The 70,754-nt window shown below is 42.7% G+C and overlaps 5 protein-coding genes across 14 annotated transcripts; 2 read left to right on the top strand and 3 right to left on the bottom strand.

Annotated features, from left to right (window-relative positions):
- Positions 1-14,159: 14,159 nt before the first annotated feature.
- On the top strand, positions 14,160-18,607 carry LOC117546303. 3 transcript variants are annotated; one of them, XM_034216523.1, is made up of 4 exons: positions 14,160-14,443; positions 16,893-16,930; positions 17,063-17,329; positions 17,567-18,607. In XM_034216523.1, exons 1-4 carry the CDS (start codon positions 14,265-14,267, stop codon positions 18,556-18,558), a joined length of 1,476 nt encoding a protein of 491 aa, XP_034072414.1. In that variant the 5' UTR covers positions 14,160-14,264; the 3' UTR covers positions 18,559-18,607. The 3 variants fall into 3 exon arrangements, with proteins under 3 accessions (XP_034072414.1, XP_034072475.1, XP_034072550.1); XM_034216584.1 differs by lacking the exon at positions 17,063-17,329; XM_034216659.1 differs by lacking the exon at positions 14,160-14,443 and having other exon boundaries at positions 16,899-17,329.
- Positions 18,608-18,835: 228 nt separating this feature from the next.
- Positions 18,836-22,352, bottom strand: LOC117543736. 8 transcript variants are annotated; one of them, XM_034212442.1, is made up of 7 exons: positions 21,931-22,301; positions 21,388-21,488; positions 21,095-21,238; positions 20,910-20,997; positions 19,954-20,103; positions 19,491-19,799; positions 18,836-19,379 (listed from the first exon to the last, which is right to left on the bottom strand). In XM_034212442.1, the coding sequence occupies exons 4-7, from the start codon at positions 20,931-20,933 to the stop codon at positions 19,341-19,343; spliced, it is 522 nt and encodes a 173-aa protein (XP_034068333.1). In that variant the 5' UTR covers positions 20,934-20,997; positions 21,095-21,238; positions 21,388-21,488; positions 21,931-22,301; the 3' UTR covers positions 18,836-19,340. The 8 variants fall into 8 exon arrangements, with proteins under 8 accessions (XP_034068333.1, XP_034068501.1, XP_034068262.1 ...); XM_034212610.1 differs by having other exon boundaries at positions 19,954-20,100; XM_034212371.1 differs by having other exon boundaries at positions 21,112-21,238.
- LOC117543677 lies at positions 22,342-24,874 on the top strand. Its single transcript, XM_034212161.1, has 3 exons — positions 22,342-23,061; positions 23,672-23,807; positions 24,005-24,874. Exons 1-3 carry the CDS (start codon positions 22,469-22,471, stop codon positions 24,755-24,757), a joined length of 1,482 nt encoding a protein of 493 aa, XP_034068052.1. The 5' UTR covers positions 22,342-22,468; the 3' UTR covers positions 24,758-24,874.
- A 398-nt stretch (positions 24,875-25,272) lies between these two features.
- LOC117546684 lies at positions 25,273-27,609 on the bottom strand. The gene is made up of 5 exons (XM_034217044.1): positions 27,420-27,609; positions 26,366-26,560; positions 26,199-26,275; positions 25,529-26,081; positions 25,273-25,410 (listed from the first exon to the last, which is right to left on the bottom strand). Exons 1-5 carry the CDS (start codon positions 27,513-27,515, stop codon positions 25,273-25,275), a joined length of 1,059 nt encoding a protein of 352 aa, XP_034072935.1. The 5' UTR covers positions 27,516-27,609.
- Positions 27,610-39,105: 11,496 nt separating this feature from the next.
- Positions 39,106-47,587, bottom strand: zpld1a (zona pellucida-like domain containing 1a). Its single transcript, XM_034217518.1, has 11 exons — positions 47,152-47,587; positions 46,542-46,655; positions 46,085-46,305; positions 45,347-45,528; positions 44,622-44,694; positions 44,101-44,198; positions 42,593-42,673; positions 42,326-42,497; positions 40,750-40,852; positions 40,505-40,534; positions 39,106-39,905 (listed from the first exon to the last, which is right to left on the bottom strand). Exons 1-11 carry the CDS (start codon positions 47,282-47,284, stop codon positions 39,730-39,732), a joined length of 1,383 nt encoding a protein of 460 aa, XP_034073409.1. The 5' UTR covers positions 47,285-47,587; the 3' UTR covers positions 39,106-39,729.
- Between the last annotated feature and the right edge of the window lie 23,167 nt (positions 47,588-70,754).

The following is a 70,754-nucleotide window of genomic DNA, read 5'->3' as shown; positions in this document are numbered from 1 at the left end:
ATAATACAACTGAGGGGGCAATGCCCCCTTTTGCCCCCTCGTGGCGCTGGGCCCGGTTCCTGTTAAGCCCCGAGCCTGTTTTTCAGGTCTCAGGCTCGAAAATGACATGCCCAGAACAAATGACCATATCTTCCCTTCTAAAAGGGTTACATTAATAATATTTTTCTCAAAGCAAGGTTACATCTGTGAGTTGGATGTAGAAGTGTCAGAATCAATATAGATGTTTTTATTTTAAAGTAAATTCAGATTGAACACAGTAAAAAAAAAAAAATGATAGTGTTCGTCCAAAAAAGAAAAATTACTTATAGTGAAAACCACCCTTAAATGATGGGATGGTAGACTAAAAGCTTTAGGAATCCAAACTGCAACATATAATAAGTACCCTGTATCAAGATAGATGCAAAACAAGTTCAATCTGACCTTTTTAGAGAGATTTAGCACAAACAAAACACTTCTGGGGTCATTTGGGTGGATTTTCCATATCTCTGGCCCCTCTTGGTCAATTTTGATGATTGACATCTCTTTTTAACCGCTAGAGCCAATAGAATAGAGGGGAACTCCCACATACACACACACCTTACCAAATAAGGAGTGAGAGTGACGCATAGCCAAAACCGGAAGCTGCGATAACTCTCGTGGCTACCATTACCAGCTAACTTTTACTCTCCGATTTTTACATAAAAATGGAATTATGGATTATAAATAATTTTTTCAAAGTGACAGACACATTCAATTAACCTATGGATTAACCCTCATTCACGTTTTTTCTCGTTTTAATGCAATTGAACACGACTTTTGATCAGAATAACAGCTAAGGTGAGACGATGTCCCGTTTTTGCTTCGTAATGCTACGTGTTTTGATGTCTGTGTTTGCTTCCCCTGTCGCGAGTTCGGATCGCTCAGTGATGATACTATACCTATATAATCTGTGGAGTCTCAGTTTTATCGGATATCTTGTATGTGCAGTTACGATAAGTAATAAGGGTATCTTTATCTTGAGTTCTGTGCCAAAGTGCGTTAGCATTTTTTCGCTCGGGGGTCATTTAGATGCTTCTTATGAGACTTGTGTTTTGTTTTGGTAAAAATGGTTTGTATCGTCAGTTAGCTGAGATTCTTCCCGTTAATCTGGTATAACACAATAATAGGTTTTTAAATATTAAGATAACCTGAGACACAGTGTCGTGAAAAAAAAGACCCGCCACAGGGGTCTTTGGGGCACATATCTTGTGAATAACTGCCAGTTAAGTAACCAGGGCCGGTTCTAGCCAATTTGCTGCCCTAGGCGAGATTTTAGCTGGCGCCCCCCCCCAGCCAGAAAATCCAAGCCCCCAGGAAGTGCGCCGGACTCTGAGGGAAATATTTGTTGTGGCCAAACGGCAGTACTACACTTCCGTATCAGTCGCTAGGCCCGGAAAGACTTTTTCCCATTGACTTACATTGGGAAAGAGACGTCTGTAAATCGTTAGATAATTTTTTTTAAACTAAATAAACTACCCAGTATGAACATTTGTATAGCCCTTATTAAAAAACATTCGGTCCTCAAGTTGTAAAATGTGCTAATAACGTTATTCTATTATTTTCCTCGGCATTATGAACGCGCATCTAACCCACGGGGCCGCACCGCCCGGCACGTTCATGTGACGTGTTCAGTACTACATGTGTTCTATTTCGTCCCTACTGACCGCCAGAGGTCAGGGGGGGGCCCCGCTCACCCCAGAGGAGGCTTCCCACTCCTCTGCTCAGAGCTTTCTGCAGGGCACGGAGGACGCCTCCATGGCGGCCATTATTCGTGCGGCCCTGGTACGCTTGCAGCTTCAGGTTGTGTCTAGACATCAGGACATCAAAGAAATGAAAGTAAGCGGGGACCTGTCAGAGGACAGTAGAACCTGTAAACTGGAGCTCAGGGGGTTAGTGCGCACATCTGCAAAGCAGGGGGCAGTTTAATCCCCCCCTTTAGAAAGGTAACTCCAAATCGCTCCCGTAGGCATGTCTTCAGTATTTAGTGTATGTGTGTTTCTTTGAATAAAAGTGTCAGCTAAATACTATGTAATAATATATGTATTGTGTTATAAGGGGCAGCAGATACAAATATTGGCACTGTGTATAACACTTAGGTGCCACTAAAGTTTAACCTAAACAAAATGTGTATTACATAAAGACATTATACTGCAAGGTATAATTGTACTGATCACCAAATGAGGTTATTTAATCTATGTGGACATAATATGATCATTATCAGTCTTTTCCCATTGGAAGAAACTTAAACAAGACTTAACTGTTGATAAAACTGATGGTGTGAAATCAAGAAGACTTTCCTCATTCTGATTTTCAAGATGGCGCCTGTGTCGACATGCCGCTCCCTCAGCTCTCTGCCTTTAGCTATCCTGTTTTTGTTTTATGTTTGTCAGAATGTCCCTGCTCTGCTTGTCTATGATCGCCAAGCTCCCCTCCACCTAAGACCCTCACTGGAGTTTATACTGCTGCCCAAACCTATATCTGGCAACCGTAAATCGACCCCCCCCTCTACTGTCAGATATTCCCACCTACCTGCGCCGGTTGCCCTGCATCCTGCCTCACCGAAAGCGCTTTAGGCGACGGGGAAAGCGTGGTGGCGCGCTCGTCCATCAAAAAGCACACCTGACGGCTTCTTCCGTGACTTATCCACGCATCAGATGTCATGGCCCTCCCGCTGCACGCCATCCGAGGGTTTGGTAGATTCGCCCTGTCTTTCCGGAGCTGCGGCCTCTGCTGGGCCGAGTAGCATGAAGCTGCAGCGTCGGAGACGACACTTGTAGAACCACACACACAGGTCCCGCGTCACGAGCACACACACAGGTCCCGCGTCATGGCGGCACGTGACGGAGCACGTTCACATGAATGTGAACGTCAACGCAGAGAATGTGAGTAATGTGAAGTGCTTTTACAGTTTTATTTGTTTAACATTAATAACAATTCCGGTGTCTTGAAATGAAGTGTGATTAGCCAACATTAACTATGATAGTGTTAAGGCAATACAAACAAACATCTGTTTGCTTATGATAGCTTCTAACCGTATTAAAGTCTCTAAAAACAACTATTCATTAGCTATAGCTTTCGGCAAAAGCATTAGCAAAAGCATTAGCTTCGTTAGCATATTTGATCATTTGTTTAATGAAACTAGCGTGATTTTGGCAAGCCCAACTAGGTGTCATAGTTGATTAATTGAATCACTAATTACAGTAATAGTGTGAGTAATGTGAATCATGTTTTTTTTTTTTAAGTTAACAACTATTCTGTTGTATTGAACATTTAACAAGTGCTAAATGTCATATTTTAGGGAACCCTTCAGCCAATATTCAGAGTGCCACGACCAGAGAGGGAACAGCAGACACCGCCTCACCCCCAGTGAAGAATCAGCAGACCCCGCCTCACCCCCAGTGAAGAATCAGCAGACCCCGCAATAAAAATAAATAAAAATGTATTCTGAACTGAAATGCCTCTCGGTCAAACTGCTTGTTTATCTTTTGCAGGCTGGTGCATGAACACACTAACAGTTGTTTTTCAGTAATCTAGCACCTCTTCGAAGACACCTTTGATTTATTAATAATAATAATGAAACGAGAATTATGATAATGAAACGATAATTATGATGCTGTAGAAGGAACAGTGTTTAACAGTGTTGTTTTCTTTTGAATAATAATGAAACGAGAATTATAAACATACCCAAAACTAAATTAACAGTGTTGTTTAATATACATATAAAAGACTATATTTTTGAAATTCATTTTTATTCATTTTTGAAATTCTCAACTAAATTAACAGAATATACATATAAACATTCATGTGAACGTGCAACAGAATATGGTTCCCGTCACGTGACGCGGGTCACGTGGGACCCCGTCACGTGACGCGGGACCTGTGTGTGTGCTCGTGACGCGGGACCTGTGTGTGTGGTTCTACAAGTGTCGTCTCCGACGCTGCAGCTTCATACTATTGGCTGGGCCCGCTGGCAGCTCCTCCTGCCCGACTGACTGCTCCCGGTCCACTTGGCGTTCAACACGCACATCTTCGTCAGCTGAGACGCACTACACCTTCGGCCAGCCTGGAGAGAAAACTCTGCATGGCTTTGCTAAATGCTAGGTCAATAGCAAACAAGACGTTCCTGTTAAACGACTTCTTCACCTCTCATGATCTGGATTTAATGTTCCTGACGGAGACATGGGTCCACACCGGCGAGTATGTACCGTTTTCTGAACTTCTTCCTCCCGACTGTACTTTATTCAGCTCCCCCCGTACCACCGGCCGTGGTGGGGGTATAGCTTCAGTGTTTAGAGCTAATCTCCAATGCCGTTTGCTTCACCCAGTAACTAGCTATGCTAGCTTCGAGTTGCAGCTTTTTGAATTGAACCCAGCCTCGCCTATACTCTGCGCAGTTGTGTTTCGTCCGCCAAAGTACAATAATGATTTTATAACTGACTTTTCTGACTTTCTGTCCGGGATCATGGTGAAATATGATCGTGTTTTGATCTGCGGAGACTTTAATGTCCATGTGTGCTGCGAGTCGAAACCTCTGGTTTTAAACCTCCTTGACTCTTTCGGTCTTATTCAGTCTGTGGTTGGCCCAACACATGATAAAGGACACACCTTAGACTTAGTATTATCGTTTGGATTGTCTATCACTGTGGATGAAATCTGTGCAGCAACGCGTATTTCAGACCATTTACCGGTTCTGTTTACAACCTCGATCCCTTCTGTAGGAGTCGAATCAAGTGCTCCTGCGCGTTGTCTGCGTTCAATTAACCCCTTCACTGCCTCACAGTTTTCAGATGCTTTTAATACTTATCCGATTTGTAAATTAGAGGTGAACTGTGCTTTTAGTGCGGATGTGCTTATCTCTTTATTTGATTCGACATGCACACAAATACTCGATTCTGTTGCTCCTTTTACGCTTAGACGCAACAAAGTTCTCTTAGAACCGTGGCTCAATGATTGTACTTGCGCTTTTAGACGCGCGTGCAGAGAGAAAATGGAAAAAGGATCAACTTCATGTCTCCTTAGAAATTCTTCGTGCTTGCCTTTCCGATTATCAGACGTCAAGTCAAAGCAGCCAAAACAGAGTATATTTCTCTGTTAATCTCCAAAAATAGCCATAAACCTCAAGTTCTTTTTAATGTCCTCAATTTGATCATTAATCCTTGTGATGCTTCTCCAATTGTGCCATCAACTACTCTCTGCGATACATTTCTTAAATTGTTTATCGAAAAAGTATCTGTTCTTAGGCTAGCCTATACTAGTGCTACCCCAGATCCTGCTCCCTTTCTGTGCCCTGCTGCCCTCGACCACTTTGAGCCTGTATCCCTCTCTTCTCTCTCGGATGTAGTCAAGCACCTGCGGCCGACAAACTGCACCTTAGACAGCATTCCCTCTCGCTTCCTTAGAGATGTTTTTGAATCAGTTGGAGCAAGTGTTTTATTGCTTGTAAACACTTCTCTTAGCTCAGGATGTGTCCCAGCTGCCTTCAAACATGCCATGGTTAAGCCACTACTTAAAAAGAAAAATCTCGATCCCTCCATTCTCGCAAATTTCAGGCGCATCTCCCAGCTACCCTTTTTATCTAAAGCCCTGGAGCGAGTAGTCTACGCCCAGTTGCAGTCATTTTTAACCACGCATGGTATCCATGAAACATTTGAGTCTGGCTTTAAACCTATGCATAGTACTGAAACAGCCCTTTTAAGAGTTTTTAATGATCTGCTCTTAGCCGCCGATTCAGGCAGCCAAGCTGTTTTGGTGCTGTTAGATTTAACTGCTGCCTTTGACACTGTAGATCATAGTATCCTGTTGTCACGGCTTGAACAGTCCTCAGGCATTACAGGCTCTGCTGTTGCATGGTTCAGGTCTTATTTGACGGACCGTAGCTTCTCAGTGCAGTTAGGTGTCTTCTCCTCTGCCAAAGCCCCTCTTACCTGTGGGGTTCCCCAAGGCTCAATTCTGGGCCCCATCCTTTTTCTATTGTACATACTGCCCCTAGGTTCAATTCTCACAAAACATAATATCCCCTTCCATTGTTACGCTGATGATGTACAGATCTATCTGCCTCTCAATTAAAATGCCAACTCACTACAGCAGTTGAAGGACTGCTTAACAGAGATTAAATCCTGGCTGAGCCAAAATGTCCTCACCCTAAATGAGAGCAAGACCGAGGTCATCTTCTTTGGACCCCAACCAACAGTCTCCCCGGTTGATATTTTGGGCTCCCTCAATAAAAATATCCTCCCCTCTGTCATGAACCTTGGAGTGACCTTCAACAGCGCCTTTACATTTGATAAGCAGGTTAGCATTGTAGTCAAGACCTGCTTTTTCAAAATACGACTATTGGCTAAGACCAAGTCGTTTTTATCTTTTAAAGACCTAGAAAGGGTTATTAACGCCTTTGTTACCTCGAGACTGGATTACTGCAATGCTCTGTATGTGGGTATGGATCAGGCCTCAATTAGACGCCTGCAGTTAGTGCAGAACGCAGCAGCACGACTTCTCACTGGCCATAAAAAGCGTGACCATATCACCCCAATTCTGGCCTCACTGCACTGGCTTCCAGTTCGGTTCAGAATAGATTTTAAACTCCTTTTATTTGTTTTTAATGCCCTAAATGGGCTGGCTCCTGCCTATATAGCCGAACTCCTCCATCGCTACACCCCAGGCAGAGCCTTAAGGTCGGCTGATCAGCTGTTGTTGATAGTGCCTAAGACCAGGCTAAAAACCCAAGGGCATCGAGCTTTTGCAGCGGCTGGCCCTAGGCTCTGGAATACTTTGCCCCTCCATGTGAGGTCCAGACCCTGGGTTTTTTTAAATCAACACTTAAAACTCACTTTTTCTCTCTGGCTTTTGTTTAATTATCTATTTATCCATTTATTTAGTTATTTATTTATTCATTTAGTTCTTTATTTTAATATTTATAACATAACATAGGATTTAATAAAGTATTTTTAAAATAGTTGATACATTATTCGAATATAGGAATAGTAGAATTAGGATTACTTAAAATATAGTACCTTATATTTCATATTTTTTCCCTTTAGACCCTTGCGGTTTATTCTTAAAAACCCTTACCCTTACCCACCCCCCATTTTCCCTCTGCTGGTCTATGGCCTTGTAGAGGGTAACGGGGTACAGAGTCGCTTAGATAAGCGGGGGAGTGCATCTGACGAAGAGATAGGTTGTTGTGCTCCCTATCTCTGTTTCTTATCTATATCTAATAGAACTGCTCGGGTCTTGATAGATTGAGTGGGGAAGTTCATGAGATCTTTCTAGAGGGTTATCAAGAATAACTTGTATCCAATGACCTTTTCCCTCTCTGTCTGTGTCTGTGTATTCTCTTGTTCCGATGAACCCAGCCAAATCTTTCTTCTTGTTTTGTATCTATATCTACGCCGGGATCCGGAGTCGAGGCTGATCCTCTTGCTGTAGTCCTGTGTCTTGGATCCTCTATCCTGAGTTCTGGATTAAGTCGTGGACTTCGGGTCGTGGCTGAACCTGTCTCTGCGGTCCTGCTTTGGGTCTCGCCATGCTGCTTCCCTGATGGCTTCCTCAGTATTGTAGCTGACATCCTCGTGGATTCATCTTCTTATCACAGACACATGCATTTCCTAACATTTGGTCTATATGCTGTAAAATGTATTATCTCTTCGATTTACACACGGCATCTATTGCACGTCTGTCCGTCCTGGGAGAGGGATCCCTCCTCTGTTGCTCTCCCTGAGGTTTCTCCCATTTTTTTCCCCTTAAACTGTGGGTTTTCTCTGGAAGTTTTTCCTTGTACGATGTAAGGGTCTAAGGACAGAGGGTGTTATTTTTCTCATACTGATATTCTGAACAATCTGTGCTGTTGTATTTGCTGTAAAGTGTCTCTACTGTAGGCTAATTTTATTATATGTACAGCACTTTGGCTCGACCAAAAATCGTTTATAAATGTGCTATATAAATAAAACTTGATTTGATTTGAAGAACATTGAATACTTTAAGGATTAGAAAAAAAAAAGACAAGAAAAAAACAAAAGTGATAAACCATTACGGCATCTCCTTATGGACTTGCAGAAGAATTATGCAAACATTGACCAAAAAAACTTTCTATAACTATCATGAGTCCAAAATGTTGTACTTTATTAACTGCTGTATTTTGAACCAATATTTCCACAGAGAGGCTGGGGCTCAGCTTCAGAAGCTGGTATGCATCCAGTGCTTGCTCTAGTGCGCTTCAGCAGTGGGGGTTTCACACACAGAATCCAAACCTTCAGTCAAAGAATGGCTATAAAATGAAAAGGTCTGAAGGCACACATAGCCCAGGCCGACCAAAAGGGGTCCACTGACTCAGACCCGTGTATTTTTAATGTTACGCGCTGTGCTGAGGCTTCGGTTCCAGTGATCCAGGATGTTTTTTGTGAAACTCGTATCAAGGCTTGTGTCATTTTAGGCCAGTGACGTCATCAATGACATCCTTAGCCTCACTGCCATGTCACAACCGAGGAGTCCCTTCACAGTTTCACAACACTCATATCACCCCTCCTGTCATCAGACGGGAGAGGGCTCAGACTGCTCACTTATTTTGTTTCCCCCTCTGATTAAGATGTTTTTTTTGTATCTTTATGCCTCGCTGAAGTTATCATGCATAGACTACTGTGTCCAGACTGTGGGTGTGTGTGCTTTTGCGGCCTAGCAAAGCATGGCCAAGATTGATAGACACAATGCATGAATTAGTTTGGTTTCTTAAACTGCTTCCTTTTTGCGTTTTTAAATGTAACTTTTGCTCCAATAGTTTACCAAGCCTGAAGTAGTTCTGTGTGTTCTAGTACACCACGCCGGCTGTGGCTTAGCTGGTAGGTGGGGGTCCGTGGTACTACCAGCACCAAACATGCCTTTTCAACTTTTTTTATTTTCTAAAAGCATCATTGAATAATGTGAGAATGTTATAATATAGTTAATACCAGGGTTCATACACTTTTTCACCAATGATTTTCAATGACTTCTCCATGACCTTTATCTAATTTTCCATGACCCAAAAAAATGACTCTTTCTCAGCGGTACCACTGAAAATGCAGTGGAAAAAAAAGTTCTTTGGATTTACTCGATTTGAATGTGTACATTGGTCCCACACCATGAGAATGTGTAAAACTGACACATTTTTGCTTGTCAAACCATCATATACTATTCACATCAGACCGCTAGAAATAATCATGTTGATTCAACATGATATTTTTCAGCTACTGCAATCCCATTTTATTGAGAAATGTTAAAGCAATTTCATCACGTTCTGTTTATTTAATTTTGACCTGTAATTCTAACATGATTTTTTCATGCTATTATTCAAATATATTGTGTATGTTTTAAGCTATTTCATCATGTTCTGGTTGCTAGATTTTGACCAGTACATTTAACTTGAATTTTTCATTAAAAGGTATTATGCGTGTTTAAAGCAATTTCAAATATGATTAGCTAAGTCTCTCATTCAAATACATTGCACACACAGCTTCCAATGGAGGCAAATACAAAATCAAGCAGTTCTGTATCAAAACACTTTATTGAGCTTTAAATAAGCAACAAGAATACCACTATACACACACTTCAGTACATTCAAACTAGTTCTCAATTATGTGGTTTAATTCGGGGTTTTACCCTTTTCACAGTAACAATAGAATTGATCAAATATATATATTTTTAAACAATTAAAAGAGGTGCTACAGCACAGGCAATATAGAAACACACTGCAGCATGGAACATTGAATAATTAAAGCATGGAACTATGCTTTAACCTGAACATTTGTGACATAAAATGACCTGTGGTGGCATCAGTCTAGAAGAAATATATGAAGGAACAATAAGAGTGAACAGGCTGAACAGTTTCACAGTTCCTTCAATTCTCAGCAGGGGGGGGTGCTAGATAAAAGATTTCAGACACATGCAGGATTGACAGGTTTCTTATAATAGAGTCTCAAACACTAAAGACAGCAATGGTCTTTAAAATGGTCTCAGGTTAAAAACACAAGTTGTAACGAAGTAACAACAAATCCTAAAACATAACAGAGAAAAAAGAACAGATTCAATTGTTTGGGGTTTCTTGCATGCAGCAGTCTCTGAACCGTTTCACTGAAGGAGCCTGTTTTTCAGAGCAGTTGCATTGTTTGAGAGCTTACCGCAGTCCAGTTCCATTATAATGCTTTGGACTACTTCAAAGGTGTAGCGGAGGTCAGCAGGGTAGCTGATATTCAGCGCGTACATTAGTCCGAACAGCATTACAAAAGCTAATGCTACATTATCCAGATTTGTCAAGACTTTGACGCCTTCTAGAACGATCCCGATGTCCTCCGGTTCATCAGTGGAAGCATCTTTAAGAACATAAATCCCCACAGTTGTGTCCTTGATGGCGCCTTCATCTGTGTCCTGTAAAAAAGAAAAAACGGCAAAATGTAAGCAAATAAGACCTAAAACCAAGCCCCATCAAGAACAAATGAAATAAAATAAGGGAAGGCATAGTATAGATCTAGCCATGGCAAGTTGAACATTGTAAATGAAAGATGTCAAATTAAATGCAGATAAAATAATCAAGTAATTACAGCAGAACATGAATCAATCTGGTGATCTTTAAGCTGGCTATGCCTTACTGAGTATAACAAGTGGGACACGTCCTTGTGTGGCACTAGTTGCCGTGTTCACTTATTAGTTTGTTAAAATGCTCCAAAGTAAATATGTATGCAACTACTCCACAAGTATAATAGTAAAAATTGCAATTCCAAATGTATTAAGTTCATTCAAGCAGCAACGATGAAATATTGAATGTAATATTTCATAATATGAAACAAAAACCACCCACTATATTTTCAATGAACAATTTCAGCCCAAGAGATCATGTATGGAAACAAAAGTGAAGAGAAGTATCAAAGAAGCAGGCAGATTCATGTACATACCACATATTCTCGCACAAGGTCTTTTGGATCTTCCCCCATGGAGATGCATAGTCCCTTGATGATAGACTCGCGTCCAGCATCCACATCGTCACACTGAAAGTAAATGTACTTGATTAGTGTCTTATTACAGGTCTTGTGCTTTAATTCAAGTCAACTACTGGTGTGAACTGTCATTTGGATACATATTACTTTGAGAATACAACATCACAGTTCCTAAGAAAGTGCAAGCCCTGCTGTGAGCTCCACATCCCCTGGACATCTTTCTCAAATTGTGGTCAGTGGATATACGAGTTGAATTATTATATATCACATTTAAAATTGAGATGGATAGATTGCTCAAGACAGGGTCAGTTAAAGCTACAATGTGTAGAATTAGGGTGTTTTAGCTAAACGTGTGGTTAGAGAGGGAATGGCAACGCTCTACTCAATCAGAGAATCTACGGTAGCACTGAAGGACCAAAAAGTAGCACTGTGTGTTAGAGCTGCTGTCAGCCGGCACTCTGGTCACTTTCACCGCGGAGCTAAAGGAGAAAGATACAAAAAAAAATGGTAATGTCTCCTTGGCGATGAGCACTTTTTGTGTGCCATTCTTGCAAATAAATTATGTAATAACTAAAATGTAAAATATTGTAGCATCACTTTTCACAATTCTAAAATTCGTGATTCTCAAAAATGGTTTTCAAAATAATTTATGTTTATAGGTTATTCATAATTGTGAGAATCCTGTATCACTTACATTAGCCATTTGCACAATGATTGTTTCCAGCCTTCCCCCAAGCTGTCCTCCTCGCTTTTGGAACAGCTTCATCAGGGTGCCAGAGTGGAGGTCCAGCTGAGACAGGAATTTTGATTGTAGTGGCTTGGTCGTGATTCTCTTGAATTCAGAGTTGATCTGAAAACGCATAAAAGCAAAAAGGAATTTGATCATTGTTTAACATCAGGGAGAAAACAACCACCACACATACTGGAGAACAAAATAGGTTAAAAAGCACAGATGAACAACTTTGACTCTTGTCAAAATTCTTCCCTTTTATCAGGTATGTAGATAGTACAAAAACATAGCAAATTGGGCCAAACTATAACATAACATGTGTAAGGAGTGTTTTAAAGCGGTTGTGTGAAATAGTGAGTGTGTTATGATTACGTTTTATCAGCTTGGGCTGATGTGTGTGATAGCTGAGAATGTGTGTAGTAACGTCTACATGGTTACATGAACAAACACTGCGTAGCGCGCATTTGCCGCCATCTTGTGTATTGTGTATGCACACAGTTATATGTAATATGTTGTAAATTATATAATCTTATCAATGATATTGTTGTAATTAAGAAGTTTCATGATTGAAATACAGTGTTAATAGCCAAGTTGTATGTGCTATTGAAACGTGTTGCATTTGTTGACTCACTCGAGTAAAGTACCGGAGAATGAAACCTAACTTTGACTCTTGTCAAAATTCTTCCCTTTTATCAGGGGCGTAACATTTGAAACACAGTTTCTTTGCACCCCTTACAACTCCACATTCCCTGCACGGAACCCTGTAACATAGATAAAGACAATGGTTAGTCTTTATTAAAAGTCAATTTGCTATATAGAGGATATCAAAAAAGTAATCTGTCTAGCCAAGTTCAACACAAATGATGGCAATCTTCTAACACTTCCAAATTGATGTACAGGTCAAACTGAACACTAAACAACCACTGAATGTGTTTTCCACATGTTTATATTTGTGTTAGATTAGATATACTTTATTGATCCCAATTGGGGGAAATTACCTTCCACAGCAGCATGTACACAAGTAGAAAATAAACAATTATTAACAGCAAATATAAACATCTACATATTACACAATAATTCAAGACTTAAAAGTAAAATACAAATAAGAAATAATATGTATATACAAATGTTGACAGTGATGACTCAATAGTAAAATAAACCTATTGGCAGTGATATTCAAATAAGAAGAAGACTATTATTGTGCAGGGGTTTCTGTGCTAGCCAGAGATGAGTTGTGACTGACTTTGTCAGTAACTGAACTCTTTTTTACTTTCTTTGAAAATGTACCTCAACAAGTAACAAAATGCAGATTCAGTTTCAACAGTTGACAATTAATATAATAGCTCTTACCAATATAAAATATTTCTGTGTGGGCCTTTCAGTGATGAAGAGGATGATGAACCTATGAAGGAAAACATTTAGAATCAGTGGATTTAAGATAAATAATGAGATAAAAGACTACGAACAATTATAACAAAAGCACATGGAATATATACATACTTAAATATAACAAGTCCTCCTCTCTGCTCTTGTCTGTGTGTGTGTTAAACAATGCCAGTGCTAGCTAGATAGCTAACATGAGCTAAACATAGCGTCATGATGACGTGAATGTCACAGACCAAAGCTGTGTGGCTAGGCTAACTTGAACGTGCAGTTGGCGGTAGTCACTGACTTTATGTTAAATCGGCAAAACAAAACTTCAGCCGTTGGCAGCACAGAGCCCCACATTATCTCATATTTGTTTAGAAAATGAATAATAATCCTTGTCACAGACGGTCCTTGGCATGCGGAAAACAGTCGCTGTTTTTTAAAAGTTTATATGACGTTATTTTAAGTGTGGAAAGGGCACCAACAACGATAGCTTAGCCCGATCCGATCTCCATTCATAAAATGGCTGCTTTAAAGTGTTTTGCCTGCAGTTTTGCAACTACACTTCCCACAGTAGTCAATCATGGTTTAAATTAATCGGTGTCAGTATGTTGTTGATTTGGCCTCATTGTTATACGTTTATATAAATAAATAAGCGAACTAAATGTTCTTACTTGGACCGAGACCGACTCACATATACGCGCGAGCACACTAACACAGCCACACGTGCGCTGACCTAATGTCAGCGCTAGCTTGATAGCTAACATTAGCAATACATCGTGTCATGTACATACACACGTCCCCGTAATTGTAAGATACCGAACGAACACAGCACTATATTGGAAAGGGGTACAAACATTTATTGAGCAGAAACATTTCATTTAAATAACTTACTTTTGGAGACTCTCACAGAGGTTGGCTTTGTGTAACCAACTGTTACTTTTCGCGGTTGTCGACACCTCTTCTTCTGTACTTTTTTTCGGCAGTTCCTGAGGACCAATCACAGCTCCGGACGCCACTTGAATATACTTCAATTCCGGTTCTAACCCCATTCGATTACATTGATTACAATGTTTCAATAGCTTGGTTTCACGTGACGTCACACCGTTGCGTTCCTTTGGCGCGAAATTCCATTGGAGGTCAGGAAGTAATTTTCTACAGAGGATCTAGCTGCTGTTACCATTGTGAAAATGCCGGTGTGTTGTGTAGTTTACGGTTGTTCCAATCGATCCGGCCGAGAGAAAAACAAGAGGTTTTACCGAGTGCCGAAGGTTGTCGTCCATAAAGCTGAGCAATTTAAGAAGCTAACCGAAGAACGCCGGAAAAAATGGCTTTCAAACCTACATCTGCGGTCGGGAGGAGCAGAGTCGTCTAATGCAGGGGTCCCCAAACCCCGGGCCGCGGACCGGTACCGGTCCGTGGGTCATTTGGTACCGGGCCGCAGAGAAAAAATAAATAACTTACATTATTTCCGTTTTATTTATTATCTGAGTTTGAACAATGTTTTATTTTGAAAACTGACCGGATTCCCTCTGTTACATCCGTCTATGCCGCTAATCCGTTGCCGCTAAAAGGAAACCCACAAACTAGCAAAATGAGTAAAAAACAAACATCTTTGGAAAGTTTCTTTGCGAAGGGAAAAAGGCCCAGTGAGGAGACAGAAGAAGAGCCTACGACTTCCAAGAAAAAAAAAGCTGCATTTAACAGACAATACCAGGAGTCCTACTTAAAATATGGATTTATCGCGACAGGTGATGCCCGCGCACCAAGCCCGCTCTGCATAATATGCGGCAACCGGCTCTCTAATGAGGCAATGAAGCCTTCAAAACTGCTTCGCCACTTGGAGACCAAGCACCCTGCATTAAAAGACAAGCCTTCGGAGTATTTTGAAAGAAAAAAGCATGAACAAGAAGGACAGAAGCAATTCCTGAGGGCCGCCACATCAACAAATGCGAGTGTACTGAGAGCATCATACTTGGTGGCTAACCGTATTGCTAAGGCTAAGAAGCCATTCACCATTGGTGAAGAATTGATCCTGCCCGCCACTAAAGACATTTGCCGTGAACTTCTAGGAGAGGCTGCGGTTAAAAAGATAGCACAGGTGCCTCTTTCGGCTAGCACCGTCACTCGGCGCATTGAGAAAATAGCAGAGGACATTGAGACACAATTGTTGGAGAGGATTAATACATCACCGTGGTACGCACTCCAGGTTGACGAGTCTACAGATATTGACAACAAGGCAATACTACTTGTTTATGTGCGATATCTTTATCAGGAGGATGTGCATGAGGATATGTTATGTGCTCTATCGTTGCCAACCAAAACCACAGCCGCAGAACTATTCAAGTCGCTGGATGATTATATATCAGGAAAACTGAAATGGTCCTTTTGTGTCGGCATATGCACAGACGGAGCTGCTGCCATGACCGGACGGCTGTCTGGTTTAACTACTAGGATTAAGGAGGTCGCACCTGAATGTGAGTCTACGCATTGTGTCATTCACAGGGAAATGCTGGCTAGCCGAAAAATGCCACCGGAACTTAACAGCGTATTGAATGATGTCGTTAAAGTTATTAACCACATCAAAGCACACGCCCTTAACTCGCGCCTGTTCGAGCAGCTTTGTGAGGAGATGGACGCGGAGCACAGACGCCTTCTCTTATACACAGAAATAAGATGGTTATCCCGAGGGAGATCGCTGGCCAGTGTTTGAATTACGAGAGCCGCTGCAGAGATTTCTCTCAGAAAAGAAGTCACCGCTGGCAGCACATTTCAGTGACAAGGAATGGGTCGCAAAACTCGCTTACTTGTGCGACATATTCAACCTGCTCAATGAACTCAATCTGTCACTTCAGGGGAAAATGACAACTGTCTTCAAGTTGGCAGATAAAGTAGCTGCATTTAAAGCCAAACTGGATTTGTGGGGACGGCGCGTGAACAGAGGTATATTTGACATGTTTCAAACATTCGCGGGGATTTTGGAAGAGACTGAGCCCGAGCTTTCATTCTCCCAGATGGTGCATGATCACCTGTCTTTGCTTTTAAAAGAGTTCGAGCGCTACTTCCCAACCACAAAAGACCCACGAACTGCCAAGGAATGGATCCGCGACCCATTTGTCAACAAACCAGGTGAATCAAGCATGTCTATGCAAGAAGAAGATCAACTGCTGGAGATCGCAAATGACGGCGGCCTTAAAAGTATGTTCGAGACAACAACTCTGCCGGTGTTCTGGATTAAAGTCACGGCAGAATACCCTGAGATCGCCACAACAGCACTGAAAACCCTGTTGCCATTTCCGACATCCTATTTGTGTGAAGCGGGATTTTCTGCAGTGACAGCAACCAAAACAAAATTACGGAGTAGACTGGACATAAGCAACACACTTCGGGTGTCATTGTCTCCCATTACCGCCAGATGGGACCGTCTCGTTGCAGAGAAACAAGCTCAGGGCTCCCACTGATTTAGCGTTATGGTGAGTTGTATTTTTCATGCACTTTATATTTGTTTTTGTGTTGTATCTTATTTTGAAGGCATGTTTAAACGTTACCATAGCGACCAGAGAGTGTTAGGGGGCAGAGAGGATGTTACTCATGTTATGTTGTTGGTGCGATGTTCCGAGGTCGCTGATAATAAAGTTGAATACGAGTACACAGTGGATTCACGTTAATATTATATTTATGAAAATACCAGTTTTTATGCCGGTTGTATCATTTTATTTTGTGTAGGCTATGTATCCGCCACACCTTAAAGGCCGGTCCGTGAAAATATTGTCTGACATTAAAACGGTCCGTGGCGCAAAAAAGGTTGGGGACCGCTGGTCTAATGCACGGGTCTGCAGCGACCACTTCATCAGAGGTATTAGCTAACTTGGTTTTTGTGGCTTTGTTTAGGTATTATTGGGTTGTGGTTAAATGCGTATTTACTTAGTAATACTGATCATGTTTAAGTTACCTGTAGTCTAATATGGACTTTGTTGGGACTTTTTAGGGTGCCCTAGCGCTTTGGGTGACGTTGAGTCGGTAGACTGGGCTCCCACTGTTAGCCTCGGTTACCACACAACAAGTAAGCCCAGATCAGAGGCATCTCTTCGACGAGAGCAGAGGATGGAGCTCAAGGAAGACCGACAAAGAGAATCAGAATGTGCAGAGGCTTTGTTGGATCTCCTGCAGACAACCGAGAGCCCAGAACCGACGCAGCCCGCGTCTGACAGCCCACAACCAGAGGACACCAGTGGGATATTAAATGACCAACAAGGTCAATTAACCACCAGCATTATTATTAAATATTACAAATGTGATTGTCAGAAAATCAATGCAAACTTTGAATTAGGTTTAGAAAATAGAGCACTAATTTGAGAATCTGCAATAATTGGAACAGAGAACTTGCATGTCTGTAAAAAGGTTGTCAAAAAGATAACTTCACAAAAATTCACATTCATATTTGACTATTTTAAATAACTAATTATGCTTGCTACTGCTATATTGAATGCAGATGCAGGATGCCAGACTGATTTAACGATGGAGGACATCGAGAGGATGGAGGATGTTCTGAGACAGAACACAACAGAGCTGGGAGATCTTCGGACAAAGGCACTGGACACAAAGTTCAACCAGGAGTCCTTTGAGAACAACGAAGAGAAAACAAAGTTTTACACCGGGCTCCCCAACTTCTTAGTTTTACTTCAGGTTTTTCAACTGTGCGAGCCCTACATCACCTTTGAACAGTTCATTTTAGTTTTGCTGAGGCTGAGACTAAATCTCCCTCTGAAAGATTTGGCTTTCAGGTTCAACATCTCTCTCTCCACTGCTTCTAGAATTTGGCATAAGTTAATTGACATACTTCACGAGAGTACAGAATTTATAATTGAGTGGCCAGAGCGACATGTACTTCAAGCTACAATGCCAATGGGATTCAGACAGGCATTTGGATGTAGAGTTGCTGTGATTGTTGACTGTTTTGAAGTTTTTATTGAGAGGCCCTCTAATTTACTAGCTAGAGCACAAACATGGTCCAACTACAAGCATCACCATACTGTTACATTTCTGATTGGTGTTGCTCCCCAAGGCTATGTTACCTACATATCTTGTGCCTGGGGAGGAAGAGTTAGTGATAAACAGATCACAATACAGAGTGGGCTCCTAAACCTGTTACCTGGAGATATTGTCCTAGCAGACCGTGGGTTCGATATTGCCGATAGTGTGGGATTTTACTGTGCTTCACTAAAGATGCCTGCATTCACCAGGGGGAAAAGTCAGCTGTCAGCATACGAGGTAGAAGAGACAAGAAAAATAGCTAATGTGCGTATTCATGTTGAAAGAGTCATAGGATTAGTCAGAAGAAAATATCAGATTCTGCAAAGCAGAGCTGTGCCCATAGAGCCCATGCTAACAAAACCAGGTGAGGCACTAGCATTAATTGACAAGATTGGGGTTATTTGCTGTGCCTTGTCTAATCTGTCAGTGTCTGTCGTCCCATTGGAGTAAAGTCATGGAGCTGTAGTCTTGTAAATAAGAAACCATGTATTATTCAGTATCATTTCATCTTTTCAGTAAACATATGTTTGTGTTCAAACATCTTGTGTTCAAGTCTTTTCAGTAAACATCTTTTTGTGTTAAATTGTGTAGCCCTACTCAATATACAACTTTCATCTACATTCAGGCTTAATTCATTCAACAATATTCTAGAGATGACAATTGGTCTGGTGACGCTCCCATGTATGGCCATTGAGGGTTATTGTAAATGTAAATAAGAAACCATGTATTATTCAGTCTTAGTATCATTTAATCTTTTCAGTAAACATCTTTTTTACAATAGCAATATATCACACAGCCCTACTTCCTCTAGTGAGTGTGGTCAGTGAATATGAAGGTGCTGTAATGCAGGTTAAAGAGCTGCCACTGTGCAAATGTTACGTTCCCTTGTAAATATAGGGGTACAAAGGGAAGTAGCGACACACAACATAACCGGCGGAGAGGAAACTGATCTCTGACGCCATAAAGTGGTCTTTTAATTAACACAACGAAAAAGGGCTCACCAGCCAACTTGTCAAACAAAGCTTAAGATAAGGGGAGAGCGACTGCAACCTTCCTCATGTCCTATATGGAGGCGCTGATTGGAGATTGGGAGCACCTGGGGAGATCAGAGGGAGAGAGAAAAAGACACCCACACACACCCAAACACCAGCACCCACTACGGCACGTAATAATAATGCAACAAGGAGAGAACCACAACTTCCGGGACCAGGACAGACCACAGGTGCTGGTAATCACGCCTTCTCTCCCTCCTGATCATCTTGCAACTGAAACTGAAAAATGGAACAGCAGACAGGGAGAGGAGGCTTTTAGTCACCTGATAGTTATGCACTAACATGTTCTTGTGGAAAAAAATGAGCACACCAACTCTTTATGACTTTTACCTTTCCCCTTGTAAGTTGCTGTCCCAACACTTCAGGGAGAACACATAGTCTGAAGAAACGCTCAACTCTGGGAATGATGTTGTCCCACAGGTCCACATCACGCACAATTCTCTCTACAAATAGGTCATTTTTAGTCCAGACAACAAAGTCGCAGTAGTCAACATCAACGAGGTGGAGCTGAGCCTGTATTTGATGGTAGTAGGCATGTCTCCTGTCCAGCTTCACAGTGCCTCCATCGTTGACGAGACAGAAGCCCTGTTCTCCAGCACACAGGCGAAGATTGGCCTCCTCATGTTTGCTGTGTGGGCACTAAAAGTTCAATGAAAAGAAAAGTAATATATTGTACTGTAAATAAGTGTCTGCAGCTCAAAATGTATTGGGAGAGGATCCCCAGACTCAGGATCACGTCACAATCCTATACTTACCCGCTTTACTGTAGCACAATACTGAACAAATAACTTACCTTTATCTCACAGATACCAGTTCCATGGCAGGTGCACGTGACACATCCGTCTGGCGACGCTCCCATGTATGGCCATTGAGGGTTCAGCCAAAGCCCGCTGTCTTTACAGCTGAAACCCTGGTGGTGCAGACTTTGTACTCCTTCATACTGCTTTCGGGCACACACACACACACACACACACACACACACACACACACACACACACACACACACCACACACACACACACACACACACACACACACACACACACACACACACACACACACACACAGTATTTTTATGCATTGAATATTTTGTTTTGTAATGATAATGAATTTAGTTATAAGTTACTTGTACTGTAACTTACTGATATACGTGATCTAATCAGCGTATACCACGGGTAGAATTGTAAGTTACTTTTCACAACAAGTCGGTATCCCTCCGCGTCTGAGAAAAACTGTATACAGTTTGCTTTTCTGATTGGCTCCCTAATCCCTAATAAATACCTTGTTGCAGCTGTAGAGAACTTGTATGCCTCTGGGTAGCATATGGACTTGATCAAGGACTTTGATGGCTGTGCAAGACTAGTCTGTAGAACCTGCTTCAGTCTTGAGGCTGTGATCCTTCCTGCTCTTTGGCTAAACCATATTGCTGATAAGCTCTGGTTTCTGGTCTCCTCCTCTACTGCCTGGACCTGTGGCTGTGTCAGCTCTTCCTGTCTGAAGTCCTGGCATGCATTCTGCAACTCTGTTGGGGATAGCTGTAGCATCTCTGGTGTCCTATACTGAGGTAGTGGTTTAGGTAGCTTGCTCACAGATTTAGGGACAAATTCTCTGTAATATGGTTCCCTGGACATCAGTGCAGCACTTCTTGGGGAATTTCTGCTCAAAGTCTTGAAAAACTGCATATACCTCTCTGATCCTCGCTCCAATTTTGAACCCTGGACTGTGGGACGCTGAAATGTGTGCTTCTCACCTGTCCTTCCAGCAATGGCATCATCCAGTTTTTGCTTTTTGGATTTTGCGGATGAAAAGTCTATCATCGCAACTGGAGCAGCAGGAATCTGCACATGTGAGAGACAGACCAACATGTATGTGAACATACATGTAGGTGCAGTGTAACAATGAGACAGGCAAGGACGGCATGAACAGCTGACTCACCACTGGGGTCTGAATACCTTTTTGACATGTGATGGCATTAGCCACTTGCACTTCTCAGTGGTGCAGGATGCAGTCTCTCTCATCTTCACACCTGCTTCGATTGCAAACAGAACTGCTCCAACATGTGAGCAGGATTCTGACAAACTGTATAGACAGAGACATACTAGAATAACTAGATTGATCGTAAAAGCTAGTAATGGTATAACATGAATATTATAGCAGGCATTATTTTGTCTGAGCTTAAGTGTTGTGTCAAATATGCTTTGGGTTGGGATATGTATTTTATGACTTACCCAGCCATACAGTTACAGTGTGCTGTAACAACCTCTCCATCTTCTTTAGCTACAATCCACGTTTTTAATGGTGTTTCTCCAGACCTCTGGGAATGGTTGACCTACACAATTGAAGCTCCAGTTCACAACTTGCGAGTTGGTAACATACATTTAACAACATCACAAGCAACACATAACCAGATGGTCTTGGTAAAGAGGTTGTTTTTAATATTAACCTCAACATAGAGTGATATAAACAACGTGCAGGCTGTTCAAAGGCTCTGAGCTGTCTATACACACAAAACACAATATATCCTAAGCTAAACACATAACAAACATACACATATATACACACAAAACACAATATATCCTAAGCTAAACACATACACATAACAAACATACACATATATACACACACAACACACTCACAGGCCAGTTAATGCTGAAGGCAAGGCGACAGCCGTAACACTGCCTTACATGAGTCCATGTAGCTAAAGTTAGCTAGCTAGATGTCTCCTAATAATGCTACTTAGAGGTAAGAAGGTATAGGTAGTTAACACTCACCCGGGCAAAAACAAGGCGACATTTGTTTAATGCCTCTTTGGTGCCGAGGTCATTCACCCATCCACACACGAAGTAATTGAAAGCTTCCAGGCTTTTATACGCTTTCATCTGGCTAGCCGTGTAGTAGGAGGTATGAAGGACGAGGTAGCTGGTGATATCCATCGCCTCAACAGCGGGCAAATCGGATAAATCACGAGAAAAGTCGTTTTTTTTTCAGCTGATATGGATCGTATCCGATGTGTGCTGTGATTTTTTCCCGATATCTGCGGCGTGCAGGTTCATTTAATTGTTTGACATAGTCGGTGTCCTCCATGATTCCTGCGTTGATGAATGATTGCGTTTTCACTTCCTGACCTCCACTTGAATTTCGCGCGTCATAGAAGTCACGTGACTGAAACCAAGCTATAGGCTACATGCACTAGGGTCTGAGACGTACTTCCGCCTTAGCCGTTATACTGCTCGGACGCTTCCGGGTTGCTTCTGGTCTGCGTAGCTGAGCGTCCACAAATGTTTTACTGTTTAAATCTGTGGTTTAAATATGAGTCGACGGAAGATTTTCAAAACGGAGCATTTGCAAAGACAAGTAAAGAACTACTCCGAGCACTGCTGTGTCCCACTTTGTACGGCGTCAGCTAAATTCAACGGCGTCCTAAGTTTCCATGGCTTTCCGACCGAACTCGAGCTGCGAAGACAGTGGCTGGTTAAAATACGACGCGATAACTTTACAATCTCCTCTCACTCCAAGGTCTGCAGTCGTCACTTCGCTACGGATCAACTAATAGAGCCAAAAACCCTTGATGGCCGTAGGAGGCTTGTGAAAGGTGCTGTCCCAACTCTGTTTGAGTGGAATCACTTCACTGCTCAAACACCGCGGGCTAGTGTTTGGGAGAGAAGGGAGCGGCCCACTGAACCAGTCTCTCGGGAGGAGCAGGAAGAGCACATCGATGTCCGTGACCATGATTACTGCTCAACCCCTGAACCAGCTTCACTGGACATGTCCTCTCAAGCTACAGAAGACAACTCCAAAACATTGGAGGATCTGCAGAAGCAACTGCAGGAGTTAAGAGTCCAGCGAGAGTTTTGCTTACAGCGGTTTGCTGGCTCCGACGACAACATCCGATTCTATACCAGGTAATGTTTTGGCTAAATTCTATCCAAGTTTTTGAGATGGGTTAGCTTATAAAGAATCCTGTTTACCTGCCGTTTGACTGCTGACTATTTGAATGCAGTGTTGGAATAAGTAGGCTACTCAACTTAACTGAAGTATAAGTACAAATACTATGGTTTGAAAATACTCCTGAACTGAACATGTAGAATCATAAATCATGTGTTTTCATAAGTAACTAGAAACTATGAAGGTTAACTAAATGTGGTGGAGTAAAACATACTAATACTAACAACATACTGATAATACTTTACTACAAGTGGAAATCTTCAAAACCTTACCAAAGTAAAAGTACATGTCAATATCCACTGCGTTTCCCCCAGTTGCACACTTAAGAATGAAGAGTAAAAGTAGTCATTCTGTGTAAAATGTTCCCTGTATGTTTTAGATTATTATTACTGCTGCTTTAATGTAGTTGTTACATGTTACTGCTGTATATTACTATACCTGCACCAAGTGCCTTCTTAATCAGTCTATTTGAATTGTAATGTATTATAGCAAACAAGAGGAAAGCATTAGCCCATGTGTTACAGTTAACGAGTCAATGAATGACTGACATGTGTCTTTTGTGTACAGATTCCCGAGCGATAACCACCTGATGGCCTTCTGGTTTTTGATTGAGCCTTCCATTTATAAAATGGTTCGTGTTACAAGAGCGATATCAGCTGCCAAGAGGAATGAAGAAGTGGTTACACACGCACGTCCATCAACGGTAGGCTACGTTTCTTTTAACACACAATCTAAACAGAAAATGTTTCTCCAACATTTCATTGCTTTCGTGTAGGCTAAAAGGCTATAGTACTCAATCCTTTTTGAATACATCAGAGAACTAAAACAACTTCATGTTTTTCCCATGGTGTGCTACACTCATGACATTAATATAGTACCCTTTTTTTGTTTATCTTCCAGAGACAGCTGCTTCAGCCAATTGACGAGTTCTTCCTTTTTCTCTGCTTCCTGTCGGTGGGTTTGAAAGAGAGGGACCTTGCAAACCGCTTCAACGTACACCAGTCCACTGTGAGCCGCATCATTGCAACATGGATGAGTTTTCTTACAACTTTATTGGGGTCACAGTGCATCTGGCTTACACCTGCAGAAGTTCAAGCCCACCTCCCAGAGGCATTCAAAGATTTCCCAGACACACAGGTGATCCTGGATTGCACAGAGCTGAGGTGTCAAACACCATCCTCACTCCTCCTCCAAAGTGAAATGTATTCTACATACAAATCTCACTGCACCATGAAAGCCCTGGTTGGCATAGCCCCACATGGCGCAGTGACATTTGTTTCCAGTCTGTATGGTGGTTCTGTCAGCGACAAGGAGATTTTCAAACAATCTGGAATAGCTGCGTTGTTGACTGAAAACATGGCAGTGATGGTAGATAAGGGCTTCCTGATCAGCGATTGCTGCAAATGCAAGGTGTACTGCCCACCTTTTCTGTCAAAGCAGAAGCAAATGCCAGCCTATCAGGTGAGGGAGACACAGGCCATTGCCAGACTGAGGGTTCATGTGGAGCGTGTCATTAGGAGGATAAAAGAGAACAAACTTTTTGATGGTGTCATCCTCCTGTCCCATGCCTACAACATCAACCAACTGTTTGCAGTAGCATGTATGCTGTCAAACTATCAGAACAAAGCACTGGTCAAGAAATGGGTGAAATAAGACAAGCTGATGACACCTGTGCAGGTAGCTGTGATTAAGCTGGGTGAGCACACCGTAATCCCGTGTTGCCTGACACACGCTAGTGTTTTGTTTGAATAAATGGTAAATAGCAAATTACAATGCGTTGATGATTTCTTACAAATGCAATGATTTACTATTCATTACACAAATCACTTCACTTTATTGTCTTTTTAAATACAATTGTATATTTATTTACATATATGAAATGTGACAAACAATATATATCAAAAACAAAAGATTGAAATCACATTTTGTTGTCATTCAGAACACATGATTGAGGGATTGCCTCCTAAAAACAATGACGGCTGAGCCAGGGTCTAGCAGCTAACTGCTTACAGAGTTAACAATGGCTACAGTGCCCACTACGTTTTTAATGACAGGTACTTCGGCATGTATGTGTAAAAAAAAAAAAAAGTCTACTTTTTCTCTGATTGCTCTTTGCACTTCTGGATCTGTGTATATTCTTTGCACCAGGTAGTCCTCTTGTGCCCACACTACAAAATCACACCACTGCATCCCAGATACAAGAAGTTGACCCTGTACTTGTAGGCATGGCTTTTCTTGAGCTTAGGGGAGCCACATTCCATCTGCACATATTTGCAGTCGACATAATTTGGGATTATGGGGATATTCTGTTGGGTCAAAAACAACTCCATCAGGGGAGGCACCAAGCCAGGGCGTAGAGGGGTGAATGACAAGGCCACAAGGGGAGTAGTTCACGTTTGCCAGTCTACTGTATTCAGCTGCTACTGTGGGCTCCATCTCGGCACCTCTCCTCATTTCTGCAGTCTGCCTTGTACCTTTGAGTATTCGCTCTGCAAGAGAGTTAGCAGAGCTCTCACCTCTGACGTGACAAATCTCTCTAAACCTAGAGGCAGTAACCCTGGGTTTGCGGAGCAGATGCCACTCTGAGCTAGAGCTTTGCTCACGGGTAGCCTCCTCAATTTTGTGAGACATTTCCAAATCAACAGACAAGCTGTTCATATGTAGTTGCTCCTCTTCTGAGCACACCAGCGGTAAATCACATGGCAAGATCACATACCCCTCTATGGGCAAGTGGGGTGTTGGTGGTGTGTCAGTGTGAAGTGTGGTGTACCGAGACGTCAAAGCAGGCATCTGATAGGACAGAACACTGCCCTCCTGCACAATCCCGAAGGCACTTTCCACAAGGGGCTTGTCAGGTCTCATGTTCATTGTGGTCACAAGCGGCCTGTCTTCAATGCTGAATGCTGAGTATGCCTCCGTAACTCTGAACAGGCAGGGATCTGGTAATGGCCCCACCATGCCTCTGTAGAATCCACTCCTACAAAGATTGGCAAAGACAATATAGCACATTAATGTGACAATAAAGGTTAGGAATACAGCACCAGAATTATGAATTTTAAAAACACAGGAAACACAATTTTCCAGCTAAAATGACCTTACTCCAGTCTGCACCATCCTATTTGGTACAGGCTTGGTGAAGACCATGGAGTTGATGGGCCCTGGCTTCACACCCTTAAGGAAAAGACAATTACTGTTCGTTGAGTCACTTTAAAACAAAAACTCTGTGAAAGATTACAAGTATTTGAACCTCATTGAAATTACCATTGTTCGCGGCTTGTGCCATTGCTGTTCCGATTCAGTACAGCTATGCACAGGTGGCACAACTGGCATGTTCAGTTCAGTGTAGTGTGCTGTTTGGAACAGCAATGCTACTGTGTGATTGCACAAAACAGTTCCTGCAACACAGGAGCACTGGTTGTGCGTGAGCACCACTGGTGATGAATCACGAAGCGTTATCTAAAAAAGAGAGAAGAAATACTAGTGATTAGTAACCTCACTTGTTACTATGAGCCAGGAGGTTATTATGAGTAGAATTATTGGTTATTTTTACTGACCCATTATCCTAGAAGAAGCATGTATTCCTGAATGCTTAGTGTTACCCTCTTACCCTACAATACCACAATGAACTTTCTTTGGAAACTAAGATGCCTTGAAAATTGTATTAAAGCAGTTTTTACTATATATTTGAACCCCCAAACTTACACATCCATAATCAATGTAATAATATCTGACCAATCAGCTGTGATAAAGCAGGGAGAAGTAGGACACTGTTGAGATTCCCTTAAGGTAAACTAATGTTTAACTGAACTGAAACTCAATAAACAGGGGGGAACAGTGTCAATGCTGCCTGCCTACACTCAAACTGTGTGCTGTCTCGCTCTTCCGCATTGACCTGTAGCACAAGGCTCTCACGCTGACCTGCCCTGTCAGCCTGTCTTTATTGGACACTGAATGAAGAAAAACAGAGCAACAGCGTTAGATCTATACTCACGTCAACACATCTATGGCAACATTGCTTTACAAAAGCTGATACCATTATGCAGTGTGGCTAACAACAAGATAACCTTGGCTAGGCTATAAGGCTATTAAACGATAGTATTTGTTAGCAAAATGGCTAATGTTTTAAAGAATTAACACCAGAAACAGTACATAGCGTTACCCAGAGCCCTATAGTAGTCTACTATAGTAGTAGTATAATAATAATAATAATAATAGTAGTTATACTATAGGGCTCTGGCGTTACCTAGCTTTTGACAGCTAATGTTAGCGTAACCCGGAGCATAAGCTAGCTGGTTAGTACCGGTTACCTTCTTACCTTCATAGTTGTGTATATATGACGCAGCATATAATTTGAAGCCTTTATCGAGTTTGCTGGCTGGGGCTTTAGTCGTCCGGCAAATCCGATGAACATCTGACATTTTTAATTTCGGAAGCTCTTGTAGGCAGCGGGTGTAGAAGGTCGTCATTTTCAAACAGGAAATGAATCGGCCGCTATGAGTAGAATGCGGAAGTGATTGTGCATGTAGCCTATTAAATCACGTTCAGTCAAAGCGATTTAAATACAGAGATTTAACAAATAAATGTAATAAATGAAGTCTGCTTAATTAAATCACATTCAGAGACAGAACATGAACTAATTCCGTTGCATTTACTGTTTTTATTTGTGTAAATTCAAAGAACCTCTATGTCCTTTTTTTTCAGTGTGGTTTATTATAACATGGAACAGGAAAATAAGGTCTGCATATGAAACATGTTTTAAAACAAATAACTTACAGTATTTATTATCATTATAGTATTACTATTTCGGCGATTAGATAAAATATAAATGATTTTGATGCAACTTTAGTTACATTTTCATAACTTTTCCAAAACTTTGGGAAAAATATTGTTTTCCATAACTTTTCCAGGGCCTGGAATTTGCATTTAGAATTTCCATGACTTTTCCAGGTTTTGAATGACCGTATGAACCCTGTAATACATTTTTCACGATTCAGAGCACATCTTTTAACTATCCAGGTCCTGTTTAAGGTTTCCTTATGCATCCAATGCCTGAAGCAACATGCAGCCCCCACCTCCTGAAAACTCATGTTCATGTGCTGGGGAGCCCATTGAGGAGTAGCTGAGCTGGAAGGCAGCTGATGAAGAAGAGGAAATCAGGGGGCAACAGCAGACACAAACTCACTGGGAGTCTCTAGTGGACAGGTGTAGCATTTAAGTTCATATTTGTGTCTTTCCTACCTCTAAGGGACTCTGCTTAGACTGGATCTCTAACTGTTTTCACATTATTTTGCTATTCTATTTTAGAGATTACACGTGTCTTGTGTGATATATTGTATTTTGTTTTATCATTTTTTTCGCTGGAAACCCCTTAAAGTCTTTGGAAGGCCCTCTGGTGTACACAGTTTAGACTTTACAAACGCAATAAAGCTAGTAAGCAATGTTTTTCATTAACCTTCAAGCGGAGTGCTTTAATTACATGCCTGCATTTCATATTAAATACACACAGCTGATTTATTTATAGTGTCTTACATGTGTATTACATGTAATAATAATAATAATACATTTGATTTATATAGCACACTTTAAAGACAACGTCATCTCAAGGTGCTTCACAAAGCTATAAGGAAAAATAAGTAAACATATATCTAAAGGAGCATATTGGATAAAATATGGCAATATAAAAAATGTAAATAAAAGGTTAAGAGCATAAAAGGTTTAAAATAAAATAAATAAATAAAGTAAAGGACAGTCAGTAAAATGCGGTGTGGAACAGGTGGGTCTTGAGGCATTTCCTAAAAACTGAGAGTGATGCCGAGGTCCGTATGTTCTCTGGAAGCTGATTCCACAGATGTGGACCCAGGGAGGAGAAAGCACGGTTTCCCATGGTGACCAGTTTTGTCCGCGGAACAGCCAGGAGATTGGAGCTGTCTGACCTGAGTGTGCGTGAGGTATGGGAATGTTAAGTACTGTATTAAAGATGTGATTATTCAGCAGGTAAGAAATTGTGAAATTGACTGGGCACAAACGAATGAGTAAAGTGCCTCCTACTGGTTTAACGAAGAAATTACTGGACCATGAAATATCTGAACATGAAGTAGAGAGACAATGTAAACACACCAACTGATTGAATTGATTACATCAGAAAATGATAGCTAAAACGTGTAGTGACTGTGGCTGCGAGGGAATGCGGTCGTCTTTCGTTCCCAGCCAATGCAGACAACGGGTGTTTCTCAATGTCGAGGAAGGCTGCCCCAGATCCACTATTTCAAGCATACTACGTCATCGAGTGCCACCGAAGGACTGTTCCAATGTCCAGCATACTTGGAATTCTACCGAGCCCGGCGTACTTCGTAGCGAGACATTTCGAGGCTGCACATGTGTAGACTCTTTGAGGTCTTAAAATCCCCACAATGCTTTGCGCACGGACTAATTTCCCAAAATCTGTGGCGGAAAATGTAAGGCTGGGCCTCTCATATGATGCACACCTGCACACTTGCTAGCCTGTTCCACTCTTCGTTTTCCGAATGCCAGGAAGGATTCTTGCCTAGCTTCTGAAGGAAGTGACTCGGAAGACATGAGAAGACACGAGCAAGCGTCCTCGACATTGAGAAACACCCAACATGTCGATGTGTCCTTGGGCAAGTGGATGAATGAGGGGTCATAAAGACTGGATAAAGCGCTATCTAACACTTGATTTTACTGTGGGAAATGACGCAGAGCCCTGTCACATCCCTTTTCTATTTATTGATCAACTGTATCCTGCAACAACCACCAAGCCGCCTGGATGAACATTTATTGACACGTGCACAATATGATACAAATGTTAATACTAGTCTTTGGCGATTAGAATCTACTGGGTTGCATTCAGCAACCATTAGAACATCTGTGTTTCCAGACTTTATTATAGGATCCAAATTCTGTTTCACATATACCGTACATACAGGATTACAATCTGATCACCTCTGGCTCTGGAATAAAAGTCTCAAAAATGCTACAACTACTGTCACAAACGGAAAGAATGTGAAGTATTTTGTTAAAGGAGGATGAAAGCGTAATTAAGGAGCACTATCGGAGTGACTTTGATAGTTATTGGACTCAGGATTCATTCATTTGGATTCCCGCTGTATGAAGAAATTAAAGGACGGCGCAAGTGGAAACAATTCACAAAGGGATTAAACTGTTTAAAACACATGCTCAAAGTAAGCCGGATTTTGCCGATGTGTTTATGTGGATTCAAAAGTCGTAAATAATCTACAAAATGGAGGAGACCGATCTGATCGGAGCAACTGTGATGAATAATCCAACTGAAACCGGCATGGACAATGACTATGTTTTAAAAATGCGCTTATCCAGACAAGCCTGGTTTGGACACTTTACGGGCAGAAGAAACATTTATATTAAAGAAAGAATTATACATTTCTGTCTTTTTATGCCTTTAATACTAACTTGAATTTTTATTAAAATTAATTAATCAATTATTTTTTATATTTTATTGTAATGTAGAGACAAGGCTTTTAGTGACAATCATGTATTGCTTATTTTTTTTGAAAATCATCTGAGGCCTGGCGCCCCCCCTGCGATCTTTGGCGCCCCTCCAAGAGGGGCGCGCCCCCCAGGTTGGGAACTGCTCTAGACACATTGAAAATACCTTTCTATGTGATTGTATCCCGTGCTGTTTCAAATATACTTTTTTTGTTTCATAAAAGGGGATCTATCATGCATGATAGATCCCCTTTTATACATGAATATGTGTCCCCGGTGTGTCAGGGAACTCACCAAGTGTCAGAAAACACAACCCTCTCTCTTTTCCTCCATACCCAAATCTCTAAAAACGGGGCTGCAACGGATCTGATACAGACTGATACAGATTTGAACATTCTCTGACGTCAGAAACAAGGAGCTCCGCCTATATGGGCAACTCTCCACCTATCAGGGGAATGAGAGGATGCGTGGCATGGTAACAGCATGGTAACAGCATGGTAACATTACGCTCGTGCCTCGCCCCCCTCCTTTGCAGGGGGGCGTGGTCAGCTGCAGCTCATTTGCCACAGGATCAGCCCTTGCAAAAACAGGGCTGGAATACAGCAAATAGAACGAAATGAGGCATGGCTAAAATGGATGATCTGTTTGGTATTTTGAAAAAAAAACTTCACAGACATGTTTTATATAGGTATGGCCCTACAATATATTATTCAAATATAGCATGATAGGTCCACTTTAAACAAGACAGGTGCAACTCAGTGAGCCAAAGAACATTTCTGGTCTCGCAGAGTGAATCTGGAACCAGGACCCCGCATACACGACACCACAGAGAAATGACAAAAATACTATGGATAACAAATAAGGGTAACACTTTATATTAAGGTACACAAATTCACCATCAACTAGTTGTTAATTAACATGCATATTAGCAGTATATTGGCTCTTTATTAGTCATTATAAAACACTTATTAATGCCTTATTCTACATGACCATATTCTACAAGTAATAGGCCATTAGTTGACAGTTTTTCCTCAATACCCCTCAAATTTGTTCTTATCTATTGCAAGTAAGGAAGTTGTTATACATGAGTTTTGGTCTTAATATGCGCTGCTCAATATGGGCCTAATAAAGCAGTGGTACCACAAGAATATGTCAAGGGGTGAACTCAGAGGCATGAATTCAAACTCAGACTCAGGAGGTTTCAAGACTTTACTGGACTTAACACAGTAACAAAAACAGGAAACACAAAATCACACTTTCGAGGAAAAACTAATTGCTATCATCAGGAGCTTGAACACGGAATTCGAACATGGCGCAGGCTTGAATGTAGTCATGAAGGAAACGAACTGGCACTGGACAGGTGGGGACTAAAACAATATATACACAAGGTGAGGGGCACAGGTGGAAACAATCAGGGCAGGGTAAACAATCACAAACGCAGGAGACACATAGGGGCGGGGAGCATGGAGTCCTGAAACGAGAGGGAGAATTACTTTTCAAAATAAAACAGAAGGTACAGGACAAAGGGACATGACAAAACTAATTTAAAGAATAAACGTACACAATAATCTTCCGAGACATGACAGAATAGTAATCCTCCCATAACAACACTTAACAAATATGATCTCTTCTTATGTAAGAAATTAGAATACATGAAACTACAAGTGTTAATTGTGTCTAAATACTTCAAAATTAGGTATTTCTATCTAAGAACGTGAAGTCTTGTTCATAACCAATAAGCTAGTAGTTTGACTCTAATTAGGTATTTCTATCTAAGAATATGTTCCCTATTTTAAAGTGAAGTCTTGTTCATAACCAATAAGCTAGTAGTTTGACTCTAATTAGGTATTTCTATCTAAGAATATGTTCGCTATTTTAAAGTGAAGTCTTGTTCATAACCAATAAGCTAGTAGTTTGACTCTAATTGACCTGAACAGGTTCCCTATTCTAAAGTTGCCTCCTGTTCACACTTTGTAAATACATTATAGCACACAACTACTGAAATTAACCTCAACAGCACATGAACAAAGTAGGCACACGTTGAAATATCTGTTTAATGAATGAACCACTAAAGAGAGGTTCAGACACATACCAAAACATGTCAAGTTTCTCCAAGGCTGAGAACACAAATGCAGCCTGTACTTTTTAATAAAAACAGATTTGTGACATCTATTTGTGATCATACTGTGTGACCTGCTTGCATGTACTTACACACTAGGTGTACTGTTCTCTCTATGTGTTGTACTGTCTCAGTGTGAACATAGATTAAACAGCCAGCCAAACTCTTTTGAGAGACGGAATGAGCAGCCATGCTCCTTTATTTAATTATTTGCAGTCCACTGACATTCAAACGGAGTGAAACTATAAAAAAGAGGTTACAAGGGCAAGGCACTTAATGATCTCATACATGCAAGTGTAACATACACAGATTAACACATAGGACCGCTAAGTGTAAACAATGTAAATACAGCTAATGCTAGCTGTGCAATAAGCATGTATGGGCGGCTGTGGCTCAGAGTGCTGGACTTAGAATCAGGGGGTAGCAAGTTCGAGTCCCACTGCAGTCAGCATGTCGTTGTGTCCATGGGCAAGACACTTCACCCCAAATTGTTCCTGTGGAGATTGTGTGCGTGCGTGTGAGAGAGTCAGTCAGCTGATTGATGGGAAAATGCGGGGAAAATGGTTGGTTGAAGGATAACATTAAGTCTAATAATGATGTACCGTGCATGTTCACATGTATACTTTGCATTACTTAATACCATTTTTCAAATATTAATTTTTTAACATTTTGGACAAAATAGCCAATTGTACATCGAGGTGCCCAGATGTCCCTAGTGCCCACCTATCCGATTTGAACATGCTGATGTACAATGTGATGTAGTAGCCTAATGCAAGTGTAAGATCATTGTGTTTGTATTGTGTTATAGGTATGCATAGTTTGCTATGCATTTTGAGGGTTTTGGGGGGTTTGACCCCTCGAACCCTAGGGGGCTGGCTCCCCCAAAATAATTAAATAACATAATCCTAACCCTAAAACCGAAATAAAGTAACAAAAAAAAGCAACTAAATCCGCCAGAAACCCGAAAATCTTCGCGCACGCGCGGGGGACACATGCATGTGTCCCGTTTCTCCATTTCTGGAAGTTGGCAACCCTATCCACAGTACTGAATGTATGTAAGTCGCTTTGGATAAAAGCCTCTAACAAATGACATGTATACAGGCTAGTATGGCTAACGCTAGCGTGTATGCTAACGCTAGCGCGAATGCTAATGCATTTTCTCATTGAGTTTAAACATCTCCAAATGTCATCACATAAACACAATACATGTTATTAATCCTTACAGTGTAAGTGTAAAGCTTACACTTACAGTCATTGCTTTCTGACGGACTTGACCCTTTTACTATTCAGGTTGCATAGGGAAAATTAGTAGCAGTCAACTGCCATGCTATTCAGTTCACTTTCTCCTACTTCCTGTACCCGGTTTCCTGTCTAACCTTCAGTACAAATTTTACAAAAATATAAATTTGCAAATATGAAACATACCGGTCAATATCACCTTGCTGAACTGTCAATAGGCCTACCCCAAAACCAACCCAGTCTCATGGCATTTCGTGTTCACCAAAACGATTGTTAATCTATTGATTCGTGTTCACCAACACGATTTCCCCCTTTTTTTCGTGTTGCACAGCACGATTTTGAAAGCAATGTATTTCTAGTGGTAATGTCACGATTCTCATGTTATGTCACGTTTGTAGTTTTGTATGTTTGGGTGTTTGCTGTCATGTTTTCCTCCTGGGTTATTGTCTGGTCCTTTTCCCTGTGTTTTTCCTCCCGTCGTTAGTTTCCCTGGTGTGTCTAGTTGTCTGATTGTGTTCACCTGTTGTCCTTGTGTTTCTCCTCCCCTGCCCGGCTGTTTCTCGTCTCGTGATTACCCCTCCCTGTATTTAGTCTTGTCTCTTCCTGTGTTCAGTGTTGGTTCGTCTTTTGTTGGTGACTGAGTTCATCTGTTTTGTCTATGTTAGTTTCATTATCCTTGAAATATAGGTTTATCAGAGTTATCTGCATTTGGGTCCTGCTCAACCGTGACAGGTAATGTGTTTCGTGCCTGCAGCACGTCTTTTTCTCCGGTCGGGTCGTGGAAGATCGGAAGCTGTGTGGTTCATAAAAACATGTTCTTACTCAATATCAAGCCACAGTTATTGCTTTTATGTTAAATCGTATAATTTCAGACTTTTGTTGCCGTCTGTGAGGAAAATAAATGGGGCTTAGAGCCTCAGAATACTGAAATCTGTATTTGTTATAGTGCTGGGGGGGAAACGATTATTTTGAAAATGATTAATCGGGCGATTATTTGATCGATTAGTCGACTAATCGAACGATTATTTTTTAATGTAAAAAAAACGTAATGTACATTTTTTTTTTCCGCTATACTGTGTCTCAGGGGATCTTAATATTTAAGAACCTATTAATGTGTTATACCAGATTAACGGAAATAATCTCAGCTAACTGACGATACAAACCATGTTTACCAAAACAAAACACAAGTCTCATAAGAAGCATCTAAATGACCCCTGAGCGAAAAATGCTAACGGACATTGGCACAGATCTCAAGATAAAAGTACCCTTATTACTTATCATAGCTGCACATACAAGATATCTGATTAAAACTGAGACTCCACAGATTATGTAGGTACATAGTATCATCACTGAGTGATCCGGACTCGCGACAGGGGAAGCAAATACAGTCATCACAACACGTACCTTCACAGAGCTTCTAGGGAGATCGTCTCACCGCCGTAGCTGTCAATCTGATCAAAATACGTGTTCAATGGCATTAAAATGAGAAAAAACGCGGCTGAATCGGTTAATCCATAGGTTTTTAACGTCTATGTATAAACAAATTATTGAATTTATAATCCATAATTCCATTTTAATGTAAAAATCGGAGAGCAAATGCTAGCTGCTAATGGTTGCCACCACAGCTAGCTGCTGCTTCTGGTCAAGCAGCAGTCTCAGTGAGATATAAATATCTTTGCGTTTTGGACTAACTTTAAAATATTCCCATGCTTTTGAAGACCTAGGGCGAGATGTTTTCGTTTGAGGGCTTCGTGCGCAATCCTGTGAGGAGGAGTTGGTAGCCGTTTCAGTCTCCATTGTGTTAGAAGTGCGATTGCGAACTGCTTGTTGCTTTGGGTGACCCACGTGTGTGTGGCGACCATATATACAGTCTATGGTGGCGACGCGTCGACGCGGAAATATGTCGTCGACGATATTTTGAAGTCGACGACGTCGACACGTCAATACAGCACTAATTTTTTTAATCTTTTTTTCCTTCTAATTTGTTATTATTTTCTAAATAACACACTGTTATTTACTCACCAATAACACACAATTATCCTTGCTTTTATTTATTGGTTTAATTCCATAATCTCGGGCTTTGTTGGCGTCCGTCAGGAACTGAATTTCAAAATAAAAATAACCGGAAACAGACGTAAGCCTCTAGGAGTTTAGGATGGCCGAAGACACTACACTACCCATAATCCCCAGCTATCGTGCCTAACCAGTCGATCGCGAGATGTGTCTAAAAATAGAACAACAATATTCTGTTTTATCGTTAATGTCCTGTAACATAATCTTCCTGTGCCAGAATAATGCACTTGAACCCATCAAAGCTTTGTGATTGGCCGGCGTGACCCCATGTGTCGGGGCGTGCTGGTGAGCAGTGGGCAGTGCACTAGTTCGCTAACGCTGTCCGTGTCAACAGGAGTGACAGTCCGCACACACACAAGACCGCAATTATGGCAGAAGCAAAACATATATAATTTTCACTCCGAGTGGGAGGATGATTATTTTTGTATCTATTCCAATTCAAAGTCCATCTGTCTCATCTGCAATGCGAGCGTGGCTTTATCGAAGAAGGGTCATTTAGGAGCGGCATTTCAAAACAGTGCACAAACGCTCCCAAAAGGTGAGGGACCTGAAAGGACAGCTAAATGCACAGCAGTCCCTTTTCACCAGGCCCAACAACAAGAGCAAGGCTGCTACCATAGCACCTTATCATGTCAGTCACGTTCTTGCGAAACACATGAAGTCTTTCAAAGACGGTGAAGTTGTGAAAGAAGCATTCCTGGAGGCTGCCGATGCGTAATAAAAATAACAGAAGCATTTCAACAGGTTTTTGATATGATAAAAACTCAAGTTAGATACCGTTATTAATCACCTATGAGTTTGTTTGAACTTATTCATTATAATTATTGTACAAAATGGTATAAGAATGCAAACTTAAATTGATTATAGTCTATTATCAATTCAGGTTAAGAAACTAGTGTTGCTTGCTGGAGAACTGGGTGGGACTTTCGGAAACAGTTCTGAATTGGTTTGAATCCTACTTAAAGGACAGAAACAACTTTGTTTCTATAGGTAAATACACATCTGAGTTGACAAATATGACATGTGGGGTTCCTCAAGGCTCCATCTTGGGGCCTCTTCTCTTTAACATCTACATGCTACCACTGGCTCAGATAATGAAGAACAACAAAATAAGTTACCATAGCTATGCAGATGACACACAAATTTACGTAACAATTTCACCAGGAGACTATGCTCCAATTCAAACACTGAGTAAGTGCATTGAACAAATCAATGACTGGATGTGTCAGAACTTTCTCCAATTAAACAAAGATAAAACTGAGGTAATGGTTTTTGGAGCCAAGTCAGAACGTATAAAAGTTAGCGCTGAGCTTCAGCCTGCAATGTTCAAAACAACAGATAAAGCCAGAAATCTAGGTGTAGTCATGGACTCTGACCTGAGTTTCAACAGTCATATTAAAACAGTTACTAAATCAGCCTACTATCACCTAAAGAATATATCTAGGATTAAAAGACTAATGTCACAGGAGGATTTGGAAAAACTTGTCCATGCTTTTATCTTCAGTAGACTCGACTACTGCAATGGTGTTTTCACAGGTCTCACTAAAAAATCTATTAGGAAGCTGCAGCTGATTCAGAACGCTGCTGCTCGAGTCCTCACTAACACTAAGAAAGTGGATCACATCACTCCTGTTCTGAAGTCTTTACACTGGCTTCCTGTGTGTCAAATAATAGATTTCAAAATACTGCTGCTGGTTTATAAAGCACTGAATGGTTTAGGCCCAAAATACATTTCTGACCTCCTGCTAAATGATGAACCATCCAGATCTCTCAGGTCTTCAGGGACTGGTCAGCTTTCTGTCCCCAGAGTCAGAACTAAACATGGTAAAGCAGCGTTCAGTTATTATGCTCCAAATATCTGGAACAAACTCCCAGAAACCTGCAGGTCCGCTGCAACTCTGACTACTTTTAAATCCAGGCTGAAGACTTTTCTTTTTGTCGCTGCTTTTAATTGAACTATTCATATCTTAAACTGCACTGTAACTTGTATCCATGTATTTTTTCTTTTAATGTTTATTTTATTAGCTTTTCTTTTTAATGACTGATTTTAAATGCCCTTTTCTTAATGTCTTTAATTTTTTGTAAAGCACTTTGAATTGCCTTGTGTTGAAAAGTGCTATATAAATAAACTTGCCTTGCCTTACATAAGAATAGATCATATTTGCTAAGTGTTATTATGGGAGAATAACTATTATTGTACTATTGCCCTATTAGGCCCATATTGAGCAGAGCATATTAAGACCAAAACTCATGTACAATAACTTCCTTACTTGCAATATATAAGCACTAATTAGAGGGTTATTGAGGAAAAACTCTCAACAAATGGCCTTTGTAGAATACGGTCATGTAGAATAAGGCATTAATAAGTGTTTTATAATGACTAATAAAGAGCCAATATACTGCTAATATGCATGTTAATTAACAACTAGTTGATGGTGAATTTGTGTACCTTAATATAAAGTGTTACCCAAATAAGTTAGGAAACCAGGAAACGCTGCCATAAATGTTTCCTCCTACAGTGAGACACCTGTCACTGCTGTTCAGCAGACAGAACTATATGTTGGGAGAGGTGTTTGGGCTCTGAATATTTCCTACTGGGGATTATAAACAATCGTTTCAAACCCTTTTTAGGTAAGAACATATGCATTCATAACTACAGAATAATCCTTAATCAAGACCCAGAGACCATCCTTTTGGATAGTTCAACATGGTGCATGACTGATGTGTTCACATTATTGCAGGAGTCTAGACAATCTACACAGCGATTAATGTGGTGGTTAAGAATTAAAAGTTTGAATCATTGATCATGAGGTTATTTGCTAGGTTAATGCGAAAAGCCTCTGAGCTGGTTGCTGACTCAAACCCTCCAGTCAGGTTTGAGAGGAAATTCATACTGTATGTTCAGAAATATGACAGCGGCAAGTTTTAATGACAAGTCAAATTTAAATGTTTGCAATATGCACAATAGTTCACAATTTGTACATTTCAGGAAAAGATCATTAAAGACACTTAAAAAAACACAGTTTGGGTTATACACAATTACTATGGGTAGATGTACACATGGAACTTAACATCAGTATTGCTGCCACATTGCATAAATTGTTTAGTGTGAGTGAAGTTCATATGTTGGTAAAACAGACCTGTCAATTGATCAATCATAAACCACAGCTTTTATTAGTCTGTCTCCTGGAAATACATCTATTTATATACATGTATTTGATAGTTCACTACATCCAGTTTGGGTTCCTTTTATACAGTTGCCCTCATTCTCTCAAGTTGTATTTTCATTGCATTGTTTACATTGTTCCTCCTCCAAGCAGGAAGTGTGAGTTTTACCAACATACTATGCTCTGTAAAAACGAACTGTGAGCCTGGGATTGGATTATATACCCTGAAATTAAAAGCTGTATAGCTGAGGTAATGATTTAAGTTAGGATTGTCCCTGCTACGTGGGTCTGTATGAGGAATATTAACATGCAGGACACGGTGTAGCCCGCCACATGGTTGAAACACAAAGTAGAACATCAAAGGTCTTGCTTTACTCTACACTAATGCACATTGTACAGACCTGTTAACCCTTCTCTACATCAACATTTAGCTTTTATTCTTCTGTTAAATGACTACATTCACAAACATCATTACACCATGTTGTTTGACCCTGGCTTAGCATTGTCAGTTAGAGGAGTGCCTGCAGTGAGGTGCGTTCAGGTGCTCAGTTGAAGGCCGGGTTGCGGACCCCCGACAGGCTGCTGATCGGAGTGCTTTTGCCTTTGAGGAGGGTGAGGGAGAAGATGAAGAAGCAGACACTAATGGCACCCAGGATGATCACCCCCGAGATGAGAGCACTGGTCACTGTGTTCATCTGAAACACCGGCGCCTTCAGGTGGGCTATAGCAGCACAGACAGAGAAATCATCACACACCTTCCTCATTTCATCTGCACCCCCACACACAAACTACTGTTGATGACGCATAGAGCATTTCCAGTCCAATTCTTTTGATGGCTTGTTTTTCTTGTTCCCAAGAACAATTACCCACAGAGTAATATGACACTGGGATATTTGCAGCTCAGGAATCAAACAGCAAATATAGCTTACTGACATGAGAGTCAAAGAGTCCAGAATATAACAAAGCCATGAGACACTGCATTGAGACCTCCTGGAGGATCAGCACATTTGTAAAAAAACAGAGTATCTATGCTGGTACTACATTAACTACAATCAGAATGTGAGTCTCTCTTAACCTGTCTGAATGCAATCATTTCTCAGCGATTTATGTTTTCATTCTGTGTTATGTAGCAAAATTACTAATCAAAGGGGACCTAGGGTCACACATTACGTGGATCAAACATCACAGGATATTAAGAAATAATAATGTTAAAGGGAATATTAAATGTTCCTTCAACCTAAATGCTTTAACAAGTTTCTCCCTTCCATTTCAATGAAAGGCTATCCCCCCCCCCACAAAGGACAGAATGCTCAGGCTCACCCAGCTGAGAGTTGTTGGTTGGCGTGTCATCTGTGGTAAAAAAGCAAAGAGCATTGAGGGTACATTTCTACTACATTACTCATCAGAATGCTACAGTTGGCAATGGCATGGATAAGTTCTCAACATCAGTCCCAACATTCAATTTCAGAATTTTAAAGCTTAAAGGAATTAAAAGTGCTGAATGCATGGTGTTTCAGGTGGGAGAAACAGCCCCCCTCTGTGCTGTGAGTGTTATCAGAATGTACCACTGCGAGTGATGATCGGCCCCGCAGTCAGGACGGCGTTCCCAGACGCAGCGCTGGATTCCCCCCCCTCAGACACGTCCCTCCTCTTCCTGCTGCCACAGATCTAAGACACATGAGAGGGGAGAGCTGGTACAATGTACTTATACTTTACTTTTGTATTTCCTTTAGTGCTACTTTATACTTCTACTCCACATTTAAAAGAGAAATAATGTAATTTGACTCCACTGCATTTATTTAACTGCTTTAGCTACTTTTAACAAAATGCATCTCTAAAAATTCAACTAGTGGGCTAACTCTTTAGTCACAAAAAAGTTTAAATATTGAAATATTTAACAAAGATTCTACAATAGTAAAATGCTTGTTTGTCTAAAACAGTAAGATGCTTCTTGATGCAACAATGTTATCTAGAAGTGTCACATATATATATATATTTAATTCTTTACAAACATTGATGCCATTTCTCTGCTCCATGAGTCCTAACTTTTTATACTTTAAATACATTTTACTGATAATACTTTTGTACTTTTACTCAAGTAAGAATTTGAAGGCAGGACTTTTACTTGTATTGAAGTATTTTGACCATAATGTTTTGGTACTCAAGTAAAGCTTTTGAATACTTCCACCCCTGGTATTTTTTACATTTCATCTACTTTAGTGTCCGTGCTACTCTGGTCAACATTGTGTAATTTGATACATGATTTTTTAAAAGAAGCAAAAACTGTAGGTGTCTTTTTGACCATAAAAGATTCATATTTAGCGATTAGTAATTGAAATAAAAAGGGTAATGTCTTCTCAGAGGGTAAACAGACTGTTACTGTTCTGCTCTGCCTTTCCACTCACACCCAACAAGCATTTAGGAAGTCTGATCAGAGAATTACCCTGCCACTGAAACTGGAGCCATACCATAGAGATGGTCTGTTCCAATAACATCTGACATGTTTTTTGAATTAGCAGAAAATAGTTTAACATTTTTTGTAAATACATAGTAAATAAATACATGATATCCTGCTGTAAATATCCAGCATGTCAATAAACACCTGGTGACAATAAATATAAGAATATAGAATTGACAGCAAAATGGACCACATTTAATTTACTAGAAGTACTCATACAGAATGAGCCAGTGTTAGATGTATGTACTTTAATATTTGTTTATTATTAATGTACCTACTGTGTAGATGCTTAGGCGGATGCTAATGTTCACAATTTGAGTTGCAGTTGGGTAGTTCATTTATAAAAATGCATCTTATTTTATGAGATAGGAATCTTTTTTTTGTATTTTTACTCTGCCCAATTTTGACCTCAGGGCTCAATTAAATCATTTTGTATTTCTAAATGTAAAATAAGTTTTGTGAAGTAAAAATTTAACTGCAAATGGAAATACCAAGGTCAAGTAGAAGTACTACAAATTTGTACTGGATCAGCGGAACTTGCCATTACTGTTGCTGATGATGTGTGAGGGTGAATGTTTGAGTCAAAGGAAAGGAAAGCGTATGTAATGAGAGGTCTGGACTGAATATGTGTGCTCGGTGTTCTTCTTGTGTGTTTGCAGTGTTAGGTGTCCTGTGGGTCTCACTGGCATGAGCATTGGACAGTCATCAGCCCGACACAGTTTGGTGACACAGTGCAGGAAGACGGTAGACATCTTCTGGTTCTTGTGCTTCACAAAGCGGAATACTTCAAAGGCAAAGCGTCCCATCTGGCTCTTGCCATTTTCAAAGACAGCGGTTTGGGGGTCTTTGTCACAACTGGCTCAGAGAGGGAAAATCAGCACGTTTTATTAGAAAGGAGAGCAACTGAAATATAATAACTGAACAAAATCTGTGTCTTCAAATTGAGTTACCTAAAGAAAAGATCATAGCGGAGGTCATCGTTGGGGTTTCCAGAGGGCGTGGTATAACAGTAGTCCATCAGAACATTCCATCTGTTCCACAGGACAGAGAGGTCATGTGCTGCACTCTCATCACTCCTAAAGTGATCTTTGTGTTTTCAATAGATATCATTTTCTATAATAATTAGCCCTGTTTCCAAAAAATACTTTATATACTACCAATTTGTTTTTGTAGGAAAATACATTTGCTACATGGATTATGTTCCAACATACATTTGGTAACATTTACTGAACACATGAATCATAGGGAGATGGTCAGAGGCTGGGGGCCCGTTGGCAGCACAGTTTACGGCCCCTGGGTCTTCCACTTGGTTTTTAACACTAAAAGCTGTTTTCACAAACGTCTTTTAAAGGGGGGATATTTTCTCCGTGCTTATTTCAATGAACAATATTTGCTTTGCATATTATAGATTATTCATTGACATTATTTCTACTAATTCTGTAAAAATAAAAACATTATTCAAGTGGTGAACCCACCCCCCCCCAATAATACGAACATTCTTCGTTTTGATTATCCCCCCTTCCTCCTCAATCAGAGGCAAGATAACACTGCAGAGACAAACCATGGAGTAATCTGAGCCATTTTCAACACCAGAGGGCAGAGCTGGCTCTCTGATAAAAGGAAACCATTTGCAAAAACAGTTACAGGTGGTTCTAGTCAGAGAGAACCTGGTGGGTTCCCTGCAGAGGTCGGTCACAATCACAATGCTCTTTCTGACTTTCACATAGTAATTACATTAGCTGATGTAAGCAGGTCAAGGATACCTGGAAACACATTCATAAACCAGTCCAAATGAAATGTGTTAAGGTGCTCAGATACCGCTGTACTGTGCTTTATATCCGCTTCACTCACACATTTGTGAAATTCTTTCTTTTTTTTAAGTAAACAACGATTAGCAGTGTTTGATACCATGTGATTTTGATGCTGTTTCGCTGTATTTGTGAGTATTTGAGGGACTTTAAAATCATGAGAAAAGTTAGAACAAAGTAAGTCAGATTCAAACCCAGACTTTCCCATCCCTGCACTCTGTTTATCATTAAGAAGCATCGTGCCATAAAACACAAACGTTCTGTGCAGGTGAACAAAAGGACACACAAAGCACAGCCTAATCCCTCCTGAGTCCCATGGGAATGTTCAGGCTGATTTCAAAGCTTCTTCTCATGTGTCTCTTATTACGAGTCAGGCAGCATTTTTCATTAAAACGTTATTCCTTTTCAAGAGTTGCGACTCCTTTTCCATAAACCTGGTAATTAGGTGAAGTTCTACCAGAAATACCCTCAGCCTATGTATCATCTACATTTAGCTCAGAGGTGCCAAATGTGTAATCACAGCCCTGAGTGTGTCACAGTCAGAATAGATGTGGTTTCCTTACAACTAACTTACTTATCACATGTTCAGACAATTTGGCTGAAAACCAACAACAGCAGAACATCATTATTCAACCTGAATGACTGCATACCTTCGATCCAGGTTAGCGGCTTTGACAGCTGCGAACACACGCGTCTTCAGGGTGAGTCCAGCCATGGGGATGGACAGCTGCTGGATGTACGATGAGTCCTGGAGACAAACACAAGAAACTTCAGCATGTTTCTCACACACCCTCACTCTGTCTTCCTGTTGGGAGTAAAGTGTTTCATTGCACTACTCATCACAAATCTGTCTGGTTTACATACAATCCCATTCACCAGTGTAACATTGACAAGTGGTTCCAGAGTAATGTTTGTGTTGAGGGTATGTTCAATATAATCTACTCCATTTACAGTATACAAGGTCCAATTAGGGCTGCATGCAATGGTATCCTCTCCATCTTGAACATGGATCATCATTCTCAGAAATTGTTAGTGAAGATGTAAAAGGGGCAGACTCATTTAACATAGCTGCAGAGTTTGGTACGCTGTTTGATGCATGCTTGATGTTTGGCTAACCTAACCCCCTGTGCAGAATAACAACAGATGTTCAGACAGAGTGATGTGAACGTACATTGTATAGTAGTAGATTCAACGTGCTGATGAAAGTACCGTTGCTTTCCTTCACTGAGATTGCAGCTGCTGACCTGCAATGAAGATAAAATATCAAGGCTGCCAAAAACATTTTGAAACGGGATTCCAATATTTCACAATGACCTGATGTGGAAATCTCTTTGTAATCACAAAATGTGTTTGTAAGGATGGATGATATTTAACTTTCTAAATGTTACAGAATGAAATAATGAGGAACAGCCTTGATGAAATGCCAAGAAGCCAAACCTGAACATATGTCTGTGACTTTGCTTCTGTCTGCTACTGTGACCAAAAGTCAAATCTTCAGTTCAGACCTTGTTATAAATATCTTCTCTGGTATCATTCATTTTAAACATAAATACATTTGTCTCGGAATGCATTATTATTATTATTATTATTATTATTATTATTATTATTATTATTATTATTATTATTATTATTATTATTATTATTATTATTATTATTATTAAGCAGAATATTGTGCATCGTATAAAATATTATCCATCGTGGTTAACAACAGAAATTCAGTACTAAAATGATAAACTGCATTAATTAGATATTAGATATATACATATGGGAGGTTTTTATTTCCCTTTGTTCACCCGGTTTGTATAATAGTTCAAATTTGACATCACAAGTGGCACAGTCAGAAATGTCCAAACAGAGGTCCCACTGAGCACTTTGAAAACAAAAGCAGAGACTCACGAGGCCAGCTGTGTGTTGTTCACCAGGTATTCCAGTGGGTAACTGCAGCTGAACTTGTACAGCAGCCCTGGCAGGTAGCTGATGATGGTGGGGGGGTCCGGAGTGTCGATGTACCCTGATATGTTCCCAATCTGCACCAGTGACAGGTTGCCATAAGCGTTGGGTCCTTGAGCTGTGGAGACCTGCAGCAAACCACATCAGTGGTGAAACTCCTGGCAGTATGGCAGTGAGCAGGCTGATGCTGCACTAATCCACCCGTCTATCCCCCTTTATCTGAGCACGGACCCTCCAGAAACTCAGTCAATCCTCCTAACACTAGAGGCCCTGTCAGGATCCAGCAGCAGCGTCTCTACACAGATAAGCAGTGCTCGACTCTATTCCCATGCAGGATAAAAACGACTTGTCAACATGGAGCTTGTTACTGTGCCACACAGCTGGTTGTAATAAAACACTGACACACTGCTGGGAGGCTTTTCACACCGTTTTTGAAGTTATACACTTCAGTGTGTTTGTTCTGCTGTTAGCAATTCAATGTTATAAAGATAATTGTCGAGTCAGAGAAGAATATGAATCATTCATGTTGTTTTTAACTGGGTGTGGCTAAATACAGCACTAACCTTACATACCCCATTAACATATGACATTTTTTCAAAGCTATTGGTATTATAATATTTCTGTAAGGTACACAAAGCGACACACAGGGTGCAGTGTCAGTGGTGCTGACAGTAACACTCTTACCACCAGGGAGTTTCCACAGGACTCCAGCGTGGCCAGACTGATACTAAAGATCACTACAGTGGGGAAGGTGTTGTTGTTGATGAAACCGCGGCAGTGGGCATCTCCATGGCGACCATTGAGGGCCAGGTCAGAGTCAGTGTAGCCAGAAAAGAGGACGGGGCAGAAGTTGATCTTGAGAGTGATGGTCTGCACCCCACAGTACACACTGATATCCCTCTCAGCTGCAAGACACACACGTGATGAAATCAAAATGAGTGCAGTTCTAGAATAACGGTCCAGTACCAACATGTTACATTTTGTTTAAATGACAAATGAGGAATTGGTATAATGTGGTGGAAAATGTCATCATCTCCTCTTGGGACTTTGAAGCAGGTTTGAAGTCAACTTTCTTTTTAAAGAGACATTGACATGTGAATTCCATTCAGTAAATGAAACATACAAATGTGTTGCTCCTCACCGGGGAAGCGGCTGTGAAAGTTGGCATCACAGTTATATCCATTGAATTGAGCTCCAGCTGATAAAGCTTTACTGAACAGTAAAAGAATCAAAAATATATGTTCCATTTCAGCACCTGGAACAGAGAAAGAATGTGCACTGAGAAATCCGTCACTTCAGAAAACAAAACAAAAAAAGTGAAATGTATCCAATGGTTCATTATTTTTCTCCAAGTGTGCTTGAAGGAGGAGAATATTTCCCCACAAGATTCGAGTTATTTCACAGCAGTTTGACTCCAGAGGAACATACTTCATATGCTTGTCAACCAAATAAAAAGTAAACAAATGTTACATGGAATTATTTATAAAAGCTGCAAAGTTCTTAAAACGATGCTGGATAATTACTGATGTCATATCATCAGGTGCGATGGTTTATCACTGAGTGCACATTTCATGGTCCTGTGAAAACCTCCTCTCACAGAATTATTGTCAGTCCCACATACAGGGTTTCAGTCCTGATGAAAAAGCTAAATTAAAGAAGTAATTTCACCAAGTTAGCAGGTACTGACCTAGCTCTGACAGTACACATGTAAAAAGGCAGACCATTGCTCTACGAGAAGTAGGACCACTCACCCTGGTTCCTGGAAGCAAGCGAGTCAGCGGTTCTCCATAAGCTTGGGACAGACGATGGAATGGTCCGCACAGCATCCCTACCCACAACTAGAACAGGACTCGAGAGCAGGGGGGGAAAAGGGATCCTACACATAAGAGATTCATTATTTGAACATGTCAACAAAAAAGGGCTGTCCAAAGTAACATGGGAAAGTCCATCAAATTTGAATGTGTTATACAAATCCTTTCACGTCTGCAGAAACATGAGCAGGTTTTGAAGTTTCCCACTCATATCCTTTCGGCCCAATCTGGCTGTGTCACTGCTCACAAATGGTTTGACGCCGCATGAGGTCCAGAAGCGGTGGGGGGGGAGAATTATCTTTTCATCGCTCCAGTGGCCCTGGCCTGCTGACTGAGCCGTTCCTTTCTCCCCTGGCCGGCCGGGAAGTGCAGAGCCCATCACGCTGGCCTTTGGCCCCTGGAATCCACACTTTTCATGCTTTGTGTTCAGCGGTCCTCCGTCAGCACAGCAGCAGGCAGTCTGTTGGTGGGGCTGCGGGCTGCTGCCGGCCTCCTACCTGATCCGCAAACTTTGATATCTGGTCACAGGACTCTTGCCACATAAAGAGAGCAAAGAAAAAGAAAGCAAAGTTCATGGAGTTTGAAGGGATTAGCTGGTCCTCGCTGTCCCATCTTCCATATGTACAGCAGTATATGTGACGGCTGGTGCAGTGTGAACCCCGCAGAGCACACTGGGATCCTGTGAATGTGGAATATGAGATGGAGATTTTGGGCAAACCTCTCACTTTAGGTCCAATGGAAAACAAAAGAGGCAATGTTTTTTTGTCTTCTTCAGACTGCATGAAAATCCGCCCTTGTTTATTTTTCCTCTCCACAGAGGTCTGCCACCACCAAGATTATCGCACACCAGCTTCAAAAGTAACATGTTGCATCGACAATCTGTCCTTAAATCTGCTCTTACAACATCTATACTTCAAACAACTTAGGTTGGGTTGGGTTGCATATTCATAAATTGATATGAGCTAATATGATCAGGTGCTATCTGCTCTTACCTTATTATTCTCAACTGATTTAGAGTATCTTTAGCCTTCATCTTTGGTGTTTCCTTTAAGGTTTCGGCAGTCTTCTTGCACACTGGACCGTAGTGACTGAGGATCCAGACACTCAGTCCTTCAATGCTGACATTTTCACTCCGAGGGCTGTTTAGGAAAGGGAGCACTGAGTTGGCAACTTCCTATTTCTAAGGACGTTGCTAATCCAGATCAATTGTAATTACGAGAATCTTAGCCAAAAACTGGAGAAATGGCTTCACTGCAGACTGATAGCCATCTAGAGTGCTCCAGCTCTTCAATTATCCACAAATAATTTCAGCGCTTTACATGCCTGATAGATAGATATAATTGTATCAGTATGAGAGCATCTTAATCCATAGAGCATGGCAACCATGGAGGCCAGAGGCACTATTTTGGAATTGTTCTTCAATTTACACAAACAGACAGACATTGTCAAACCACAGCTATCAGGTGACAGTCTACCTATGTCTAAATCCTGAGTGCTCTTTAAAAGGTATGTGCACGCATAACTTCCTATTGGACAAATATCATTGCATTCTAAACATGCAACATATACTGTAACCAACACATGTTCACACTTGTTGGAATACAGTTAAAAAAATAAGACTACATTTTTTTTTTTTTAAATGTTGACATTCTTGGCAGGGAAGAGATCCCCCAGGATGTGACTTTAATCTAAAATTGAACAGAATACTCAGTCCTCAATATGTATGAAATGCATGTCTAGGAGCCATAATGCTACTTAGCCCGAGTTCATTATTTGTATTATTATTATTTGTTTACGTCACTTTTATTTGTTTGTTGAGCACTTCCGGTAACTGCACATTGGTGTGATTTGTGCATATCGGTCACCATGTCGAGTGCGGATGACAGAGGGTGAGCTTGTGCTGTCATTTTTTCTGTTGACCGTTTTGTCCATAGTTACTGTGTTTTGATTTTGTTAAATATCGTAAAACTATCTTGCTTCAGTATGGACTTTCTTTTTGGAAACGCGTCACAGTTTATATCCAAGCTTAGCCTCTCTGTCAATGTAATTAGTGCCTGAATACTGAATACATGGCTCTGAAAGTAATCCGAATACAGTTACTCTACGTGTCCTACAGTTACGTATTCAGATTACTTTTAGAATACTTTTGGAATACTTTTCTTTTTCCATAACAGATGGGTATGTTTTGGTGAACAGGAGACACGTATTTTACTGTTTTAATGGCTTATCAAGAACTCAAACACAACATCTTGGTGTCATTCTGGACAGCTCCCTCTCATCTGCACCACAGATAACAAACATCACCCGGACTGCATTCTTCTCCAGACTTTGCCCTGTCTCAATCCAGCACTGAAGTCCTGGTTCATGCATTCCTCACATCCCGTATTGACTATTGTAATACCATGCTCTCAGGCCTTCCCATCAAACTTCAAATCATTAAGAACTCTGCTGCCCGAATCATCACCCGCACCAAGTCCTCTGACCACATCACCCCCATCCTCACCCGTCTGCATTGGCTACCTGTAAAATACCGGATAGACTTCAAAACCCTCCTGCTCACATTCAAAGCCCTCCACAACCTGGCCCCCACCTATCTGGCTGACCTCCACTCCTCCTCTGCTGGTCTGCTAACTGTCTCTACCCCATGCCTAGTCACGATGGGGAATCTGACTTTTAGCTGCTCCCAAACTATGGAACTCTCTCCCCCTTCCCATCCGACAGTCTGACACAATCACCACATCGTCCCTCCTTAAAACCCACCTGTTCAGATCAGTTACTCCCTGTAGTGCTACATGTCTCCTGTTTCCCAACATGTTCCCTGTTACAGTCCTTTTGTACTGTCTTAAACCTTTCCTTAGAATATTTTATGAAATTTAAGGTGTCCTTGGGTGCCTCGATAGGCACCTCTAAATAGAATGAATTATTATTATTAGGGTCTGAGACCCTATTGAAATCGGTCGCGCAGCGACCGATAAACCTGCGAAACACACCCAAAACAGCGAAAACGACCGGCAAAAGCACAGAAAAGGTTCGGAAATCATGACGGCTGATAGGCCGCGTGAGTCCCACTGCAACTCGCATAATTGATATTGTTACGAACACAGGGAAAACGAGGGGCAAAAGCCCATTAAAAGTGGCCTAAATCATGACAGTAGGTAGCCCACAGCGACTACAGTGACGTGTGCTGTAAACTAGCACATTATTGAGATCAGACCGATTGTTTTTTATTATTATTATTATTTTAATAAAGTGCGTGCACTTTTGACCCCCGCAACATATGTGAAAACTCACCAAATGTTGCACGCGCGTCAGAAGTGGTGAAAATGTTGATGTTTAATTGGTTCCGGAACTTTGAGTCAAAAAGTTCGTAGGCCACGCCCACTTCCGTTTTTAACGTAAACTCCCCCCACTTTAACTTTCACGTAAACGAACGAAACTCGCTACGCATATATAGGGTGCGAAGACGAACAAAAAAGCCTCTTGGAGGGGTATAAAATAACGTACAGGAAGTCGGCCATTTTGAATTTGGCGTTTGAAAAACGCGATTTATCACGATGATGTCATAACTCAAACTGACATACTCAGAACGCCACCAAACTTCACATGATGGTTAACACTACGGCCCTGAACAGCTCTAGGTCAAATCTGATGTTACTTAATTTGGCGTTACCACGGCAACGGATCCTTCGCCATAAACTACGGTGTCGCTGTAACTCCAATGGACACGGTCCCATCGTCCCCAAATCTTCACTTTTATAACAGCTCTACATGAAATCTGAGATCTCACCATATGCCGTTTCCATGGCAACACATCCTTCGCCAAAAAATACGATGTTGTTGTAATTCAATGGAAAATCGTCCAAACAGCACCAGACTTCAGACTATCATTAATGGGCCGGCCCTCAACAGCTCTATGTCAATTAGGGGATGTCATCATATGCCGTTGCCATGGCAACAGATCCCTCGCCATGAAACATGGTGTTGTCCTAACTCAATGGAAATTCATCCAAACGGCACCAGACTTCATATGATGGCTACTAGTCCGGCCCTCAACAGCACTATGTCAATTAGGGGCAGTGTTGGGTGTAACGCGTTACAAAAGTAACGGAGTTACAGTAATTTATTACTTTTTTCTATAACGAAGTAATGTAACGCATTACTTATGAAATGTGGGTAATATATTACCCGTTACAATGCTCAGTAACGCAGTTACAACACATTTTAACCCGAAATTAAATGGTGTTTTGTTTTTTAAGAATTTACTAACATAGCGAGACATTCCGACACCAGACAAATTGTGCGGGTAGATTAGTAAACCTGGTGTTTACCCTTCAGGCTTCGCATCGGGATCTTCGGGGCAGTTGAATGTTATGCAACCTCTATTAAAAAAAGAGAACGGAGCGAAAAATACAAACAACAAATTGTGTCAGGTGCGCGTGACCTGCTCCGCTGCGCGTGCATCATTTCCAAAGTGCTTCCACAGCAGTGACACACATCTGTGGATAATCATGTATACACAAATGGTTAAAGCAACCATCACTAAACGCCAGCAACACTGCATCTACTGCAGACAGTAGCAACAGGTCAGATGGGGACATCACGTTACCCTCCGTTGTGGACACTTAACGGCCCCTACACACGGCGGCGCCTGACTCGCCCGAAACTACGCCGCCCCTCTGCGGCCCTTAGGTGCCAGGATACCATGGCAAAACAGAGCCTGCCCAGGTATATCTAAACAAGTACCCGCCTGTACAGTGGGGTTAGGCGGTCATTTTGCAGCTCGTCGTGGTATACAAATAGACAAGGTCTAGAATATTCATGTGAAAATAGTGCCATATTCTGCCATGCCTGTAGAAATGTTGGGTCAAACATAATGCATACAATAGCACAGATGCCTTCACCACGAATGGCTACAAAAAGATCTCATATCCCAAGCTTATCAACGAGCTAATGTTGCAGCTGAAATGTTCTCCAGGTCACAAAGTCAACCTCACATGATGATGTGATACCAGTTTTCAAGCACAGTACATATTCTCTTCCCAGAGTATATGATGGGACCAAAGAGATGTGTAGTACATGGTTTTAATAATACTTTTGCTTTTCAATGTTTGCCATTTCAAACCATGAGCTGGTTCAAATCATATTTGCCTTGATTTACAATATGTTCTCATTTCTTTTATCAGTAGCTTTGAAGCTTTTGTGCTTTTCTTTGCCACAGTCCACTTTGGACTGTATGAAATATTTCAGGATTGCACTTTTAACTCACTTGAAATGTTCTCACTTGCTTGGTTTCAAAACATAACAAAGGCCATAATCTGTTCATTGGGGACCATCAATGCTATTTGTCATTGCTGTTGCCGGCCACTATTGCTCATGTAAACCTGCTACTGCTGCGCCCCCTGTAACCTCAGAGGCACCCTGAGTCATTTTGATCTGGAGCCGGGCCTGTACATGGCCATATACTAAACACACTACAGAGCCCATTCCGTGTCCTGTTAGTGTTTACTTCCTGTCTGCCTTCTTCTGGTGATTTATCTGACGTCCAGCGCTCCGTCTTTTAACCTCTTTTCCTTTCGCTTTCTTGATCCTCCTTAGCAACCTTCATTATAGTCCTTGACAGTGGTCTGTACTGCTGTATTAACAATGTGTCACATGTTAACATTACATTACATTACATTGCATTTAGCTGACGCTTTTATCCAAAGCGACTTACAATAAGTACATTCGACCAGGAAGACACAACCTTGAAGAAAACAGAATCATATAAGTACATCAGGTTTCATAGAGCCAAACATTTCAAGTGCTACTCAACTGGCTTTAGATAAGCCAGTCCTTTATTAGAATAAAAGTGCTTCGTTAATAGTTCTAATGCTCAAAGTGGAGTCGAAAGAGATGAGTTTTCAGTTTGCGCCGGAAGATGTGCAAGCTATCTGCCGTCCTGATGTCAATGGGGAGCTCATTCCACCATCTTGGAGCCAGGACAGCAAACCCACGTGTTTTCAGTTATTATGCTATACCACATTGCCCTTCACTGGATGTATAATGAGCTGCACTAAACTACATTTCAGCATTTAAAACACCTAGCCAATCTTTTGAGGTTATTTTGGTGAAAGTAACTCAAAAGTAACTAAAGTAGTGTAACTCATTACATTTTAGAGACAATAATTTTGTAATGTAACTTATTACTTTTAAAAGAGAGTAATAAGTAATATGTAATATATTACATTTTGGAAGTAACTTGCCCAACACTGATTAGGGGATGTCATCATATGCCGTTGCCATGGCGACAGATCCCTCGCCAAAAAAACTGGTGTTGTTGTAATTCAATGGAAAATCTTCCAAACGGCACCAGAGTTCATATGATGGCTCCTAGTCCGGCCCTCAACAGCACTATGTCAATTATGGGATGTCATCATGTGCCGTTTCCATGACAACGCATCCCTCGCCAAATAATACCATGTTGTTGTAATTCAATGGAAAATCGTCCAAACGGCACCAGACTTCATATGATGGCTAATGGTCCGGCCCTCAACAGCTCTACGCCAATTATGGCATGTCATCATATGCTGTTGCCATGGCGACAGATCCCTCGCCATGAAACACAGTGTTGTCATAACTCAATGGAAAATCGTCTAAACGGCACCAGACTTCAGATTACAGTTAATGGTCTCGCCCTCAACACCTCCATATGACAATAGTGAGTTTTCCTCAAAATCTGTTGCCATGGCAACACATTCCTCGCCGTTAAGCACAATATTGCTATAACTCCTGTGTAAAAGGTCAAAAACTGTTCAAACTTTACATGTGTTCTAACCGTCAACCCCTCGAGACATATATGTGTCAGTTTTGAAATTTCGCCAAATTTCGTTGCAATGGTAACAAAATGGTCGCCGTCAAACAGGGTTTTCTCATAACTCCAGTTAACATGTTCCAAACGGCCCAACATTTCACAGGTTTGATAACGATGATGGTTTTCTCATAACTCCAGTTAACATGTTCCAAACGGCCCAACATTTCACAGGTTTGATAACGATGCAGCCCTCAACACATCTAGGCGTATTATGGGGTGTCATCAAATGCCGTTACCATGGCGACAGATCACCCGTGTCGAAGACCCGCTCAATGCTGCTTGCAGCTTTAATTATTATTATTATTATCTGAAACAATCTAATAACTTTAAAACTTTTTTCAGTCACTTGCCCCATGCATTCAGCAGCAGCAGGCCATTCACTTTGATTGTCTCCCGTTATGAAATGTCATCATTTCAACAATAAAGAAATGCATAGACGTTATCTTGCACATTATCCGTTTCTAACTTTCAAAATATTTTAAAAGAGATCTCTCTCTCTCTCATCTGTGTGCGGTGGCGGGGCCTCACAGACACGGTGCATAATGTGTTATACCAGATTAACGGAAATAATCTCAGCTAACTGACGATACAAACCATTTTTACCAAAACAAAACACAAGTCTCATAAGAAGCATCTAAATGACCCCTGAGCGAAAAATGCTAACGCACTTTGGCACAGAACTCAAGATAAAAGTACCCTTATTATTACTTATCGTAGCTGCATTTACAAGATATCCGATTAAAGCTGAGGTTCCACAGATTATTATCACTGAGTGATCTGAACTCGGACAGGGGAAGCAAACACAGACATCACAACACGTACCTTTACGTAGCTTCTAGGGGAGATGTCTCACCGTAGCTGTCAATCTGATCAAAAGACGTGTTCAATGGCATTAAAACGAGAAAGAAAAAACGCGGCTGAATCGGTTAATCAATAGGTTTTTAACGTCTCTGTATACACAAATTATTTAATTTATAATCCATAATTCCATTTTTATGTAAATATCGCAGAGCAAAAGTCAGCTGCTAATGGTATGCACCAGAGTGGCTGCTGCTTCCGGTCTTGGCAATGCGGCAGTCCAGCGCAGTCTAACACACACACATGACCAAATAAGGAGTGAGAGTGACGCATAGCCAAAACCAGAAACTGCATACACTCTGGTGGCTACCATTAGCAGCTGATTGATTGATTGATTGAAAAGTTTATTAACAGCTTGTATATTGGGTACAGTACAGTACAGCTCAAAACATACAATTGTTAAGGGGATGCAGACCAGAGAAAGACTTTCGTCTTGTTTACATCAGGGTCCCCCATTTCCAATTCATCATATCATTTAAGACATATAAGACATATTTGACATACAGATGGCTTATTTACAATTTACATACAGGTGGTTTTTTACATACAGATTGCTTATTTACAATTTTCATTTTAGATTTCGTTCTAATACATCCTAACCGGACATTTAAGACATACCAAGTCTACAGATATACAGTTAGTAACAGAGTCTAAAATGCAAGTATATACATAGATGGGGGGGGGGGGGAAGCTGTCCATTGAACGACAGGTTGAGATTTGTACCATTACCGGGGCCAGTTTTGCAATGCTCTCCCCCGAAGGTGCTCTTTAAGAGAGGTTTTGAAGGTAAGTATAGTTTTACTTTCCTTTACAGTTGTGGGAAGAGCGTTCCACCTTGATGTGGCATAATTGCGAAACGTGTATTCCCCCCCTTTTTTGTGCCAAATCTGGGTTTCACATGATTTGTGGAGCTCCCTCTGGTGTTATGATCATGGTATTCCTTGACCTTTGTGAAGAATTTTGACATGTACATGGGTACCATAGAGGTGTAGTGGATCTTGTAGACCAGGCCCATTGCAAGTAGCTGTACTCTGTCGTCTACTCTAAGCCATCCTAGGTTGTCAAAGTGGGCAGAGGTGAGGTGGGTTCTAGATGAAAGGTCAAGCAGTAGTCTGACCAGTTTATTTTGCGATGTTTGAAGTTTTATTTTTAGCGCCTTGGAGGTGCTATGGTACCATGACGTGCAAGCATAGTCATAGTACCCTTGAATGAGTGCTCCTGCCAGAGTTTTCAGGGTGTTTTTGTTTACCAGAGAGGAGATCCGGTATAGGAATCTAGTTCTTTGATTGACTTTTTTTATTACATTGGATGCCATTTTGTCACAGGAGAGGTTTGCCTCAAGAATAGATCCTAGGTATGTAATTTCCTTCTTACTTGTGACAATAATGTCGCCCACTGCAACTGAGAAGTCGTCGGATTTGCTGAGATTATGTTTCGAACCGAAGAGAATGGACTCTGTTTTACCCAGGTGTAATGATAATTTATTATCGGCGAGCCATGTACAGATTCTGCCGAGCTCGGAGCTGAGGGTTTTTTCAACCTGCAACCTGTTCCTGTCAGAGACCAGCAGGGCTGAGTCGTCCGCGAACAGGAACAAGTTGCAGTCACATGCTGATGACATGTCATTTACATAAATTAGGAACAGTAACGGACTTAATATGCTTCCTTGTGGAACACCACAGCTCACTGGGAGGGGGGGGGGACAGAGTACCGTTTACCTCCACCATCTGTTCTCTCCCCTCCAGGTAGGATTGCATCCAGCTCACCGATAGTTTATCAAAACCAATTGCTTTTAGCTTGTCAATCAGAATGGGGTGATTGACAGTGTCGAAAGCCTTTTGTAGGTCCAGCATCACCATGCCGCAGTACTTGCCCTCGTCCACCTCTTGTTTGATGTGGTCGCTCAAATAAAGAAGGCATGTGTCAGTGGAGTGGGATGTTCTAAAGCCAGATTGAAATTCATAGATTAGTTTATTTTCCGCGAGGTACTTTTCGACCTGTTCATATACTATTTTTTCCATGACTTTCGAGATGGAGGTAAGTATAGAAATAGGGCGGTAGTTGCCTGGGTCCAATTTGCTGCCCTTTTTGTGCAGGGGGGTTACTCTTGCAATTTTGAAGTCTTTGGGTACTTTCCCCTGTTTTATGGAGAGGTTAATTATGTGAGCTATGACTGGTGAGATGGCGGTTGCTGTGTCTCTGAGGAATTTGGAGGGGATATTGTCGTGGCCAGTGGCCTTGTTAGGTTGGAGGGCGCTCAGTTTAATGAGTACCTCTGCTGTTGTTACCCTTGCTAGACTGAAATCATCTTTGCGTACCCCTAGGTTTTTGTAGTAGGTCATGATGTGATCTACTCCAAAAAGCCCTGAGTGGGAGGGTAATTTATTTACAAGAGTTGTGGCTATGTTTGTGAAAAAAATGTTCAAGTACTTGGCCACATCCAGTTTGTCTGTGATGAGCCTGTTATCTATCTTTATGTTTAAGTTAGAAAATCTCGTTTTGAGTTTTTTACTGCAGCCAAGCTGGTTATTGAGTAATTTCCAAAGTTCACGGGGTTTATTTTTGTTTTCCTCAGTTTTGACATTGATGAAATTTTTGAGTTTTGATCATGGAGCTTACGTCATTTCTTAGTCTGTTTCTTTCAATTTTGAGTTCAGTCACGTGGGCCTGGAGTTCACTGCTCGTGCTTTTGGAAAGCATTGACTGACTTTTATGAAACTCAGAGCATTTTTTGTCTCTGGTTTTCATGGCGGTCAGTATGCCGGAGTGCATCCACGGCTCAGCGCGATTTTTTACCCTGGTTGTTCTTAGGGGGGCCAAATCATTGAGTATTGCAGAGAATTTGTTTTTGAAACCAAGCTATGTTTCTTCAACTTGTGTACCACTGAGCTAACTGTAAAACATACATAAAAATGGAATTATGGATTATAAACAATTGCTTCAAATCCACAGATACATTATCAACCTATGGATCAACCGATTCAGCCGCGTTTTTTCTTTCTCGTTTTAATGCCATCGAACACGTCTTTTGATCAGATTGACAGCTACGGTGAGACGATCTCCCGTAAAAGCTCCGTAAAAGGTACGTGTTGTGATGTCTGTGTTTGCTTCCCATGTTGCGAGATCGGATCACTTAGATACTATACTTAAATAATCTGTGGAGTCTCAGCTTTAATCGGATATATTGTATGTGCAGTTTCGATAAGTAATAAGGGTATCTTTATTTTGAATTCTGTGCTAAAGTGCGTTAGCATTTTTTTTTAAAATGAATAAAACCGCACGTCCCTGCGGTGTGAATACCGCGCATGCGCATACCGCGCATGCGCATACCGCGGTTATCCCCATGACACGGTATATCGTTCAGCCCTAATGTATGCAGCATGCCTATATCATATCTTTACACAAAAAATATATACATGTTAAAACTTTTCTTTCTATATGTTTAAGGTTCTTAATAATTCAAAAAATCAATAAAACACTCTTTCTAGCTGTAGGGAACATAAATAAGATGACGCGACGATGACTTGCACTTTTCAAATTTTTCGCGGGTTTCCCCTTTCTTTATTTTCTTCAAATCTACTTGGCTGATCGGCGACCACACATACCTCATTCACACCAACGCAACTCCGGTTCAAGCTCCGTGCTAGAGCTTTTCAGGTTCAGAACCAGTTCTTCCATTTAGCTCTGGCTCTTTTCACACCGCCCAGAGTCCGACTGGTAATGCGTCGTTGCGTCATCGTTTGCGTCATGACGTAACCGTTTGCGTGCCTGCTTCATAAAGCCAAACCGCGCGGATGAAATCAGTTACATTCATTTCTTATGGCTCTATCTGCAGCTTTTCCGAAGTCATTTCTGTGGTTTAGTTATATTCTTATAAAAAAGTGTACTTGTGTCAATAAAGGGTTTTTTAAAACACAACTGCTTCCGAGGTCGGTCTTATTTCTTAAGGTGGACTAAACCATGAGTGTGGAGTAACGTTGTATCTTTCATTTAAATGAACTGTAACCTTCACCCAGGTATGTAACAGCTGTTCTCAAATGAACACGTGAAGTAAAGTTTAATATTTATAGTTTTATAGATTTATAATGAGTTATAATGAGAGGTGATCAACGTGAATGCTCAGGTTCCACCTTAACACGCAGACACGTTGCTTCACCATGAGCAGAAACCTTTATTTCTATTTCGTATATGGCTTCGCCCTCTAAGGCTATCGCTATTGGGTTATCCCTCTGCGCCCCCACCCAGCACTGAAACACTTGTAGTCCACGCCTACCCGCTAGGTGGGCACCACCCTCGGGCCTCCTTCCGGTATAAATAGGAAGGGGGCCCGGCACTCTGCTCCCTCTTTTCTTCAGCAACCAGCACAGTACTGAAGCACAGAAAAAAGTCGAGTCATGAGCAACAACTGTGTCCATGATTGTCCCTCATGTAAAACGGGGTACATCATGAGCTACGACTTAAACGCGGTATATGCGAATCCTGCCTGGGGCCGGAGCACGCGGACGCGGCTCTCAGCCAGCAGATCGCTTGTTCGCATTGTGCCCGTCAGCCGACAGGAAGCGAAGAGCGGACGCTCTAGCTGCTGTGGCTGAGGAGGACGATTGGCCCGTCCAGAACAGGGACGACGGCCTGTCTATGGAGCCGAGTGCGGGGCAGGAGTCGGACGACTCCTACCCCGTCTCCCTCCATGGCTCGCCATGCGGCTCTCCCCTTCCCCCTCTCCCCTGGACGGGGGAGACGGGGTCGGAGCGAGGTACGGGTGTGGCGGCCGAGCATGCGGTCCCCTTCTCCGTGGCCACGGCGCTACCGGCGTTGGGTGGCATTATGCTGGAGCTGCCGGAGATCATCGGCAAAGCAGCAGCATGCAGAGGTCTCCCCTAGGACGGGAAAGGGTGGCTCTGGACGACATGGCCGGAGTGTTTTCCCGGGTTCAGACGGGCAGGAGTGACCCGATCTGGCCGCGCTTTCCCGCCATTATGAGGTACCAGGAGGGGGCAGCGGCGAACCCGAGGACCCTGAGGGCTCCGGTGGCCATGCACCTTTGTTCCCTTCACTAAGAAGGAGGGATTCACAGAGGAGGGTTTTCCAACCACCCCCGCTCTGGAGCCGAGCTTGACGGCGTTCTTTGGGGTTAGGCAGGACAACTTGATCGCCGGACGGCGCCCTATTTTGGCCTCCCCCAAGGACCTGTATGTCGCCCGCCAGGCTGACCGGGCGCACCAATGTGCGTTTCAGGCGTCTGCGGCGGCAAACAACATCGCGTTGCTGGCCAACTCGGTGGTTACGCCGGTGGAGCGGTCCACCACCGTGGCAGCAGAGGAGGCGGAGGAGATCGGCAAGGCGGCCAGCACGGCACTCACGATGTGCGCAGCCGTGGCTGTCTCCTAGGCGAGGATCGCAGCATGGATGACGCAGATCCAGCACCACCTCTGGCTGCAACAGGCGGCTGTTACAGAGCCAGCCAGGAAGGTCTTGCTGGACGCTCCGATCAGCCCGGACGGGCTGTTCGGACCCCAGTTTCTAGCCATGGTTGAGTCCATGAAGGCGGCAGCAGAGCAGGCGGATGATATCCGCCAGCACGTCGGCTGGCTCCAGCCTGCGGCGAAGCCTCAGCGGCACCAGCGACAGCAGCAGCAGCAGCGGCCAGCCCGGCCACAGCGACAGGCAGAGAGACGCTCACAGCAACCGCAGCCGAGGCGTCAGACTCGTCTGTCGGTGGCGGCAGGGGCACCGTCCCGCGCCTCAGCCCCCCCACCAGCAGAGAGGGGGGGACAAAAGGGAGTGAGGTACTCCTGTTCGTCGTCTGCTCCACGAGAGCCGCAGAGGAAACAGAGCCGGCCTTGACGGTTTGGGGGGGAGTGTGAGGAAAATAAAAGAAGCTTATTTCCCAACATGTTGTCTGAGTCATCAGTTTCAAATGTGTTTCACATATCCCCCACTCTGGGTGAACCAGCTGCCTATGACCTATCGGTTAATAGCCAGCAGGGTTCGTTACAAAAGCCTGCGCATTTTAATCTATCGATTAATAAGCTGCAGAGCGCGGTAACTACGCCAGCTGCCTCCAATCTATTGATTAGTAGGCAGCAGGGTTCGCTGCAGAGGCCTGGTGGTTATGACTTTTCGGTTATTAAACCACAGACCTCGCGGCATTCCTCTGTCCGAGATACGCCTCCTACACACGGTCACAATAAGCCCATGAGCGCCGTTTTCACGCCTCATGTAGACAGTACTGCACACACCTCCACTCATCCCCTGAGCGTGTACACGCCTCATGATGACAGCCGGAGTGAAACGCAGCATGTGGAGGCTTCCTCGCAGCCCTTTCGCCTCATGGGCAGTGGCGGCGAGGGCAATGGCGTGGCTCGTCACCATGACGACCATTACGACACATCACAGAGAAGCCAGAACGGGGGAAGGAGCCGTATTCCAGGCTGAGTGACCCCAGCGGCAGCGCCACAGCGTCAGGGCTCACTGCAGAATTCTGCTGGTTTTAACCTATCGGTTAATAAACTGCAGAGCTCGCTAAGTAAGCCGGCTGCCACTAATCTGTTGATTAAGTAGACAGCAGGGCTCGCTGCAGAAGCCTGCCGGTTTTAACCCATGTTAATAACCTGCAGAGCTCGCGGCATTCCTCTGTCCGAGATACGCCTCGTACACACGGCCTTAATAAACCCATGAGCGCCGTTATAACGCCTCATGTGGGCAGCACTGCACACACCTCCATCCATCCCCTGAGCGTGTACGCGCTTCATGATGAGAGTCGGAGTGAGACGCAGCGTGTGGAGGCCCCCGCGCAGCCCTTTCGGTCCAAGCTCACCTTGGGTTGCCTCACGGGCAGCGGCGGCAGGGGCTCTGGCGTGGATCTCGAGCACATGCGCCCCGCTCTCAGAGGTTTTCTCAGAGTGGCAGCGCGTGTGTCTGATGGACAAATGGATGAGCAGGCTGATCAGCAGAGGATACGTCCTGCAGTTCGCCTCTCCCCCCCCACAGTTCAATGGGATACAGGAAACACTCCTGTCCTCCAAGAAGCTATGTCTTGCGCTCCAATCCGAGCTGCTGGAACTCCTGTTGAAAGAGGATATTTCCAGGGTTCCTCAAAGGGAGGAAAATCAGGGGTTTTCACTCCTGTTATTTTTCTAATCCCGAAAAAGACTGGGGCAATGAGACATCCTCGATTTGTCAGTATTCCACATGCTGACGATCAAACAGGTGCTGGAATGTGTTCACCAGGACGACTGGTTCACTTCCACCTGAAGGATGCATACTTCCACATACCCCTCATCCCAAAACACAGGAAATTCCTGCGTTTTCCATTTCAGGGAATATCAGACCAGACAATCGTCTGCCGTTTGGATATTTCCTGGCTCCTCCCATATTTGTGTAGAGAAGGCTGGAGCCACTACACAGAGGAGGGATGAGAGTGTGGTTTTCTCTGGACGACCTGCTATTTGCTGGCTCGCTCCAGGGAGGAAGTCGCTTTACAGACGGTACATCTCGTATCGCATCTGTCAAAGCCTGGGTTTCATAATAAATTGGAAGAAGAGCTGTCCTCTTCCCTCTCAGACAAACGTTTATCTGGAGTGGAATTAAACTCAGCCAGCAGCAGAGCGCGGCTCTCGCGGCAGCGAGTGGAGAAACTGATAGCTCTCCTCCGGCATGTCACAACCAAGCGGCAAACTCTGGGGAAGAGCCGGGACGCCAATACGGAAGTGCCACACACTGCAGTTCATCTAGTGGCCAGTAGGAGCAGGCTGCAGAAGGGAGCAATTTCCATAGACCCCCATGTTAAAATGCCCAACTTTACAGCAGAAATAAACATGTTTACATCGTGGTTCAAAAAACCATATTCTCTGTATAGTTAGATTCCCCCTTCATGACTACTGTGTGGGGGGTGAATTTTTTCTCAACTCATCTGTTTAATTAATATTAAGCCTTAAAGCTTTTGCATAAATTAGGGCGTGGTCACTTTGATGGACATGTACATGCCTCACTGTAAGCAAACAGCAACTTGTCCACTCTGCTACTCTGCTATGGCTACAACCATAGAGGCTACAACGTTAGTTGTAGTTACTGTACTTGACCCTTTAGCCGTGTTCGTGGTGATTGTGCCTTTTAGGGAATATTGTTACAAATACCAGACAATTAAAATGTTGTGCTGTGCGCTTGAATGTACTAACAGAACTTCCAAGAAGTCTAAAATGATAATATTATACATGTTAACCCCGTTTGCAGGTGTTTGTGTGCTTGGTAGCTTAGCTTGCTACTTATTAGCAAGCTAAGGACGTAACCCTTTATACGCAGGCTGAATGTTTCTCCCTCCTTACTGACACAGAAGCCCTTGATTTGCAATGCTTCACTAATTGTCATTTCCCTGACTCCGTAGGGACACTTTACCTCCAGCACAGCGGAAGACCCTACCAGACCATCTGGAGATGCCCCCAACACTCCTGATTGGGAGAGCCACAAACCTGACTCATGGACTTGCATCTGGGTTGCAGTGGTGAATGCCCTGACACCATCACATTCATTCATAGTCCCCCACTGTACAGACAAAACACCATCAAGGGCCTGTTGTTGCCCTAGCTCCCTGGCAATAAGGGAAGCAGTCACACGCTTTGACCTCAGGACAGCTCCAAAGTTGCTGGCAGTCAACCTTCCTTTCCTGAACAAATGCCAGTTTGGGTTGGTTCGCTGACCAGTGGTAGCCACCTGAATTGCCCTCTGTTGCTCCTCAGACAATGCCATGCTTGCCACAATTGCCTCAGGTCCCTGATGCCCAACAGATTTGAGAATTTCAGGAACAGTAAGTGTTTCCAAGCTGTAGTGTTCCTCTTCTGGCTCGGGGGAGAGAAGCCAAGACATTCCTGAGAACCTGCCCCCGAGTCTGTCCCTCAGCCAGTCACGATCTTCGGAGGTGGGCTCTCTTGTCAGCGGGTTGAATGAGTTATTGGTTGGAGGAAATAGCTCCTCCACTGAATGCGTACGTTTAGCTGCCTTTGGCTTCTTCCACTGACAGGGGGTGTCAGTGCAGCTGAAATTGTGGATGGCAAAGATGGCTAATGCAGCCGCATGACTGCATTTCCATTCTCCACGTGGGCATTCACATTTTGTGGAGAGAATTACCTCTTCTCCTGTAGATACCTGTGGTGGTGGGATTGTTTTATTATTTAAAATATATTTACATTTATAATGCCTTCCCAATTATCCCTTTAATTGTTTATAGCCTACTGTACGTTTATTTCATGGATATTTCTGTGTTTTCTGGTGTGTAATATTTGTAATATGGGGGTGTGTGGCGTGGGGGTGTGTGGCGTAGTGCGTTGTCCGTAGGTGTTCGGATCAGGGGGTCACAGGTTCAAACCCCACTGCAGTCAGCATGTCATTGTGTCCCTGGGCAAGACACTTCACCCCAAATTGCTCCTGTGGGGATTGGCCACAGTATTGAGTATGTAAGTCGCTTTGGATAAAAGCGTCTAACAAGTGACATGTAATAATGTAATGTAATCTTGGGGCCTCTTCTCTTTAACGTCTACATGCTACCACTGGCTCAGATAATGAAGAACAACAAAATAAGTTACCATAGCTATGCAGATGACACACATTTACATAACCATTTCACCAGGAGACTATTCTCCAGTTAAAACACTGAGTTAGTGCCTTGAACAAATCAATGACTGGATGTGTCAGAACTTTCTCCAATTAAACAAAGATAAAACTGAGGTAATGGTTTTTGGAGCCAAGGCAGAACGTATAAAAGTTAGCGCTGAGCTTCAGTCTGCAATGTTCAAAACAACAGATAAAGCCAGAAATCTAGGTGTAGTCATGGACTCTGACCTGAGTTTCAACAGTCACATTAAAACAGTTACTAAATCAGCCTACTATCACCTAAAGAATATATCTAGGATTAAAAGACTAATGTCACAGCAGGATTTGGAAAAACTTGTCCATGCTTTTATCTTCAGTAGACTCGACTACTGCAATGGTGTCTTCACAGGTCTCACTAAAAAATCTATTAGGAAGCTGCAGCTGATTCAGAACGCTGCTGCTCGAGTCCTCACTAACACTAAGAAAGTGGATCACATCACTCCAGTTCTGAAGTCTTCACACTGGCTTCCTGTGTGTCAAAGAATAGATTTCAAAATACTGCTGCTGGTTTATAAAGCACTGAATGGTTTAGGCCCAAAATACATTTCTGACCTCCTGCTAAATTATGAACCATCCAGATCTCTCAGGTCTCCAGGGACTGGTCAGCTTTCTGTCCCCAGAGTCAGAACTAAACATGGTAAAGCAGCGTTCAGTTATTATGCTCCAAATATCTGGAACAAACTCCCAGAAACCTGCAGGTCCGCTGCAACTCTTACTACTTTTAAATCCAGGCTGAAGACTTTTCTTTTTGTCGCTGCTTTTAATTGAACTATTCATATCTTAGACTGCACTGTAACTTTTATCCATGTACTTTTTCTTTTAATGTTTATTTTATTAGCTTTTCTTTTTAATGACTGATTTTAAATGCCATTTTCTTAATGTCTTTCATTTTTTTAAAGCACTTTGAATTGCCTTGTGTTGAAAGGTGCTATATAAATAAACTTGCCTTGCCTAATAAAGATTTCATGTGACACATAAAATGGATTTGTTGATGGGAATTAATGTGAATAAATTAACTCTAGGTTAACGGTACTCTTGCTATCACTACTCACCGACACTATAAACCTTGTCCCTCATGCTAGCCCTGACAACACCGGTAAGCACACCTTCATCTAGGCTGCACTGTTTTACGTGTCCTGACTTGTAGTGGTTCTCTCCTCTATCTACACTCTTCTTGTCATCTTTGTAAAACGATATCAGACTGGTCATTGACAGCCATGAATTCTAGTTAAATTCAGTGTGGCTAAAATGAAAAGCTTTGTTAAAATATGCAAGCACGCTAAAGTAAACAGATATTGTTCTAAACTGTATTAAAGTAAACAGGTATTATCTTGAACTGTATTGAAGTGAACATGTATTATTTGGGACTGTTTTAAAGTAATCCTATATATATAAGCCTTCTCACACTTACACTCAATGACCCAGATACCCTGCTACACACACATACACCTCTTTACATCAGCACACACACACACACCACACACACACACACACACACACACACACACACACACACACACACACACACACACACACACACACACACACACACACACACACACACACACACACATACACCTCCTCTCACCAGCACACACACATGTTCTTTTCAAGGTTCTTTCTGGGGCCAATATAATCTCAAGCACCAATATATCTGTGTACAATGTTTGATAGCAATATATCTGTGTACAATGTTTGATTGTTTGGCAAGGAATAGTTTGTGTGAAATCTTCCTTGGGAAATTAAAGGAGTGAAGTTAGGTGGAAGATAAAGATTGACTCTGCCTTTGTCTACTCACGCTCTTTTCAGAAGTAATGTACCAATATAGCTGTGTACAATGTTTGGTTGTCTGGGAAAGAATAGAGTTTGTGTGAAATCTTCCTTGGGAAATTAAAGGAGTGAACTCAGGTGCAAGAAGGAAGTGAAGTGACTCTCCGCCCCAAATATGTCCATATATACTGTTGTTTACCCATGTAAAATGCCCCCTGTTTCTGACTGGCTGGTCCCGATATCTGTATCGCACGGCGGTAGAGCGGGGAGCCCGGAGTGCTCTGTTTCAGGGCACTCTGTATTTCGTATTGTGTTTTATACCATTAAAATCAGATTATTGTTATAACTTTTATGCCGGTGTTTTGAACTCCTTCTTTTATTAATCTGACCAGGCTCATCTAACGGACGGCGCGGAGCAGAAGTGGGCTTTAAGCCACCACTATTGTGTTTGCTTCTACAAGTTGGTGATCTCCCGACGTGATGAGTGCTGGTCTCTAGGAGGACCACCGACAGCTAGCGGACGGAATTCAGTCCAGGGGAGGACACCTGGACACCGTTGACAACTAAACCAGGACGTCCTACATGATACAAAGGTAAAACAGATACCTGTTGATTACCAAACTCTGTGATTTGGCTTTGCTAAAAAAAAATTAGAGTTGTCACCGGCGTTCTCAGTGTTCTTAGTCACGGTAAAAAGTACAATACTGTAGAAAGTAAGACGGTGCTCAGAGTCAGGTAGGACATTCCGGACCTGAGGCACCGAGTTATATTTAAGAAAGTGTTTGTATAGAGTCAGGTAGGACATTCCGGACCTATAAGGCACTGAGTGTGTGTAAGAGTCTGGTATTGCATTCCAGTACCTTAACTCACTAAAGAACAAAGTGAACCAGCGAGGTCCCCTGCACGGCTGACTCGCTGGGGAAATTCTGTAGACTATAGGCTGACAAAAAGCTGAAGTCGATATTATATGATCATCAGATCAAGGGGTGAAACCCGCCGCTGCTGCATCTGTAAAGCCGGTGTGTCCTTGGGCAAGACACTTCACCTGAACTTGCTCCTGTGGGTATTGTCCACAGTATCTGACCATTGCATGTATGATATATGTGTAATGTGTGTATATGTAAAGCGCTTTGAGTCATTGAAAAAGCGCTATAATAAATGTAAGGAATTATTATTAATTATTATATGTGGGTATTCAAGAGGAAATACGCAAATTTCAAAATCAATTTGAAACGACCGGATTTCGCAAACTCTTGCTGTGGGGTTGATCTGAACGGCTAAACGTGACGATAAAGGATTTTTGTGGCTTGGGTTTAATCTCCCTCTCTGAAGAACCAGCACCTTACCGTGGTAGAGAGGGTTTGTGAGCCCTGATGAACCTGGTTCTGTGCTGTCTGGAGCCTTGTGGTCCTGCTAGGGTCTCCCATGGCAAATTGATCTCAAGCAACGGGCCAGACTAAGATTGGTTCAAAGACCTCATGAAAGACGACACAAGAAGTGAGGATACCCGGACCGGAGGAAGCCCGGGGTCCCCTTCTGGAGCCAGGCCCAGAAGGAGGACTCGTCGGCGAGCGTCTGGTGGCCGGGCTTGCCACGGAGCCCGGCCGGGCCCAGCCCGAAAAGGCAACGTGGGCAACACCTCCGCTTCTCCGTCCCGCGGGCCCACCACCTACGGGAAACATCGATGGGGTCGGGTGCGCTGCCAGAAGGGTGGCAGTGAAAGCGGAGGGTCTCGACGGACCAGACCCGGGCGACAGAAGCTGGCTTTGGGGACGTGGAACGTCACCTCTCTGGGGGGGAAGGAGCCGGAGCTTGTGCGGGAGGTGGAGCGTTACCAGTTGGATCTGGTTGGGCTCACCTCTACGCACAGCGTCGGCTCTGGAACCTTACTTCTGGATAGGGGTTGGACTCTATTCTTCTCCGGAGTTGCTCAAGGTGTGAGGCGCCGGGCGGGTGTGGGGATACTCACAAGTCCCCGGTTAGGTGCTTCGTTGTTGGAGTTTACCCCAGTGGACGAGAGGGTCGCTTCCCTACGCCTGCGGGTTATGGGGGGGAAAACTCTGACTGTTGTGTGTGCTTATGCACCCAACAGCAGTTCAGAGTATACGGCCTTCTTGGAGACCCTGGAAAGAGTCCTGTATGGGGCTCCTGAAGGGGACTCTTTAATCTTGCTGGGAGACTTCAACGCACATGTGGGCAATGATGGAGACACTTGGAGGGGCGTGATTGGGAGGAACGGCCCCCCCCTGATCTGAACCGGAGTGGTGGTTTGTTACTGGACTTCTGTGCTAGTCATGGATTGGCCATAACAAACACCATGTTCGAACATAAAGATGCTCATAAGTGTACGTGGTACCAGAGCGCCCTAGGCAGAAGGTCCATGATCGATTTCGTTATCGTATCATCGGACCTGAGGCCCTATGTTTTGGACACTCGGGTAAAGAGAGGGGCGGAGTTGTCAACTGATCACCATCTGGTGGTGAGTTGGGTCGAGTGGCGGGGGAAGCCTCTGGATAGACCTGGTAAGCCCAAACGTGTAGTTCGGGTGAACTGGGAACGTCTGGAGGAGGCCCAAGTTCAGGAGGCCTTCAACTCACACCTCCGGCGGAGCTTTTCGGGCATTCCTGTGGAGGTTGGGGACATTGAACCAGAGTGGTCGGTGTTCAAAGCCTCTATTGCCGAAGCCGCGGCGGGGAGCTGTGGTCTCAAGGTCCTAGGTGCCTCAAGGGGCGGTAACCCTCGAACCTCCTAGTGGACACCGGTGGTCAGGGAAGCCGTCCGACTGAAGAAGGAGGCCTTCAGGGATTTGTTATCCCGGGGGACTCCCGAGGCAGTTGCAAGGTACCGACAGGCCCGAAGGGCAGCAGCCTCATCCGTGGCCGAGGCAAAGCAGCGGGTGTGGGAGAAGTTCGGAGAAGACATGGAAAAGGACTTTCGGGCGGCACCAAAGTTGTTCTGGAAAACTGTCCGACACCTCAGGAGGGGGAAGCAGGGAACCATCCAAGCTGTGTACAGTAAGGATGGGACGTTGTTGACCTCAACTGATGGAGTGTTAGGGCGTTGGAAGGAACACTTTGAGGAACTCCTGAACCCGACAACTCCGCCCTCTATGTTAGAGGCAGAGCTGGAGTATGACGGGGGATCAACACCAATCTCCCGGGGGGAGGTCACTGAGGTCGTCAAACAACTCCACAGTGGCAAAGCCCCGGGGGTGGATGAGATCCGCCCGGAAATGCTGAAGGCTCTGGGTGTTGAGGGACTGTCATGGTTGACACGTCTCATCAACGTTGCGTGGAAGTCGGAAACAGTACCGAAGGAGTGGCAGACTGGGGTGGTGGTTCCCCTTTTTAAAAAGGGGGATCAGAGGGTGTGTGCCAATTACAGAGGCATCACACTACTCAGCCTCCCCGGGAAAGTTTACTCTAAGGTACTCGAAAGGAGGGTCAGGCCGATTGTCGAACCTCAGATTGAGGAGGAACAATGCGGATTCCGTCCTGGTCGTGGAACGACGGATCAGCTTTTTACTCTCGCAAGGATCCTGGAGGGGGCCTGGGAGTACGCTTATCCGGTCTACATGTGTTTTGTAGACTTGGAGAAGGCGTATGACCGAGTTCCCAGGGAGTTACTGTGGGAGGTGCTGCGGGAGTATGGGGTGAGGGGGTCTCTACTCAAGGCCATCCAATCTCTGTACTCCCAAAGCGAGAGCTGTGTCCGGGTCCTCGGCAGTAAGTCGGACCCATTTCCGGTGAGGGTTGGCCTCCGCCAGGGCTACGCTTTGTCACCAATCCTGTTTGTAATATACATGGATCGGATTTCGAGGCGTAGTCATGGGGGAGGGGGTCTGCAGTTCGGTGGACTAAGGATTGCACCACTGCTTTTTGCAGATGATGTGGTTCTAATGGCTTCATCGGTCTGCGACCTTCAGCACTCACTGGATCGGTTCGCAACCGAGTGTGAAGCGGCTGGGATGAGGATCAGCACCTCCAAATCTGAGGCCATGGTTCTCAGCAGGAAACAGATGGACTGTCCACTTCAAGTAGGGAATGAGTCCTTACCCCAAGTGAAGGAGTTCAAGTATCTCGGGGTCTTGTTCTCGAGTGAGGGAACAATGGAGCGTGAGATGGGCCGGAGAATCGGAGCAGCGGGAGCGGTACTGCAGTCGCTTTACCGCACCGTTGTGACGAAAAGGGAGCTGAGCCAGAAGGCAAAGCTCTCTGTCTACCGGGCCATTTTCGTTCCTACCATCACCTATGGTCATGAAGGATGGGTCATGACCGAAAGAACGAGATCGCGGATACAAGCGGCCGAGATGGGTTTTCTCCACAGGGTGGCTGGTGTCTCCCTTAGGGATAAGGTGAGAAGTTCGGTCATCAGGGAGGGACTCGGAGTTGAGCCGCTCCTCCTTCGCGTCGAAAGGAGC

Source organism: Gymnodraco acuticeps, unplaced genomic scaffold (genome assembly GCF_902827175.1).
Source record: "Gymnodraco acuticeps unplaced genomic scaffold, fGymAcu1.1, whole genome shotgun sequence".
NCBI classification, from domain to species: Eukaryota; Metazoa; Chordata; class Actinopteri; order Perciformes; family Bathydraconidae; genus Gymnodraco; species Gymnodraco acuticeps.
This window is presented reverse-complemented; position numbering and strand designations above follow the sequence as displayed.

What these genes read in the sequence shown, in the direction of transcription:
- LOC117546303 (XM_034216523.1), top strand. Translation starts at nt 14,265, where the DNA reads ATGCCGGTGTGTTGTGTAGTTTACGGTTGTTCCAATCGATCCGGCCGA. An exon ending in CAGCGACCACTTCATCAGAG is followed by an intron (nt 16,931 to 17,062) that starts GTATTAGCTAAC and finishes GGGACTTTTTAG; the next exon opens with GGTGCCCTAGCGCTTTGGGT. An exon ending in GATATTAAATGACCAACAAG is followed by an intron (nt 17,330 to 17,566) that starts GTCAATTAACCA and finishes TATTGAATGCAG; the next exon opens with ATGCAGGATGCCAGACTGAT.
- LOC117543736 (XM_034212289.1), bottom strand. Translation starts at nt 22,092, where the DNA reads ATGGATATCACCAGCTACCTCGTCCTTCATACCTCCTACTACACGGCT. An exon ending in CACTGTAACTGTATGGCTGG is followed by an intron (nt 21,239 to 21,387) that starts GTAAGTCATAAA and finishes CTGTCTATACAG; the next exon opens with TTTGTCAGAATCCTGCTCAC. An exon ending in TGCCATCACATGTCAAAAAG is followed by an intron (nt 20,998 to 21,111) that starts GTATTCAGACCC and finishes TCACATGTGCAG; the next exon opens with ATTCCTGCTGCTCCAGTTGC.
- LOC117543677 (XM_034212161.1), top strand. Translation starts at nt 22,469, where the DNA reads ATGAGTCGACGGAAGATTTTCAAAACGGAGCATTTGCAAAGACAAGTA. An exon ending in AACATCCGATTCTATACCAG is followed by an intron (nt 23,062 to 23,671) that starts GTAATGTTTTGG and finishes TTTTGTGTACAG; the next exon opens with ATTCCCGAGCGATAACCACC. An exon ending in CACACGCACGTCCATCAACG is followed by an intron (nt 23,808 to 24,004) that starts GTAGGCTACGTT and finishes TTTATCTTCCAG; the next exon opens with AGACAGCTGCTTCAGCCAAT.
- LOC117546684 (XM_034217044.1), bottom strand. Translation starts at nt 27,515, where the DNA reads ATGTTCATCGGATTTGCCGGACGACTAAAGCCCCAGCCAGCAAACTCG. An exon ending in ATATATACACAACTATGAAG is followed by an intron (nt 26,561 to 27,419) that starts GTAAGAAGGTAA and finishes TCTCTTTTTTAG; the next exon opens with ATAACGCTTCGTGATTCATC. An exon ending in GTGCCGAGATGGAGCCCACA is followed by an intron (nt 25,411 to 25,528) that starts GTAGCAGCTGAA and finishes TTGACCCAACAG; the next exon opens with AATATCCCCATAATCCCAAA.
- zpld1a (XM_034217518.1), bottom strand. Translation starts at nt 47,284, where the DNA reads ATGTGTAGGATCCCTTTTCCCCCCCTGCTCTCGAGTCCTGTTCTAGTT. An exon ending in CTTTCACAGCCGCTTCCCCG is followed by an intron (nt 46,306 to 46,541) that starts GTGAGGAGCAAC and finishes TGTGTCTTGCAG; the next exon opens with CTGAGAGGGATATCAGTGTG. An exon ending in CCTGTGGAAACTCCCTGGTG is followed by an intron (nt 45,529 to 46,084) that starts GTAAGAGTGTTA and finishes GGTTTGCTGCAG; the next exon opens with GTCTCCACAGCTCAAGGACC.